General features: G+C 40.1%; 1 protein-coding gene, 1 long non-coding RNA gene, 1 other non-coding gene and 6 pseudogenes across 3 annotated transcripts; 6 read left to right on the top strand and 3 right to left on the bottom strand.

Annotated features, from left to right (window-relative positions):
- Positions 1–4058: 4058 nt before the first annotated feature.
- On the bottom strand, positions 4059–7134 carry LOC115662499 (disease resistance protein RPS2-like; annotated as a pseudogene).
- A 12712-nt stretch (positions 7135–19846) lies between these two features.
- Positions 19847–20197, top strand: LOC130136896 (uncharacterized). The gene is made up of 2 exons (XR_008815592.1): positions 19847–19918; positions 20005–20197. It is a non-coding gene; the product is annotated as an uncharacterized LOC130136896 (long non-coding RNA).
- A 2750-nt stretch (positions 20198–22947) lies between these two features.
- Positions 22948–26015, bottom strand: LOC130136876 (uncharacterized; annotated as a pseudogene).
- A 283-nt stretch (positions 26016–26298) lies between these two features.
- LOC130136899 (small nucleolar RNA SNORD36) lies at positions 26299–26388 on the top strand. The gene has a single exon (XR_008815594.1). It is a non-coding gene; the product is annotated as a small nucleolar RNA SNORD36 (small nucleolar RNA).
- Positions 26389–26912: 524 nt separating this feature from the next.
- On the top strand, positions 26913–30890 carry LOC115663214 (glycine--tRNA ligase, mitochondrial 1-like; annotated as a pseudogene).
- Positions 30891–35339: 4449 nt separating this feature from the next.
- On the top strand, positions 35340–37452 carry LOC115663215 (uncharacterized; annotated as a pseudogene).
- A 2399-nt stretch (positions 37453–39851) lies between these two features.
- Positions 39852–42789, top strand: LOC130136888 (uncharacterized; annotated as a pseudogene).
- Positions 42790–47607: 4818 nt separating this feature from the next.
- On the bottom strand, positions 47608–51999 carry LOC130136864 (probable disease resistance protein At4g27220; annotated as a pseudogene).
- A 2992-nt stretch (positions 52000–54991) lies between these two features.
- LOC130136893 (uncharacterized) lies at positions 54992–60662 on the top strand. The gene is made up of 5 exons (XM_056307463.1): positions 54992–56434; positions 58454–59079; positions 59173–59308; positions 60295–60429; positions 60511–60662. The coding sequence occupies exons 1-5, from the start codon at positions 55048–55050 to the stop codon at positions 60660–60662; spliced, it is 2436 nt and encodes an 811-aa protein (XP_056163438.1). The 5' UTR covers positions 54992–55047.
- Positions 60663–67506: the final 6844 nt, after the last annotated feature.

Consider the following 67506-nt stretch of genomic DNA (forward strand, 5'->3'; position numbering starts at 1 on the left):
AGGACGAGATGGTTGTTCTTATTGATAAATCCCCTGGTGAAGCTTGGTAATGCAAGCAGATTCATGAATTATGTTTTCTCTGCCTCTGCGCATGTGTTATTTTAACCTTTTCTTAGGTAAAAACAGGAGCGATGCCATTGGATCCGTCATAAGAAAAATTCAGGTACGTCTGCTAATTATTCTTCATTGTTTCTCTCTCTCTAGAATAGGAGAAATTATCTCTCTCATATGTTTACCAAGTGAAACAGGTGACATATCTCTTGGTGTTGCTAAGTGGAGTACGAAGCACACCCTATCTCTTGGTGTTGCTAAGTGGAGTACGAAGCACACCCCATCTCTTGGTGTTGCCAAGTGGAGTACGCGGCACACCCCATTTTATGTTGCCAAGTGGAGTACGCAGCACACCCCATTTTATGTTGCCAAGTGGAGTACGCGGTAGCATAATTTCTCATTTGATGTTGCCAAGTGGAGTACGCGGCAGCATAATGTCTCATTTGGTGTTGCCAAGTGGAGTACGCAGCACACCCCATTTTATGTTGCCAAGTGGAGTACGCGGTAGCATAATTTCTCATTTGAAGTTGTCAAGTGGAGTACGCGACATCATAATTTCTCATTTTATATTGCCAAGTGGAGTACGCGGCAGCATAATTTCTCATTTGGTGTTGCCAAGTGGAGTACGCGGCACACCCCATTTCATGTTCACCAAGTGGAGTACGCGGTGGCATAATTTCTCATTTGATGTTGCCAAGTGAAGTACGCGGCGGCACGGTTTCTCATTTGGTGTTGCTAAGCGGAGTACGAAGCACACCTCATTTCATGACCCTTTTCGTGATTACCCAGTGGTATGGGTAACACATCCCATTCTTTCTTCATATCATGCGTTATTTCGCATCTGTAGGAAACTACAGGTAACAGATAGGCAATCCAGTACCTCGAAAACCTTACTTCCGGTTGACTAGAAGTTTGGAGATCAAGGGAATTGAAAGCATTATAAAGCATTCCGTCACTCGGACGCTTTTTGTGCGATCCGTATCTAAGGCTCTCTCACCGCTCCGCACGAAGTGAGAAGCCTTAGCATACGTTCCTTATTGTTTGCATATCATGCATCATTACATTTTAAAAAAAAAAATCATTCATCATTTTGCATAGTTTAAATTTAGGTCTCAGTCTTTGAGCGAAACCTCTGCGAGCTTCCACTCAAAGAGGGGCAGCTGTTGACACCTAAATTTTGGCGCATCATTCAGTGGTTAATTGCATAGAAAATTAGGGATTAAATTTTAACCCCTAAACAAAAATATTAAAATTGCACAGCATATAGTTTAGGTTCATATAGATTAATTGCATTCCGCATCGGATTGGCGGTGGCAAGCGAGCTTAGAATTCGTCATGTAAATTGAGCTCGGACATCGAACGAGACTCGGCTCACTCGGAAAGCATGGGCCGAAAATTACAAGTCAAAAGGGCTTGGTTGTCTTAATTTGAGCTTAAATTAGCCCATTATGCTTAATTAAATAAAAGCCCACATTAATTCAGCCCACTTGAGATTAAATGATAATTAAAGCCTAAGCCCAAGCCTAAGCCCATTAGGACTAGAAAGCCCGGCTAATTGACCTAGGTTTACATTATAAATACATCGTTATGTGTCATAATTAAAGGGGAGCTCTCATAATTTCAGAGATTAGAATTTTTAGAGAGAGCTAGAAACACACGTGAGATTTGAGGGAGAGAGAGAGTCGGCCGCGTACGTGTGCAACCGCCGCCGCGTCGCCCGTGCCTACGCCATGCTCGCCGCCGCTGCTGCCTGACGTCCACTACCACGCCGATCCAGTGACGTCTGTGAGCTGCCGCTACTGTGCCGATCTCCGCCTATCGTCGCTGCTGCCCCCGCGCCGACGAGCCCACTACCACCACCGCGCGCTGCTGCTTCCAGTTGATGCATCTCCCGGTTCTGACACCGCTGCACTCCCCAACATTAACGTTGCAGCTACCGTGACCGAGACCCTCCGCGAGCTCGTCTTCATCGAACCCATCACTCGGAAAAATTCCAATTGCGCGTGGCTGTGCTAGAAATCCCTGGAGGTTGTCGCAAAAACAGAAAAAGAAAGACTTTTTTTCTTTATGTGTGCAGGTGTGATTGGTGAGTGAAGTGATGAAAAGTTCTAGAGGAGTGCACTTGGATCATTCACGAACAAGAAGAACACGAGTGGTAAAAATTCTGACGTGGTGATTAGGGGTAAGTGTGTTCGGTGGGTGCAGGTGCAGTCCTTGGAATTGAAAAGCTTTCTGGCGTTCAGCGTGGTCCAAGGCCGACAACCTCAGTAAACTCCAACGGCAACTCGTCTTCTCGCTTGCCCAATAGCCGCGACACACTCAATTGGTGGTCGAACCACCGAGCTGGCCACACCGATCCGTGACACCACCACCGAGTCGATTCACACCAGTAGCCGCAAGCCGCTGGTGATCCACTGAGGGCCATCATTCACCGTCCCGACGCCGCGCCGCCACTCCCGACTCCCCGCCGGTCGCAATCCCGATCCGCTGCAAATTCAAATTAGGAAAGAAATCTGCAAATCAGGTAATTATCTTATCCTGATTTGGTTTGAATATTTTGTTGCCTAATTTGTGCTTATTGATATCTAATTTTGCATATTTGAATAGTAAGCATTATTCCAATTAGGATTTTATTTCCTTTTTTTGAAATCTGGGATATCTATTACTTTTCAAATTTGGATAGAATTTAGAATTTTCAAAATCTTTTAAATATATCCAAGATATTTAAGCTATCTAAATTTTTTCAAGATGTGATCGATTAGGAAAATTTCCTAATCCGCAACCGCACACGTGGAAATAGATCTATCTATCAGGCTTTAGATAGAGTTATTTCCATAGCGGATATTTCGAATTTTAGGATTGATCTATCAGGCTTCAGATCGAAACTTAATTCGAAAGATTTAGCAATTAGATTTTTTTTTTACTTGATTTTAATTTCGAATTTTGATAAAAAAAAATACCAAAAATATTACTCTAGAATAGGTTAATTTCTTTAGTTTAAAATTGCATGTTTAGATAATTGGCATTTTTAATTCCGAATTTCATTTGAAAATACCAAAAATAAATCATTTGTCCGTCATTAGAATTAGGTCACGTCGTCGCATGACATATAGTTTGCATGTTAGGTTGCATTAATCGCATGTCAATTTTTGCGCGTCATTACATATAGGTTAGCTTTCATTTAAATAAGTAAAAATAAAAAAAAGAGAAAATTTCTGCACCTTTGAACTCTAAGTCAAGATTTATCAAAATTGTCAAATTAAGTATTTTTCCTAAAATTGGTACCGAAAGGGCGTTCAGGAATCTAGCGTAACCAAGTCTCCGAATTCATAATTTCTGGTTTGTAGAAATAAAATAATACTCCCGCTATTTTATTTAGGTTTCTAATCAATCTACCTTAAATGATTAGTGGCGACTCCCATTGAAAATATTTGCATGCTCACAATTAGACCAAAGTTGCGATTTGGTAGAGTTTGGGAGAACTCGAGCTAGGTTAGTTAATTTAATTGATCTAGTAATCCATTAGCCTAAGATCGAAAACCCGATTTTTTTTAGGTCGCGACAGACATTAACCCACAAAGCGCAAAAAAGAATGGAAGGAACATAATTGGCACCTTTAAACTCAAAATAATGTAGTACACTAGAAATAAAGAACAAAAGGAAGAGAAAAGGGGCAGGCAGCAACATGGACATAATTAAGATGTTGGGCAAACTATTATGAACTCAATTAACATAATATGTATGCCCTGCACAATTCTTCATCCCTCATCCTAATAAAACCTATCAAATGCTCAAAAGTCACTTTTACATTTTGTATTAAAGAGTGTAGCCGTGTAGACGAACGGGCAATATATATAATTCGCATGACATTGAGAAGAAACTACATCCAGTTCACTATTTCCTGAGGAGAACCAACTCCTGTTTGTCAATACTAAAGAAGCTTAATATTGCAACCAAGTGGACTGATCATAGAAAAACAAAACTAGAATTGTCCTTATTATTCATACCACGACCAACAGCCATAGATTTTACATGCAAAGAAATCTTAAGGGGAAAGTCGGGCTTGATACATGATCTCCGGTCTTTTTTCCAATCACAACAAACAAGATGAATAAAAAGCAAAGAGTTACGGAGTGAAGTTGCAAAAAGACCTTAACCTTTGTTTGGTGGCATCGTCTTGCCACACCAATGTAGACCACCATGATTCCTCGGCACCAATGAATCTTAGATTGATAGCATTTTCCCCACAAAAGGGAAGTTTCGACAAGGATCCACATGAAGCTATCTCCACTCTCTCTAGAGAAGGCCAAATCAATGAGTCATCCGGCGCAATGCTCCTCAATTTCGGAAGATCATGAAGTACTAGCTTTTTCAGTCTTGGAAGTGTTCTTGGGTCCAAAGAAGTATTCTCGGATTCAATGACGATCTCCTCAATTTCGTAGCACTCTTCAACACTCAAATGCTGAAGTTCGGCTAATTGCTCAATCAAACCATTTGAGAAGATCTTCTTCAGCTTAGGGCAATTGTACAAGGTTAAACTAGTCATCCAACCTAAGCTTCCCACGGGCACTGGACCATTCCAAATGCAATGCAAACTTGGGACATTCTTTATAACCATTCTCTCTAGCCGTTGGAATGTAGAATGTGGTGCTACGTTGCCGTTTATAATGCATATGATATCCTCACATCCCTCCACTGAACAAGCTCTAAGATTACCCATGTTCTTAGTGCCGAAATCTGATAAGCTCGATATATTCTTGTGATCAATCAATTCAAATACATTGGTGGTCTCAGTGAGTACTTCTAAGATCACAGGATGTACGGCTTCATGGTTTGCGTACTTCAAGAACCTGCACGATTGATATTCAAAATAATCAAGAATATGATGCTTGACCGAATTGCAAACACCGACTGAAAATTGGAATGTGAAGTGCACATTCTTCCACTCACGGCTTGATCTGATGAAGATTTCAAGGCACTCCACCTTAGGAAAGGAAAATGTTAGCAAAGTCAACCGTGTCAAGATAGAAACCTCCTCCATGATAGTCCTTGCGACCTGATCAGACCACGAAGTGTTCGGGTCTACATCGACGATGAGTTCTTCCAATAATGAAAGGCTTGAAATCACCTCGGATATTATGCTTCCGGTGCCGAAATTTGATGATGACATCCGTAAACATCTCATCTATGTTAAACATCTAACTTGAATAGGTAAAGAGATGATTCCGGTGCGTCGGATGTCTAGTACCTCTAGATGCACTAGTGCCCCTAAGCTTGAAGGCAGTTCTGTTAAAAGCGCGCAGGAATTCAAGTAGAGTGCCCTGAGACCAGTCAAGCAAGACAAAGAAGGTGGAAGGGATGCGATTGCACTTCTGTGTAAGTCCAAGACTCGGAGTCTTTGCATAGAGAAGAAGAAGTTATCTGGGATCAACATCAAATTGTAATTTCTTTGCAGGAGTAAAGTCGAAAGATTTATGCAATTTGGTGTTGCTGGTAGACTGTGCAAGTCATTATCCATCAAAGAAATTCGACTTGCAGAAGCCCATTCTTTTTCCTTTGGGGCCTCCTTTAGCCCCTCGCATGTTCTTGCCAAGACCTTATGGTCAAGGTCTCGTGATGAGATTTTAAGCGCCATATTACGAATTACTTTGTTCATTCGGACATGTTCCTTCATCGCACCTTCTTCAAACAAAGATGCATTAATTAGATCCTCCAATATCTTATGCCCTCTACCACGTGCATCTCTAAACTCATCCATGTTCTGAAGAAATCCCTCTGCCTTCCAACATTCCATCAAATAGTCCACAAATATGTCGCACTCTTCAGGAAATAATGCTCCATAAAGAAAGCAATCCTTTTTATCCTTCTCATCTAAATCCTCGTAACAGAATTGTAGAAACTCGAGCACTTCATCTAGGCCTTCACTTTGGATACTGGACCATCTTTGCAAGCTTCTCAATCCATCTCTCCAGAGGTGAATGTTCTTCTTATTCCTGAAAGTCCTAGCCACTTTATCGATCAATAGTGGCAAACCAGAACACTCTCTAACCATGAGTTTTGCTATTGGTATGATGTTTGGATTTATAATACTTCGACCGACTTTTTCTTCGAACATTTAATATGCATCAGAATTGGATAAACGCTTCTTATGGACAAGCTCATCGGCATTCATTTTACGGCATGACTCGAACAATCTACTGGCAATTACCACCCTGCTGTCCTTGTCATTATTAGGAATACCTATCTCATGCAGATCGAGAGGATCCCAAACTTCACCAAGGAGAAGTAAGTACCTCATGCCTCCCAACTCATTTGATATAAGTTGAGCAGTCTCAACTGCGTTGACTCCGCCCTCCACTTTTAGCTTCAAACGTCGTGTGATTGCATCTTGCACCTTCTCAATGCTCCCCGCCTTCGACACTGATACCCAAATGACAATATCAAACATTTTCTTAACCTCTTCATTATTATTCAAATTCTGCATGACTGTGGTTTTCCCAATGCCAACCATTCCCCAGAGTCCGATCCTTTTGACCTTTCTCTCTCTCAGAAAACCCAATATTTCTTCAACGGTCTCGTGTAGTGAAGGCTTATCCTCGGTCCTAGGGGCATCTATGACTATCACGGGCTCCGGGGGTCTTTCAGCTACCAACCCATTATCGAGCTTTCCTTCTTTTATCAGGTCTTGTAATTCCTCATGCTTTTTGGCCATATGCTTGCTCAGGTTTGCACGTGACCAGAACCGAGGGAATCTCCAAGCATGCTTGATTTCTTTCTTGTACTTGCTGTCCAATTGGAGCACTTCTTCTTCAGCCACCTCGACCTTGCCAATCCAACCTTCACATTCCTCACTCTTCATCTTTTTTTCCTTTATTTCTGTCTCTACAATTTTCTGTCTTTTAGAAAGCGTTTGTGCTTGTTTGGTCAACTCCTTAAAATTAACCTCAAATTTGTCAGCATACTCTTTTGTTTTACTGATGTAGCGAAAATGCTACGCCCTTCCTTGTATGCTTCAACTGCTATTGCAGAAGCTGCTGCAGTTGCTACTGCTTCAACCATGACTATCACAAGAACAAAAGCCATGAGATGTCGGTAATAATACTTACTCAGACAAAAGGAAAAAGAAAAAACTCGACTTTACATTTATCGAGTGAATGTACAGGAAAACATCACTATAAACAGCAACGAAATAAAGTTTTGTAATGATTCAGAGACTTCAACAAAGATGTCTCAAAAACAACAACCTTAAAACTTCTGCATTTAGCTCAATTCCAGTCTAAGTGAATCTAATCCATATGTGCAAACCTATGTTGTCAAGAATGATTGGTACCTAAACTAGAACATGATGACATGTTACATGTAATAAAAGCATACGGCAAGTCAAAGTAATAAGAGATGTCACAGAAGCCACAACCTTGCAGTTCTTGGTTCAGCTCAAGTACACACTGAATCTGAAATGTCACCTTTCCACAAAAAATGGGCATCGGAAAAGTTAGACCAAACGAAACAAGAGCTTTATCATACGGCAAGTCAATTGTTTGCTGCTCTCCTGCTTGATCTTTAAAATCGACTGCAACAGCCACCTACATCAACAAATTCAAAGGTTCAGTCAACAGAGGGAAAACAGACTAATGCCACCAACAGTTCCCCGAGGTTACATTTCCGGGGGGAGGGTCGCGACCTAAATTTTCTCAGGCTAATGGATTATTAGGACTAAACCTAACTCGGGCCCTCCCAAGCCCTACCAATTCGCAACTTAGGGTTTAAGTTTTTAACATGCAAATGTTTTTATGCTTGGAGTCGCCACTAATCTATTTGTGGTAGGTCGATTAGAAACCTAAATAAAACATAGGGAGATATGTTTTATTCCTACGAACCAGAGATTCTAAGCTCGGGGACTTGGTTACGCTAGATCTAGTCTAACGCCCTTTCGGTACCTTTTCTTTTCAAAAAATGTTTATGCATGTAGTCTGGATCCATTTTAACTTAGTCACTAGCATGTGAGGTGATCATGCGGGTGCGCAAACCACCAAAGTAACACCCAATAATCAAAATATTAAATAAATTGCAAGATTGGGAGAATTACTTACCTCGAAGCAACGTAAGCATCTGCATTGTTAGCTAAAAAATCACATCAACAATCCTAATATGATTTCTAATTAACAAGCAGTTCACTCAATATTTTTTAGGATTTTCACTTATTTAAATGAAAACTAATCTATATGTAATGACGTGTAAAAATTAACATGCGATTAATGCAGCCTAACATGCAAACTATATGTCATGCAAGGACGTGACCTAATTCTAATGACAGACAAATGATTTATTTTTGGTATTTTCAAATGAAATTCGGAATTAAAAATTACTCAAATTAACATGCAATCTATCCTAGAGAAAATGATTTGATCTATCCTAAAGTGATTCTTTTTTTGGGATTTTTATTAAAATTCGAAATTATTAAACATCTTAAATAATCCACTAAGATTAAAACAATCTATAATTTAAACTAGGAAATATGCTACCCTAAATCCCAATTTAAATCAAATAATTGTCTTATTCTTTTGGATATATTTAAGATTCCCTAAACATGCAAAATTTCTAATTTAAATCCTAACTAACATATTTTTTTGATTTTCTTTATTTAAAAGGAAAACAGTTAAACGAAGATAACAACCACATTCAAACAATCCACGCAATCCGTAAGATTCTTCTTATCATATTCAAATTAGGCAAAGAAATCAAACTAACGGTCATATCTATAGGGTTATAGATATCGACGGAAAGCTGATTGTTCAAATTTGGAAAGCAAATAAAATCTATTATCATATCCAAATGATTATGGATAAGATAACGATTTTCCGTATCGCCGCGTATCGTACCTTAGGGATAAGGTCGGATAGTCGTCCAGATACGTTGCCAAATTAGGAATGATTCCTAATTTTGGGTATTTTTTGAATATTGCGGATATCACAAAATTACCCTAAGATATCTAGCTATCCACCAAAATATTCACGAAATATTCAAACACCCGAAAACTAGGAAATTAAATATTTAAAAGAAATATTCGGATAATCTTACCTAATTGGCGGATAATTCCAAATTTGAATTCGGATTGAACTCGGGCTTGCGGATCGGGACGGTGACCGACGGCGGCTCAGGGGCAGCTCGGATTGCGGTGGCTGATGGTGAGAGGCGGCAGCGATGGAGCAAGAACGGCCACTGATGCTCGGTAATGGCCTCTCAGTCAAGGAAAGACCAGCGGGTGTTGCTCTCGGTGGTGGTTCAGTTCGTGGTCTGGGGATCGTCGCAGCAAGGTTTCGGGCATGTCAAGAACGCCTGGAAGATCGAGAGGACAAGCTTCGTCGAGAGGAGAAATCACTTAACGAGCGTCAATGAAAATTTGCGGATGAAAGTCCTCGTGATACTCCCCAACATGGGATCTTTCCTCTCTTCTTTCTTTGTTGGATATTTTTACTTCAGATTGTCTTCAGCTACTCAAACTTTCACTGAAACACCTTGACCACCGCTTGGACTCTTCTGATGATGTCACGTGGATGTGGAAGCGCAGGCCCTCACGAAAAGAAGCAGCTCCTTGTGCGGACAATAGCAGGAAGTCGGGGCACTTGTGGCAGCGTCGTCGAAGAAAGTAGCAGTAGCAGGGGCAGTAGCGATCCTCGTGGACTGGCTCAGTTGATCAGCGGAGGAAGCAGCACAGGGTGAGGGGCAGACCTTTCGCTGCCGAAGGTCTGGCCGCAAGGAAGGTGGTGGTGCGCCGCGGTCGTAAGGCGGCACGACGGTGAGGTAGACACGTGTGCAACCAACTCTCTCTTGCTCTTTGCTCTCTCTCACGCGTGTCTTTCGTGCTCTCTCTGAAAATTTTGCTCTGGAAATTATGAGAGCCCCCCTTGATTACACTACAAAAAAACAAGGATTTAGCCACGGAAATTTGCGACAAATTATTTTTCGTGGCTAATTGCGACGCAATTTGCGACGAATATATTTTCCGTCGCAAATTAGCCACAAAAAATAATTCATCGCAAATTTCCAACGAATTTTGCGACGAAAAAAAATTCGTGGCTAATTTGCGACGGAATCTGCCACGGAAAAAAAATCGTCGCAAATTTGCGACGAAATTTACCACGAAAAAAAATTCGTGGAAAATTTGCGACGGATTTTGCCACGAAAAAAATTCGTGGCTAATTTGCGACGGAATTTGTCACGAAAAAAAATTCGTGGCTAATTTGCGACGAAATTGCCGACGAATGTTTTTCCGTTTCTAATTTGCGACGAAAAATAAATGTCATCGCTAATTTGCGATGAAATTTACCACGAACAAAAATTCATGGTTATTTTGCGACGGAATTAGCGACGAATTGTTATTCGTCGCTAATTCTCCTCTACTTGTAGACCCAATTTCTCTCTCTCTGCTAATTCCTCTTATCCCTATTAGTTGTTTTCCCTTCCTCTCCCTATTCGCTGTTATCCCTTCCTCTCGATAAATCTCTCCGCACGCGCAAAAATCTATCTCGGTGAACCTTTTCTACCGGTAAGTGGTGTGATTAATTTGGGCAAAACTATTTTCAAATTTTTGTTATTTTATTGAGTTTTTTTTTCTTTTTTTTTTTTTTCGACTTCGTCGCGGTCGCCGGTCCGGAACCGGCGACCGGCGAGACTCGCCGGCCATGGGCGGGGCGCTGGACCTCGCCCGGATCCGGGCGAGGCCGAGCGGCCTCGCCATGGGGCCGGCTTTGGACCTCGCCGCGAGGTCCGGGCGGCGGCCATGGCCGAGATCTGGACCTCGCCCAGGCCAGATCCGGACCTCGCGGCGAGGTCGAGCTTGGGCCTCGCCATGGCCGCCACTGGACCTCGCGGCGTGGTCGAGCGGTGGCCATGGCCACTCGACCTCGGTGCCCAGATCTGGGCGGCGAGGTCGAGCGACCATGGCCGCCGCGAGGTCTAGCGGCGGCCATGGCCGCCGACCTCGCCGCCTAGATCCGGGCGCCGAGGTCGAGCGGCGGCCATGGCCGCTCGGGCGGCGAGGTCGAGCGGCCATGGTCGCCGGCTGGACCTCGCGGCGAGGTCGAGCGGCCATGGTCGCCGCTGGACCTCGCCGCGAGGTCCAGATCTGGCCGGCGAGGTCCAGATCTGGCCATGGCCGGCGAGTTCCTCACCGGCCGGTCGCCGGACCGGCGATCGGAGAAAAAAATGAAGGAAAAAAAATTTGGGAAAAAAATTCAAAAAAGAAATTATTAAAAAAAATTGGGGAAAAAATTATTATAAAAAAATAAAATCTGAAGTCAATTTTTTTTTGTAGGTACGTATTCGTTTGAAAGTCTCGCGGATGAAGTGAACGTTGCAATTCTCATCAAATTGAGCACGTTGTACTACAAAGATTTCAGTCAAATACTTGGGTAAGTCAATTGTTTTAATTTTTTCAATTTCAAAATAATTGTTTAGGCAAAAACAAAATTTTAATTTTTAGAATTTTATGGTTTTAATATCGAAAATTTTTTGGTATTAATATTTTACGAGATTTTGTTATTTTTATATAGACAATGCAAAGAGACAGGGCTTGGATGTATAATAAGAACTTACCTGGACGTCGAGGATTGACCGATGAGTTTCGTACTGGGTTGGAACTATTTTTGGACTTTGCTAGTAGTAAATATGAGTTGATGGATGGAAATAAGTGAAGGTGTCGAGTAGTAGAAAGTACAGTAATGGTAAATTTCATGTATGTGATACAGTTAGAGAACATCTTTGTAGATTTGGATTTACTCCGAACTACTATAATTGGACTTGTCATGGTGAACCATTTATATCTGATGAAGGATATCGAATAAGTGACCAATTTTCAGTTAGGGAAGAATGTAGCTATTATGACCAAATGAACCCATACCAGGGGATGGTGATTGATGCAGCTGGTCATAATTCAGATCCAAACTATGCAAGTACTAGTTTTACTCCAAGACTTGAATAATTTGAAGAGATAGGAGTAACAGGTTTTGATGAGAATGTGTGTAATGAAACGTTTCCATCTAATCAGTTCTGGGAAGTGTTGAAAGCAGCAGATGAACCTTTATGGGCAGGTTGTGACAATCATACTCAATTATCAGTGACAGCAAGATTGTTAAATATCAAGGCAGAGCATAATGTGTCTGAGAATTGCTTTAACTCTTTTGTTGAAGTAATGCGAGAAGCAATGCCTCGTGATAACATAATGCCAAGTGATTTTTACGATATGAAGAAGTTAGTGGATAACTTAGGTCTTCCAGTTGAAAAGATTGATGTATGTAGTAGGGGTTGTATGTTATATTGGAGAGATGATGAAAATGCAGAATCTTGCAAATTCTGTAGCCAACCTTGGTACAAGATTAACAGGAACAGGAGGCAAGGTCGTAATCAGAAGCGTAGACCATGCAAGCAAATGTTTTATCTGTCCTTAATCCCCATATTACAAAGGCTTTATGCGTCTCAAGCCCACTGCTGAACACATGACTTGGCATGCAAATCATGAAACAGAAGAGGGTCTAATGTGTCATCCTTCGGATGCGAGAGGCATGGAAACATTTTGATAGAACATACCCCGAATTTGCGATAGAGCCTCGAAATATTAGGTTAGGTCTCTGATCGATGGATTTGCCCCATTTGGAAAATCAGGGAAAAGTTATTCATGTTGGCCAGTTATCTTAACTCCGTACAATCTTCCACCCGGTATGTGCATGAAGACACCTTATATGTTTTTGACATTGATCGTGACCGGGCCGCAAAATCTGAAAAAGTTGATAGATGTTTATATGCAACCATTGATTGAAGAGTTACAACGGCTATGGAATGAAGGTGTTGTTACGTATGATGTTTCTACTAATCAAACATTTGTAATGAAGACTGCTCTTCTTTGGACGATAAATGACTTTCCAGCTTATGGAATGTTATCTGGATGGAGTACAGCTGGGATCTTAGGATGTCCGATATGTTTGGAGAGATCGAAGTCATTCAGATTAAGACATGGTAAGAAGCCTTGCTATTTTGACTGTCACAGACAATTTTTGCCGATGAATCATACATTCAGAAGGAATAAAAAAGAGTTCATCAAGAATAGGATTGAAAGAACTCCTCCACCATTGAGGTTGACTGGTGATCAAATATGGGAGCGAGTGCAGGACTTTCCAACTGTTGTTGAAAACCCTCATGGCACAACTATTGCGTACGGAAGTGCACATAAGTGGACTAAACGCAGTATATTTTGGGATCTACCATATTGGAAAGCTCATCTTATTCATCATAATCTTGACGTTATGCACATTGAAAAGAATGTTTTCGACAATGTCATAAATACTGTGATGGATGTCACGGGAAAAACAAAAGACAACTTGAATGCAAGAAAAGATATGAGAGATATTTGTGATCGGCCAACATTAGATGTGGATGCAAGCAGCAGAGGACCAAAACCAAAAGCAGTTTATACATTGGATAAGGAGTAGAGACGAGTCGTTTGTCAATGGTTAAAATCTGTGCGGTTTCCTGATGGATATGCTTCGAACATCGGGAGATGTGTTGATTTGAACAAATGCAAGTTGACAGGATTAAAGAGTCATGATTGTCACATATTTATGGAAAGACTAATTCCAATAGCTTTGAAGGAACTTCTACCAAACTTTGTATGGGGCGCCATTACAGAGTTAAGTAATTTCCTCCATGATATTTGCTCAACAGTGTTAAAAGCATCACACATGGAGAAACTGGAGAGAGACATTCCAATTATTCTTTGCAATTTAGAAAGGATATTTCCTCCATCGTTTTTTGATTCAATGGAGCATCTCCTAGTTCACTTGCCTTATGAGGCTAAAGTTGCAGGTCCCGTCCAATTTAGATGGATGTATCCATTTGAGAGGTAAAATTTTTTTCAAAATAAAATTCAAAATACTTTATTATATATTATGTTCTGATAAACTTCTTTCTATTGCAACAAGGTTCTTATATCATTTGAAGAAAAAAGTGAAGAATAAGGCATGTGTTGAAGCTTCAATTTGTAATGCATATATTGTGGAAGAAGTGACAACATTTGCATCATACTATTTTGAGCCGCACGTGCAGTGCAAGAGGCGGAGAGCAGGAAGAAATGATGAGGGTCCCATCGATCCCAATTGCAAATCATTCTCTATTTTCAATTATCTCGGTCGACCAAGCGGCGCATGTCAGTTTCGTTGCTTAACAGGCGAAGAACGGCAGGGCAGCCCATACCTATATTTTACTGAACTGTCCAGAAGTGGAGCCATACTTCCAGTAAGTGTATATTTTTGCAAATATATGTATTGCGTGTCAAATATTTACTAATATTGAAATGTAAATTGTTAATAGGATTTTTTAAAATTCAATGTATGGACTACCACCAAATGAGTTCAACCGTTTGTGCGATGAACAATTTGCAGCATGGTTCAAAACATATGTAAGTTGCCTATAGACCAAAACCAAGTTATTAATATTTTATACATCATTTAAATAAATATTATTGACTTTGCGTGTGTAATCTTAGGTTCACAGTAATCATGATCAAGTTGAAGAGCAAGGATTACTATATTATCTGTCATGGGGTCCACAGTCAAGTATACGAAGTTGGCCAGCATATTTCATAAACGGGTACAATTTTCACACTCGAGAATATGGAATGGAAAAAGCCATAATGAATAGTGGTGTGTGTGTTCGGTCATCCAATTATGGTAGTTCAAAAGATGATTTTTATGGCTTGTTCGATGAAATCATCGACATAGAGTACCCCGGACCATTAATGCAGGTTGTGTTATTTAAGTGCATGTGGTTCGACCCCGTCAAAGGAATGAAGGTACATACGAAGTTTAATTTGGTTGAAATAAATCACAAGAAAAGGTATAAGAAATATGAACCATTTGTGTTGGCACAACAAGCAATTCAAGTATATTATGCATCATATCCTAGTTTGAAACGTGACAAAGATGATTGGTGGGCTGTACGTAAAACCAAAGCACGAAGAAAAATCGAGGAACACTGGAAGGATACAGCATATCAACAAGAGGAAGTTTATAATGCGGTTCAAACTGAGGAATATAACATTCCTACTCTATGAGATCCATGTGGAGTAATGATAGATGTAGATCTAATTGAAATTCGCGAATCAAATTTAGAAGGTGTTGCAGAATCTGATTTTCAGACAGAGGATGATGATGATGATGATGATGATGATGATGATGATGATGACGATGACGATGACGATGATGATGACGATGATGACGACAATGATGATGACGATGATGACGATGATGACGATGATGATGAACAAGACGATTAAGATCAAGATGCGGACGAAGGTGAAGACGAAGATTTAGATTTTTGAGACTTTTTACTAATTATGTCGTAATTATTATTATTATTATTATTATTATTATTATTATTATTATTATTATTATTATGACAAAGTTTATTGTTGTTGTCATATTTATTATTGTTGTTGTTGCCGTAATTATTAGTATTGTTGTTGTTGTTGTGGTAGTTATTATTATTATTATTATTGTAATTGTTGTTGAATATTATTATTGCTATTATTGTTAATGAAACGTTATTGTCCGGAAAAAAAAAATGAATTACGCGAGTGTGGGATAGTAGAAATGAAATTCGTGGCTAAAATCTGTCGAAAATTTGCCACGAAATTTAGCCACGAATTTCGTGAAAAAATCCCACTCACAAGGCTAAGTAATTTTTCATGAAAAGCCAAAAATTAATTTTACGAAATTCGTGGCAAAAATCCGTGGCAATTTACCACGGATTTCGTAAACACAGGCCGTACGCATGATTGTGGATTTTTATGAAATCCGTGGCAAATTTGCCACGGATTTTAGCCACGGATTTTTTTTAAAAGAAAAATCTTCTGTAGGCTTTTTTTAGGAAATTCGTGGCAAAAATCCGTGGCAAATTTCCCACGGATTTTAGCCACGGATTTTTTTTAAAAAAAAAATCGTGTGTAGGCTTTTTGAGGAAATTCGTAGCAAAAATCCGTGGCAAATTTGCCACGGATATTTTTATTAAAAAAAATTCTATTGTATCTTTCTTAGAAAATTCGTGGCTAAAATCAGTGGCAAATTTGCCATAGATTTTAGCCACGGATTTTTTTTTAAAACAAAAATCCTGTGTAGGGTTTTTTAGGAAATTCGTGGCAAAAATCCGTGACAAATTTGCGACGGATTTTAGCCACGGATTTTTTTTTAAAAAAAATTCTATTGTATTCTTTTTAGAAAATTCGTGGCTAAAATCCGTGGCAAATTTGCCACGATTTTAGCCACGATTTTTTATTAAACAAAAATCTATTGTATTTTTTATGAAATTGTGGTTCCGTGGCAAATTTGCCACGGATTTCCCGGATTTTTTTATTAAACAAAAAATCTACTGTATTCTTTTTTTAGGAAATTCGTGGCAAAAATCCGTGGCAAATTTGCCACGGATTTTTTTATTAAACAAAAAATCTATTGTATTCTTTTTTAGGAAATTGCCACGGATTTTAGCCACGGATATTTTTTAAAATGCAAAAAATCGTGTGTAGGGTTTTTTAGGAAATTCGCGGCAAAAATCCGTGGCAAATTTACGACAGATTTTAGCCACGGATTTTTTTTAAAAAAAAAATTCTATTGTATTCTTTTTTAGGAAATTCATGACAAAAATCCGTGGCAAATTTGCCACGGATTTTAGCCACGGATTTTTAAAAAAAAAATGTCTGAAGGCTTTTTTAGGAAATTCGTGGCTAAAATCCGTGGCAAATTTGCCACGGATTTTAGCCACGGATATTTTTTAAAATGCAAAAATCGTGTGTAGGGTTTTTTAGGAAATTCGTGGAAAAAATTCGTGGCAAATTTGCGACGGATTTTAGCCACGGATTTTGTTTAAAAAAAATTCTATTGTATTCTTTTTTAGGAAATTCGTGGCAAAAATCCGTGGCAAATTTGCCACGGATTTGTTTTAAAAAAAAAATCTGAAGGCTTTTTCAGGAAATTCGTGGCTAAAATACGTGGCAAATTTGCCACGGATTTTAGCCACGGATTTTTTTATTAAAAAAAATTCTATTGTATTCTTTCTTAGGAAATTCGTGGCTAAAATCTGTGGCAAATTTGCCACGGATTTTTTTATTAAACAAAAAATCTATTGCATTCTTTTTTAGGAAATTTGCCACGGATTTTAGCCACGGATTTTTTTTAAAATGAAAAATCTTCTGTAGCCTTTTTCAGGAAATTCGTGGCAAAAATCCGTGGGAAATTTGCCACGGATTTTAGCCACGAATTAAAAAAAAAATCTTCTGTAGGCTTTTTCAGGAAATTCGTGGCTAAAATCCATGGCAAATTTCCCATGCCCCAAAATTACCGCGACAATTTTATATTTCGATTCGAATTTGCCGCGAGAAAATAACAATTCGTGGCTAAAATCGTGGCAAATTAGCCACGGATTGGAAATCGTGGCTAAATCCGTGGCAAATTAGCCACGAAATAAGATTCGTGGCTAATTTGCCACGATTTTAGCCACGAATCCTAAAATCGTGGCAAATTTGCCACGATTTTAAATCCGTGGTTAATTTCAGCGAAAATTCAACCAACGGCGTCGTCTTCATGAGCGGGTACAAATTAGGGTTCTTCTTTTCTGTTCTCAAGATCGAACCAATCTTCTCACCTTACCTCTGTCTCTTGTCTGTCTCTGTCTTCTCCCTCTTTCTCTGTCTCTGTTGCAGTTCTTCGGCGTTCTTCGGCGCGATTCTTGGCGTTCTTCGGCGGCGGACGCTGGGAAGCGAGGACACCCAGTGCGCGGTCTGCTTCTGTTGGGTTCTTCGGCGGCGTCCGAGAGTGTTCGATCTGCTTCTGTTCGGTATGCTTCTGTTGGGTCTGCTTTTCGCAGTTATTTCTAGGCGTTTGCGTCTGCTTATGCTTCTGTTCAATGTATGTGTTGGGTCTACGTTTGGGTTTGTACGCCTCCGTGTCTCCGCTTCTATGCTTCGCTACGTGCCACCTGCAACGCGCCCTTCGCTAAGCTCGTGCTTCCTTCTGTGTTGTTTGGTTTTCGTGTTTGGGTCTGGCGTCTCGCTTGTGTTGGCTGGCTTATGTGTTGGGTCCGCGTCACGCCTCGCGCCCTCGCTTCGCTTACGTCCGTGTTGGGTCGCTTCGTTCTTGTTCGTGGACGAAATAGATTGGGTCTGTTTCGCCCATGAATTTGGTTCTATTCGTGTGCGAAACAAACCAGTTTCGTGGGCGCTTCTGTGCTTCGGCTTCTGCTTCTGTGTTGACTTTCGTGGGTGCTTCTGTGTTGGCTTTCATGGGCGCTTCTGTGTTGGGTGTTGGCTTCTGTGCGAAACAGATTGGGTCTGTTTCGCCCACGAACAGAATCAAATTCGTGGGCGAAATAGAAACAAGAACCATTCTGTTTCGCCCACGAATTTGATTTTGTTCGTGGGCGAAACAGGAATGGTTACGTTTCTGTTTCGCCCACGAATTTGATTCTGTTCGTGGGCGAAACAGACCCAATCTGTTTCGTTCGCCCACGAAACAGAACAAAACATAATCAATTTCTCATATTTAGGTTGAAATTTGGTCGGATTTAGGTTGAAATTTAGTTGAAATTCGTTTGAAATTTGGTCGAAATAAGGTGAAATGTGGTCGGAATGAGCTGAAATTTGGTCGGTCAAGTGGAAACGGCCCGCTGATCGAAATTCACCACCAATGGCCGTGACGCAAGCCATTTTTTGGCTTTTTGGAGTCGTTTAGATGGGTTTTTTTGGCAAAAAATGATTCTGGTGAATAGTGTTTTTCGTGACATTTCTGCTTTTTTTTTTTTTTCGTTTCAGAGTCATTTTATCATTATCTAGGTTTGAAAACTATTTTCAAACCTTTTTTGGCCTAGGTTGAAGCTTTAGCCATCGGGGTAAAACTATTTCCATGACATTTGCGTTTTCTGGAGTGGCTCCCTTCGAGGTAAAAACTTATTGATTTTCTTGTTGAAGTTGATATATTCATTTTGAACAGAACTTAGTGATTTACTTGCATCATAAAATTTGTTGTGAAAGTGTAACTTATTAAGTTCTAAGGCTTTCAAAACATGCAATTAAATTTTAAAACAAGTTGAATTACAGAAATTAGCGAAAATTTGATGACCACGACCCACTAGATGAGTTCTTCCTTTTTTACCATTGTAGGACCAGAAATTTAGCTCGTAGACATTTCCGGACAGCTTCCTTTTTTTCAGGGGCCATCTCTCTTGCTCTCAATAACAAAATGGTAAGCTTCACGACGTACGTCATTATGTGTCCTTAATATATGTCCATAATTTCTTTATTTTTGTCTAACCTTGCACCTTTTAGTATAAACGTGGAGGTCACATGCGTCGTGATGATGCTTCACAAAGAAGACCAGGCCTTTCCTCTTCCTCGTCCTCATCCCCATCCCTTTCCACTTCCCCTGCCCCTGCCCTTTTATCTAACCCTCAACTAGTACATGGACACATTGGCCCTTCCTCCGACCCTCAAATGCGAACTGAATTTACTTCGGTTCCACCTTCTTCTTCAACGCAACACTCGAATTATGAAGAAGATACCCGATTCATGATAGCCCCATTTGGAGATTCGTAAGTATTTCATTTTTTTTAAATATATGTGAATTATTATGGATGTCAACTGAATTGTCTGTATGCTTTACGGATGCTACGTATGTTGAAATAAGTTATAACCCGTTTGCAGATTCACGGATTCTACGCATGTTGTGAGGAGACTTAATAAAATAATCGATAACTATTGGATGGGGGGCAGTTTAGTAGTTGGACCACTGCTCCAAAAGAAGTAAAGGAATTGTGGTGGAATGAGTTCAAGGTAAGTTTTGTCCTTTTATTTCCTCACAAACTAAGTTCGATTTAGCATACTGAGCGTACAATTATTTTTCTATTGATTGCTTGCAGCGGAAGTTCAGGTGGGATGAAGCGGAAGAGAAAGAAGTTAAAAGAATTTTTAAGAAGAAAGCCGGTGATCACATGCGAAATGTGATGAATAGAGCAAAGAGAAGACAAGAAAAGCCGGATTTTATTACAGCTGACAATTGGGCGGAAATCAAAAGAACTTGGGACACCGAAAAGCATAAGCAAATCAGTGAAATTAATAAGAAGAATCGAGCTTCTAGTTCTAGAGAAGGGTTTGCCACATATGCTGGGGGCTCTATTAATATCGGAGAGCATAGAAAAAGAATGGTAAGTCTTTTAAACATGTTGTAAAGTTAAATCAATAATTACTCATTTCATTTATGTTTATATTTTGTAGGCAGATGAATTGGGGACGGAACCAACATTTATGGCTACATTTGAACGCACCTTTCAGAAAAAAGATAAGACATGGACCGGCAATCGAGCAAAAGTTATTAAGGTATGTAAGGTTATATTTTGTATTTATATATATGAAGTTTTTTTTTATTATTAATATTGTTAATGTAGGACAAATATGATGAACTTGTAATGAGCACAGCTGCTGCTAGTGGTGATGGTGATGGTGATGGTGATGGTGATGGTGATGGTGATAGTGCTGTTGCGTCGGAGCCATCGGTTGACAGTATGGCATTATGGATGGAGGCATCGGGTGGAATGAGAAGAGGTCAAATATTTGGGATGGGATCCTTGTCAAGGATGTACAGAACGCCGCTCTTGCAACTTCATCCTCCGGTGCGGCTTTTTTAAGGGCACAACACGAGGAGCGAACGGACCAAGAATTGAACCGCTTGAAACAATTATGGTACGAAGGACGAAGAAATGAAACGAGTTACTTGTACGAAAGACGAAGAAATGAAACAATTACTTGCACGAAGGACGAAGAAATGAAAGGAGTGAACCAACGTTTGCAATTGATCATGCAACACCTCAACCTCGAAGCTGATGACGGTCCTCCTGTACCTCCTACTAATCCAGTAGGTGATGGCCACAATGATGATGATAATGAGATTCCTGATGATGATGATGATGATGATGATGATGATGATGATGATGATGCTGATGCTGATGCTGATGATGATCCTTGCTAGTTTAAATTTCCAAGAGGTACTTATATCTTTGTGCTTCTGCTGTTGAATAGATGTGAAAAAATTAACGGGGTTAGGAGTTTGATATTGTGATGTTTTGTTGGCTATGCAGATGGACGGGACTTCGATTCTTGGAAATCAATAGTTTGCCGCAACGGTTTGCATAGCGGTTTGCCACAACGTGAAAGAACTTCTTGGCAAGATCAATAGTTTGCCACAACAGTTTGCAAACTCGCTAATTTAGAACATTGTTTCATTTCTTTCTTTTTGGGGTTTGTTCTTGTCTTGACTGTGATTTTCTATCAATGTTAATTAGATTTCAAATCGAAATCGTTCATAAACAACATTCGTCGCTAAAGTATTCATTAAAATTTGTCGCCAAATTTGTTTTCGAATAATGTCGGCCGCAATAGTCAAAATTTTTCGTGGCAAAATACTGATAAAAAAAAAAATTTTGCGGGCAAATTAGCCACGAATAATTCCAGTGGCAAATTAGCCACGAATTTTAGCAACGAATTTAGCCACGAATTTTGCCACGAATTTTTTTATGGCAAATTAGCCACGAATTTTGCCACAAATTTTTTTGTGGCAAATTAGCCACGAATAAACTCGTCGCAAAAAAAAAAATTTGGCAAATTAGCCACGTGATAATTAGCAACGACTTTTTGCCATGAAAATATTTCGTCGCAATTTCGCGACCGAAAAATAAATCAAAATAATAGCGACGACTTTTGCCACGAATAGATCTCGTGACAAATTACCGACGGATTCTTGTCACGGATAATATTCGTGGCAAATTAGCCACGGATATTTGCCACGAAAAATATTCGTGGCAAATTACCGACGGATTCTTGTCACGAATAATATTCATGGCAAATTAGCCACGGATATTTGCCACGAAAAATATTCGTGGCAAATTAGCGACGGATATTGGCCACGAATAATATTCGTGGCAAATTAGCAACGGATATTTGCCACGAATTTTGCCACGAATAATTAGCGACGAATTTTGCGACGAATTATTTTTCGTTGCAAAATTAGCCACGAATAATTAGCAACGAATTTTGCGACGAAAAAAATTCATCGCAAATTAGCCACGAAAATTGGAATTTTCCGTGGCAAAATTTTGCGACGGCCTATTAGCGACAAATTTTTTTCCGTCACTAATTTCGTCGCAAATTCATTTTGCCACGAATTTTGTCGAAATTTTTCGTGGCAAAATTCGTGGCAAAACCCGGCTTTTTTTGTAGTGTTATGACGCATAACGACATATTTATATCGCAACCCTAGGTTAATTAACCGGGCTTCCTAGTCCTAATGGGCTTAGACTTAGGCTTTATCATTTAATTTAATTTTAATTCCAAATGGGCTAAATTAATTCGGGCTGATTTAAGCTCAAATTAAAACAACCAAAGCCTTTTATACTTGTGAATTTTGGCCCCCAATCCCTTGAGTGAGCCAAGTGCTCGAGCTCGGTTTACGCGATGAATTTTCAGCTTTCTCGCCACCGCCGGTTCGATGTGGAATGCAGTTAATCTATATGAACCTAAATTATATGCTATGCGATTTTGATATTTTTGTTTAGGGGTTAAAATTTAATCCCTAATTTTCTATACAATTAATCACTAAATGGTTAGTCAAAATTTAGGTGTCAACAGATAGTAAAAAAGAAAAAGCATGAAAGTGTGACAAACAGAACACATTTGACAAGAAAAATGAAGTGAGTCGACCCAAAATGAAGAAAACGTAAACTCTATTCTCAAGAACGCATCAAAGTATTATAAATACTGCAAAGATGATATCTGCTCGAACATGCATAAGATAAGACTGAAACACCACCCTACAGATCCACATAGAGACATACGCTGTTTAAGTAGTTGTAAGCCTTTAACACAATAACAACAATGGTAAACATGCATTAAGATCACATCGGGCAAATTCATTGGCAAGCGCCCATTATAAAATAACATAAAAGTGACGAGTTTGAGAGTAGAACCCTAGGTTAACTCAATTTTATATCAAAAAATAACATACTAGCATAGGCTTGGAATGAATATGGTCTTAATTGTTCACGTATAGTTTTGCATTTTGCATTTGAAATTTGATTTTTGGCCAACATTGAACACCTCAAATTTTAAAAGGACACGGACATGTACATCATTTGGAGATGTATGTTTTCATGATTCTTGCAAAATATAACAATATTTTTCCCTTTTGACCTTAAGTCACGCATATTTTGGGTAAGTAAAACAAAAGGCAGGCCTTTACCTTCCATAACAGTTCGGGCATGTCAAGTGCAGGCTGTGCAATCGCTACTTCAAAAACGGCTCTAGCTCGGTTGGTTTCTCCCAAGGATATCTCCAATTCAGCATACTTGCTCCAAGCATAACAGTTCTCTGGAGACCACTCCAAGTATTTCTCATATAGTTTTCGGCATCGGTCTATGTTGCCAAGTTGCAGCTCTATCTCAATGTATTTTTTAAATATCTATTAATAACCAAGCACAACAAAGAAACTTGTTTAGAAAAGGACGGGGAGGAAAAACTGAAGGACAAGAATGACAGGAAACTTAGAGACTAGTCTCTCTCGGTGAAAACTTTATCCAATCTATATTACCTTATCTTTAGGAGCATTGCCAATTGCATTGCCTAGGATCTGCCATGCACCCGTAAGATTCATTTGTCTAATCTCAAATTGAGCCGCTAAGAGCCAAATTTTGGCAAATGAAATTTCTGTTGAGGAATCAGTTTGAGACACTCTCTGCAAGATTGAATGAGAAAGCTCCATCAGTAATAAGACTAGTCTTCAATGCTGGAAAGAGAGGGAACAAAAAGACAAAATGAATACTTGGGGTTACATGCATTCAAACCCTCACAATCATGGCTTCCATGCTACAGACTTACATATATCTGTATATTTAAGCCAAAAAGTGGGTTTTGTGTCACTTTTAGTTGCTTCCAAGAATACCCTTAGATAAATCGTATTCTCCCGAGTTTGGGCTGAAAACGCAAATCAATTTAAGGAGTGTGTACATGAAGAAATTCATCTATCCATCACTCTCCATCGCCATTAGGCATTAACCCTCACCCTCACCCTCCACTAACACATGTTCATCCACATTCCAAGTCCAGCTATAACTGTCTCTACAATAAAAAAAACCTTCCAACTCCTATATGTTGGATTAGAAACATGGGTTTCTTTTTATCTGTATGCATGTGAATTGATTTGAGAAAGATTGTAACGTCTTGCAACAAAGCGACAAAGACTCACTCTGCACACGCGTAGCGCGATTGACAGATCTAGTTAAAAATTAAAAGATATATCAGCTAGGACAAGGAGTCTCACTTAGAGTTGACAGCTTAAATTGATAGTAAAAAAGAAAAAGCATGAAAATGTGACAAACAGAACACATTTGACAAGAAAAATGAAGTGAGTCAACCCAAAATGAAGAAAACGTAAACTCTATTCTCAAGAACGCATCAAAGTATTACTAAATACTGCAAAAGACGATATCTGCTCGAACTTTAATCCCGCCACCAAAACTTTCAACCATGCAGCCTTCACAAACACAATCTCCAGCCATTAGGGACCCATAACAACCTAAGGTCAACAACCCCTTTTTTTAGATAAAATAAATAATTACTCAGATAGACAAGCCACTGATTCCATTTTACACTCTCATACACCTTCTTGCGAGTCATGAAGCTTCGGACAAGAGAAAATCACATGTCATCAGTTTAGCTAGTACAAGTCCTATGTAGCATCAACTCTCCCAAGACATCAGATATACATGAGTTTAGAAACAAATATAGCAATCATCTATAGCGTAGCATGATCAATGAACCATTTTTTATGATTCCCTAGCATAAATAGGAAAGTTGGTATAAACCAACAAATTATCCAACCTGATTCTTTTGAAAACACAAACAGGGAGGATGTGAGATAGATCCCACCCTCGTCAAAAAGGCGAAAAATGCAACTTCCACAAGGACATACATACCTGTATACATCCCGTGTACGCTCCATATCTTCAGCATCAAGCTCTTCATACAATGCATAATTAATCCTGAAACACCAATAGAAACACCATGAGGCATATTTCATCACGAGATTAAATATGAGCATATACATTTCACAAATATATACCTACCACAAATAGATATAACGTTGCCAGTACCGCTTCTCCTCAGCAGGTGGCACATTGGCAATTGCACGCTCATAAACCTCCCTAACCCTCTCTTTATTGCCCACGCTTTCTTCCGAGCGAATGTAATCGAACCATGAATCATAATTCAACGGATTCTTTCCGGCCTCGTCCTCATACTGAAATCTCCTCTTACCCACAATAGCATCCTCAATCCCTTCCCTATCTCCATACTGCTTTTCAAAAGCTACAAACTTTCTATACAAATCCTCTGCCCTTCCTTTCGGAATATGATCTAGCACAAACTAACATATGCACCTCGCCCTCTCGCTCTCCTCAGAGCGCTCCTCAAATTCTGCGAATGCCGCAAACAACAACTCCATTTCGTCATCATCAGCGAATTTCTCCACCGCTCTCTCATACACATGCCTAGCTCTAGCAACCTCGCCATTCTTCATTTCGAATTTCGCATACTTAATACAAGCACTGACCTTAGGATGGCACCGCACGAATCTCTCGTAAATTCCCCTCGCGCGCTCAACCTCATTGTACCTGAGCTCGAACTTAATATAAGACAGCCAACCTTGCTGGTTGAGCATCCAACTCATCCACCTCTCGAAAATCTGCCTTGCGCCCGCTACATTGCCCAGCTTCTCCTCCATGTGTATATATTCATACCACAACTGATCAATCCTCGGCAAGAGCGATACCGCGCGGTCCCACACATTCCGGGCGTGATTTATGAACTTGTTCTTCATCTCCATCGACGATTAGGGTTTCCGAGGCAGGCCATCTTCTTGAGGTACACTCTATACAAACAGCAGTCCCCATCGACGATTCTCCCAACATCTCTTACGCATCGAAATCCGGCTACCTACTCGTCTTACGATTCTCTTTGTAGATCTGAATCTCCTCCATCCGATACGACGCCTTGGCCTGCCTTGTTCTGTTTCTTCTTCTTCTTGATGTTTTCATCGGCGTGCGTCCTGCGTCGTGCTCCTTTCCGATTCGAACTATTTTCTTGTCTGAATGAGCGAGGGGGGGCCTGAGCAGATGATGAGAAACGATGTGATTGAATGCTGATCGGATCGCTCCATGAAGTTTCACCAAAATTGAGCTTTTCAAAACTGATGCTCAAGCCCTTCCTTCTCACGAAAAATTTCATCTTTTTTTTCTTTTTTTTTTGGGTTTTAAATTTTTCAGTCTCGATGAACGGTTAGCTCTTTGCCTTCTTTTATTCAATGTTAATGTTGGCGGGACTTATATTTTCTTTCGTTTTTTTTTTTAGGTCGAATGTTGGGAGAATCAAACCACATATATTTTGTTTTAGATTTTTCTAGACTTGCAAAGCAGAATCCCAGTTAATTTTAAACATAAAAGATGAGATTGCTCGATCGAGAGTGTGTAAATACAGGATTTGGTTGCACTTTTTTTCAAAACTTAATTGCGCATTGGACAAATTGAGTATCGAGAAATATTCGATTCTGTTAAATTTTGTTAAATACATATTAGGATTTGGATACATACAGGATTTCGATCCTTATTTGAAATTTTCCCGATGAAGCATGGCCTTTTATTTCGTTAAATTTCTGTCACTCTCTCAAAAACCCTAAAATCAAACTTCGCTCTCCTAGTTATACAATCTCTCGCCTCATCTTCCCGCGATGGACAGCACCGATCTCCACAAAGCCTTAGCCGGCGACGGCCTCCTCAAGGAGGTGTTCCGTGAGATGGTGCGCGACACGCTCGAGCGCCTCGAGGTCTTAGTTCCCTCGTCCAAGAAAGACGGGAGTGTCAATGGGATCAACGATTACGGCCCGATCGGCAGCGCCATGGAGTTGAAAGTCTTGCAGATCTGGCGTGAGGTTAGTCATGGAATTGAGTCGAATTGGCGTGGATAGTTTGTCTGCTGTGTTGATTTTTTTCTTTTTTTTGGGTTTCTGTTGTTAGCATTTTGTTCTAGAGGAGCGCATGTTGAAGGTTGGCTGCCCTTATCCCACTCCGGTGATTCTCTTTAAATGGGCGCGTCATCTGGACAAATGTACTGTACTTATGATGAGGGATGTGGAAACTGGGACGTACTATCAAGCTGATATGCTGCTCGATAATTTTTGTTATAATATCCTCCAAAAGAATTCGCCCATTAGTGAAGAGTAGGCTGCGGAGTTCCGGCGCATATATGAGTCTTTGTATCTTCTCTCTGATGAGGAATTGCGTGCCAAGATAAAAGAATATGGTATCACAACAGCTCCAGCACCGGAAATCGCCTCTCCAATCCCTATCCATTCAACTTGATGTTTAAAGATTCCGTAGGCCTATCTGGTTTCCTCCGTGAGTAAGTACCACCAATAGATATGACGTTGTTGTAGACTTCAAGCGAATTAACTTCCTTTCTAAAAAATTGGAGATTTACTGTAGTTTTTTTGTTTTTCCTTCCTTCAATCTACTGTAGGTACGTGCGACCTGAAACTGCAAAATCACAAGGCTTTTATGAAATCCTGTATGAGTTGAAGGGCAATAAACTCCCCTTTGCTATCGCTTATAGCGGTCGGGCTTTCAGAGAAGAGGATTTGCATCATTCTTTCTTATCATCCTAAATCGTGTGTGTTCACATGCTTGGGTTTTATGCATGATTTCTGCTCTAATACTATTGCATAGCATAACTTGTCTTAAGACAGCATTTCACGCAAGATTTGATTGTCTTGTTAGTCAATAGGCTCAAAACGGGATCTCCAATGCTGCATTAGAGACATTGTCATTAGCTTCATCGGGCCCTTATATTTTAATTTGCGATTGATTCTGATGCTTTTCACACGTGTATATTTCTCCTCAAAATCCTCTTCTGATCATCCATGACTTCACTGTCGCTGAGATCGAGCATTTTGTCGATCCAGAAGATAAATCCCATCCAAAGTTTCCTGAAGTTGCAGATCTGGAATTGCTTATGTTCCCAGGGGAACAACAAATGTCTGGCCAATCTGCTATTGAAACTCGGCTTGGCGAAGCAGTTGCAAAGGTTAGCTTGAATCGTCTTTTGGACTTGATTTTTCTTCCCCCAACCTTTTCACTTTTAAGTCTCACAAATTTCGATGTTTATTTTTAGAGAACTTTCAACAATTCGACGCTGGGCTACTTCATCGGGAGAATATTTCTATTTTTAACTCGCCTCGGCATAGACAAGGATCACTTGCGGTTTAGGCAACGTCTTGGGGACGAATTGGCACACGATGCAGCAGATTGTTGGGTTGCTGAAATTGAGTGTTCCTATGGTTGGCTCGAGTGTGTTGATATTGTAGATAGGCCAGCATATGATTTACGACCACATCCGGTGAGAGTTATGTTGCCTTCTTTCAAGTGCTTTTCGTTTCTTTTCTTTTTTTGGAGAAGGCGCAAGGTCAAGAATACTGAAAGAAACCGCTCCGTCATTTTGTTATCTCAATAAGTGACATGATTTTATCTTAAGGTCCTCTCGAGTCTTTTTGAAATCCTTCTAAAACTCTTCATAAGCTGCCAACATGCCTAAGAAATTAATAAAATTTGTTTTTCATTTTAACCATGTTACTTCTTTCTTCAATGATCTATGGAAAGCAAGGTGTGGTTTTGCTACATTGTACGGGTTCTCTTTTTAGCTGTCTTGTGTGGCAACCATTTGATGGATGACACATGTTATCCATTGTTGCACACTTATAGTCTTTTGTCTAATATACTGTTTGACGCAAAACATTATCCAGCACATTTTGAGGGGGTTGAGAACCAAATAAGAGGAAGTTTAGAGATGTATATGTTCCGCTAATCATAGAGGCATCTAGTCAGAGTGATGATTGTTATCATTTGACAGGAGAAAAGTGGAGTTGCTCCTGTTGCCCATGAAAATTGTGCTGAACCCAGAGAAGTGGTGGTAATTTTTTAAACTAGTTAATTTTGCTAGCTATTCTTGGAGTACATGGAGCAGGTTTCTACCCTTTATTTGTGAATGCTTGAGTTGGTTATCATGATTAACTAATTGAAGTATCAATGCAGAAACTGGTAATTGCTCCAAACAAGAAGGAACTAGGTCCCGCCTTTAAGGAAAATGAGAAGAAGATGGTAGTTGAATCTCGTTTGGTATATGCTGGAGGTTCCTTGGTTTTCGCTCTTTTGCTAAGTATGTTCAAAATCCGTTCCTTTACTTGATGCTTGCATTTACCTTGTTAATACCAGGCAATGGGTGAAGAGGAAGCTTTGCAGTTGAAGGCTGCTTTAGAATCCAAAGGAGAGGCTGTATTTCGTGGACCCACAGTGGGGAAGAGAGTAATAATCAACGATAACATTGTCAAAATTTCTAGGCAGAAGATAAGGGAACATCGGCGGGTTTTTACACCATCAGTTATTGAACCGTCTTTTGGCATTGGTCGCATAATATACTGCCTTTGTGAGCATTCTTTCTATACAAGGCCCGGCAAAGCGGGGGATGGACAACTAAATGTGTTCCGCTTCCCTCCAGTTCTAGCACCTATCAGTTGTACAGTTATCCTATCGACGAAGCAGCCAGAGTCGTCGGTTGCTCAATTTATTAGCAGTTCACTGATTGCTGCTGATGTCGAGCACAGGGAAGTCAATACAGGTACTTACCCAATACAGGATTTAGGTGCTTAATTTCTTGCGTAAATGAGTTTCTTCTGTACATATTTTACATGAGCTTACATCTTGGTCACTATCTTTTCTTTACTCACCATAGAAGCGGATTTTATCGAGGGGTGTGAATGCCTGTTTCTGTGAAATTGTTTTCGCTTATCATGCTAGGATCAGCTCCAAAGGTTGACTGACATCTCGTTTCTCTTTGCTTTTTCTTTCTTAAAATGGAGCTATGATTTCTGAAGCGTTTTTCTTTTCGTATGTGTTTATGTGAATACTATATGTTGATCACTCTTCTTTTCGTCCTATTCACGACTTAAGGGGATTTTCTGGAGGGGTTTGAATGCTTGTTTTTCTAGGATCGAGTTCTTTTGTCCGATGCTACTGTCAGCTCCAGAATGAATTGGCATCTTCTCGTTTTTCCTTGTTAAAATCTAAGCTATGATTTGTGGAAAATTCTAAGGTTTGTGTCAGGTTTGCAGATATGAGTGATACACAAATATCTTATATGAGGACTTGTTTTGTTATGGAGCTGTATATTTGGATTTGCATTGGATGATCATCTGCTACTGTGCCCTGGCTATGTTTACAGTTAGCACCACGGGGGAGAGATATGCGATGAGCGATGAGCTTGGCGTGCCCTTTGCAATTGTTGTCGATGCACAATTTGATGTGACCATTCGATATAGGGACATCAAACGTCAAATTCGAGTAAGCGTGGGGGAAGTGGCCTCAGCTGTGACGGATTTGATTTTCGGGTACAAGACCTGGTCCGACATATGGTCGAGGTTCCCACATTTTACGTCTGCATCTGCTGAAGAAGATGAATAGTCGGAGTTACCGATCTCACTGTTTACTTAACTTTACATAAGTTAGAATCAAACATTTTGTCATATTTTTGGGGGATATCCGAGGTAGCAAACAAATGGTGTACTTTTGATATGTCTTTTGCTGGCTGAACATGTTGTTCATGTCTTTTTAGTGTGATAACACTGAGATAAAAACAAAACAGTAAGTTGCAGATCTGCATTGGTCTCTTGTCTTGATTTTCTATAGCTAATTTTTCGTGGAAATTGTCTCGATATTCAGTCTAAAAATCGTGGAATTTTACTGTGTTTACATGTGCGATTCGGGCGAGTTCATTTTTCCGAAAGTAGAATTTCTAAAAGTGAGGATAATATAAAACCCTAATTTCCTGTGACTCTGATGGGCAAAGCCCCTGCCACAATTTGCTTTTCATCTTTATTAACCGGAGACAAACATAGTGATGTGAATTTTGTTCAACAAGAGACAAAAACATCAGCGTCGAAGGGTTTCATTGCTGCAAATCACCTGCTATGGAGAATTCCTATCTTTTGTTAATTGTGCATAAAATTTTCCTATACCGAGGAACTTTCTGACCATAATCAAGTCCCTATATTTTACTATTTTATGTATGATATGAACTCAGAACTTCGGTTTTTTGTTGTTAGAAAAAGTTAGATTCAAATGAAACATGACGCAATTCGACGAGTAATTCATATTCGAATGCGCATTCCGATCTTATATAGATGAGATATTCATGCCCATGTCATTCATTACGATACTGAATGATGATGAATGTGTGCCATCTTCTTTGACGGTGGAAGCCCGACCCCAATCTCTTGAATGTGTGGACGATCATAGTTTAATGAGGATGTGCGTCATCAGACCTGAAAATCATTCAAGTAGCAGCACTCACTTAAATGAAGGATGTGGTGCATGAAAGCTCAATTAGGATCCAAGCAATCGATGGACGCCGAGCGTCCGGGTAGCAGCTAAACCTCGCCCTCGATATGAGGGACGAGAGATGGAGATAGAAATGTTATTTCTACTCGAAACGGGATGCGATCCGTACATGAGGAGACTTTATATTATAGTTTGACCTAATCACTAGGGTTTGGCAATGGTTCGGATCGGGTCGGGACCGAACGTGAAGGCAGAATGTTTCTCGTGACCTGACCTAGACATGATCCAAATATAACCTAATCAGTGATTAGTAATCACCCTCGATTTTTTTTTCCTTTTCTTTCTTTTTTTTCCCTATTTTCCTCTGCCAAAGGTCGGGGTCTCGGTCCACTGGCCACAAGCAAGGGATGCGACATCCTTGCCGGCCCTTGCGATAAGGGCCGACTTCAGTTTTTCACCATCATTTCGTTATACAAATAGAAGGAAGAAGGGAAAAAAAGGAGAAATGAAATATTAGGGGTGTCTACATTCTTTGGGTGACGTGGCCAGCTCTCAATTTTGCGATCCATCGTCGGTTTGTTTCGCGGAAAATAAATGATTTCGAAAATACTTTTTTTAAAAATGATTTGTTACATCAACCAACAATAGTGTTTTCATTATGAACACCAAAGTTACATTGGATTATCATATGCTACTGTGCCCTGGCTATGTTTACAGGCAATATAGGGAAGAAATATGTGAGAAGTGATGAGCTTGGGGTGCCCTTTGCAATCACTGTCGATGCAGATCTGGGTCGGTCTCTTCTCTTGATTTTCTATTGCTAATTTTTGATGGAAATTGTCTTAATATTCAGTCTAAAATATGCGGAATTTTGCGATGTCTACATGTGCGATTAGGGTGGGTTTATTTTGCCGAAGAGAGAATTTCTAATCGCTAGGGTTTGGCTACGGAGTGGTTCGGGTTTGGACCGAAGGTGAAGGTGGCATGTTTCTTGTGACTCGGCCGAGACCGGACCCAAATATGACCTAATCAGTGATTAGAAGGCCCCAATGTTTGGGCCAAGCCCATTTTTTGATAAAAGCCCGACTTGCCCGACCCGTTTGCACCCTTTATACCATTGTATCGAGAAGATTAGCCACGGGTCGATTGTTAGACAGTTCGATGGGGAGTCACCGATAGGCCTCTACTCCCAAAGGCCGAAGAGGCTTGACAATTTTAAATCGAAAGGTTCGATGGATCAAATATTTCGATGTTCATTTTAGGCAATGTAGGTGATCTTGGCAACACATTGGGCTCGGTGGGGCCCGATCACGAGGCGCGTTTGGGCGGGCTTGGGATGGACCTGGCTTTTGGGGCATAACAAGCATCGGCCCAGTTCTGGGCCCGAGTTTAGTACCTTCTTTTTGGGTTCGGCCGGCCCATTAATAGATAAGCAAAACCCATACCAATCCAGGCCCACCCAAATGTTCAGGCTAATTTTTTCAAACCCGATTTTGAAGTTTAACCTTGCGTTCGCTGAGAGCTTGTGAGGATGAAGAGAGACTCGGTCTCGCTCACTCGAGCAAATCTAAGCGAGTTCGAGTCATCGACCGCGTAAACGGATCGGAGAGGCCAATCTTGGCGCGACCGGGATGAAACCGACCTTGGTGTAGACACCGTGGGCTGCAAGATGAAATTTGTGGAGAAATGAACGTGCTGGTTGAGGGTGGGCCGGGCATGCTTTGACGGATTTATTTCCTTAAGCAGGCCCGCTCATTTAATGGGCGGACTTGCCTGACTCATGATCAGATCAATCTGGACATTAGGGCTGCGAATGATAACCATTCTGTTTCAGAAATCAATTTTTTGCCAGAAATTGATTTTTCTATTTCTGTTTTTGGAGGAGTTTCTAAGCTAAAAAACATGTTTGATAATGATACAAAATTTTTATTTCTGAAACAGAAATTTATTTGATAACGGCACAAAATTTCTCCTTCTCATGTGGCCGGCAAGTGGACAGCAAGCGGCGGACAATCGCTTCATTTCTTTTAGAAATAGAATAAAAAAATTAGAAAATTCGAAAAATTTTCTAAAAATCTAAAAAAAATTCAGAAAATCCATAAAATTTTCCAGAAAATAAAAAAAAGTTAGATTTCGGGAAAATAGGAAATTTGTTCATTTTTTCCAAAAAAAATCAAAACTTTCAAAACTTCACATAATGGCTTAAAAAGAAATTTAAATTTTTTGAGGTGCCTAAAAAAATCAAAAAATAAAAAATTTCAAAACTTCACAGAATGGCTTAGAATACCTGTGGCCACCCACTTTGAGTGAAATTTATTTTTTATTTTTTATTTTTTTAGCACCTAAAAAAATTTAAATTTCACTTAAAATGGGTGGCCACAAGTATTCTAAATCATTCTGTGAAGTTTTGAATTTTTTGATTTTTTTTTGGGCACCTCAAAATATTTAAATTTTACGTAAAGTGGGTGGCCACAAGTATTCTAAGCCATATGTGAAGTTTTGAAATTTTTTATTTTGAAATTTTTTTTGGGCACCTCAATGTTTAAATTTCACTCAAAGTGAGTGGCCACAGATATTCTAAGTCATTTTGTGAAGTTTTGAAATTTTTTATTTTTGAATTTTTTTTGGGCACCTCAAAAAATTTAAATTTCACACAAAGTGGGTGGCCACATATATTCTAAGCTATTCTGTAAAGTTTTGAATTTTTTTATTTTTTTTATTTTTTTTGGGCACCTCAAAAAATTTAAATTTCACTCAAAGTGAATGGCCACAAGTATTCTAAGCCTTTCTGTGAAATTTTGAAATGTTTTTTGGAAAAAATGAACAAATTTCCTATTTTCCCGAAATCTGACTTTTTTTTTATTTTCTAGAAATTTTTATGAATTTTTCTGGAATTTTTCAATTTTTTAGGGTTTTTTGGAATTTTTTTTTGGGCCGCAGCTGGCGGCGGGAGATGGCTGGCGGCCGATGGTGGTAGGAGGTGGCCGGTGGTCGGCAGCCGGCGATGGTGGGAGGCAGCCGGTGGCAATAGTGAGCGATGGCGGGGGTGACCAACTAGTAGCGAGGATGAGCGATGAGAAAAATTTATATTTCTCATTTCTGTTCCAAAAATAGAGAAGCAAAAAATTTTAACTTCTGATTTCTGTTCTAAACCTATTTTTGGAACAAAAATTTGTTCCAGAAATAGAAATTGAAATTGCGTTACCAAACGGATTTCTGTTCCAAACTTATTTCTGCAATAGAAATAGAGAAACAGAATGGTTATCATTCGCAGCCTAGATCACCCCGCATCCGCCACGTTAGCGTGCTGTTAAAAAGTTGGTCAGACTTTCGACCAAAGCAAAAAGCAAAAAAATAAAAAAATGAAAGTTTAGTTTTTTGACTCATTGAAAGAGGACGGCATATATACTATGAACCGATTTACAAAAACCAATGCGATAAGTGGGCGTCGAGCGTGATCAATTTATTTGACTTTTCTCTGGTAATGTGTAAAATCGCTCGGTATCCTAGCTGTGTACATCGATTTTAACATATCTAGCATTGTCTTATTGATATCGAAATTCTTTTTAAGGTTTCATTTGTTTTGCTCAAAAGAAATGCTTTGAAAATATTTTTATAAAAATAATCGTTTACAGGAATAAATTTTTTTCGTCATCCATAAAAATATTTAAACAAAAATTGCTATTAATAATTAAAATATTTTTGGAGATCAATTTTTCAGTCGCCATCTTTGACTGAACCGGAAAAATCAGAGTCCCACTTCTCAAATCTCTGCTCTTTCGCGGACAGAAGTAATGGCGAAACCGATCGCGAAGTCGGCGGCGATCTCCGCCGTCGTGGCCTTGGTGGTCCTGGTCTCGTCGGCCCGGACGCCGTGCCGTTCATCGTCGCTCACAAGAAGGCCGCCGTCGGCCGGCTCAGACCCGGCGCCGAGCGCGTCTCCGTCACCGTCGACGTCTACAGCCGCGGGACTTCGTAAGTCGAGTCGGTCCGTGTTTCGGAAGGTTTTTTCCGGGGGCGTTCTGCTTGTCGGATCTAGCTTCGATGTGCTTTTTCGACCGGCGTTCGCAGATCTAGTGGAGCTCATGCGTGCGTGGCCCGTTAGTTTGGTTGACCTGAGGATTAGCTCGATTGGTTTTTGCTTTGGTTGTGAGTTCTGTTTGGTTGCTGTTTGGGAGCGACATCGTCGTCCGTTCCGTGCTGCATGTGTTTTTCTTTAGCAGGAAATTAGTGATTCTGGTAATGTCCTAAGCAACAGTTGCCTGCGAATGGTATCCGTAATTTGATTACGGCATTTGGATCGCTTTCTTGTTGCAAAAGAGTATAATTGCTGGATGACGCTGTAGCATGGATTCGCTGTTATCTTCGGCTTAGCATTGTTGGGATCTCGAGGATGAGTTGAAGAACAATGGACACAGATTAGACATGACATGTAAAATTCCACCAACAATTCTACTAGATGTAGAGCAGCGGCGTGCTATAGCATAGCATGTTCATATGTTGTACAAGCGGTGTTTAAGTGGAATGTTCGTGTAATCAGATTGTAGTTATGTATTACTAACCATGGGATATAAGCATTGCCATGGACAGATCTTGGGTGAGATGTTTCTTGCAGCATTTCTCATCATTGTTCAGTCCTCACAGAATGTGAAATGTCACCTTTCTTCCCCTAATGTGTTCCGACGATGTTTGGGATCCTATTTGTCCTTTGCTTGTGGGATGACTCTTGGGTTGTAGCTCATTTGGCATGCATCATTGTTCTCCGTCGCATTAAGCTTACTATTTCATCGTGGTGGCAAAATTTGGTAATTCCTTTTCCTTCCATTATATCTGCAGGTCTGCCTATGATGTGAGTCTTGTGGATAATAGTTGGCAATCGGATGTCTTTGCTGTTGTCAGTGGTAACACATCTAGGACATGGGAAAGGATCAGCGGGTGAGTCTTCTTTTTCTTGCTTATTTGCTCCGTGATTTGCCTGTTATGTATTCTGGAAGTGTGGAGGTCCATGTCTGTGTATTGTAGTGGTGGTCTTGTATCACACTCTTTTGAATTGGAGGCCAAAGAAAAAGTAATGTTCGCTGGGGAGCCTGCAGTAATTACATTCCGAATTCCCACTAAAGCTGCCCTACAGGTGCAACATCTACTCTAATGTGACATGATCTCTCTCTCATTGATCTGTTGCTTTACTCATCAAATTGTTGGTTTTTAGGAGGCCTATTCTACTCCAATACTTCCTTCGGTACGGTGGCGACGGATCGAAAAGTCGCACCGTTTAGCAAATTCACAGTAAAACTCATAGGCAGCATCATGAGTACCGAATCTCTGCCCAATGTACGGAACAGTCTCGTTAGTGCTTTCCAGGGAGAGCCTCGTTTCATCAAGAGACTCTTTGGCACTGCTGTTGTCGTCTAGAGAGAAAGAATGCTGGTCGGACGGGTCATCATAAACCACCAACATCTGTCCAGCCCATATGGACATACTCCTCTCTTCCAAGGAAAATGTATCTCTGAGGATCAGATCCCAACTCCGATCACATCGTTCATTTCACGACAATAAAGGGACGGCCGACTCTGATGACAGGCGACAAATACCCCTGAAAAGAGAAACAGCTACCGGTTGGTGCATTGGGACATCGTTCTAAAACATAATCTACAAACCCAAGACTGCTTTCAACTAATCAAACAGAACAAGCCCTTCACTGTTCCCAACCAAACAACCCCTTTTACAGATTTTCAAGTCAAAGAACAGATAAGAGACAGCACAGTGCACACCCAGTCCCTCATGCTCCTTCACAAAAATGAACCCCCTTTTCCTTCAAACAACAGATCAAAAAGAAAACCCAAATTTGCAAACACACCGCCTCATCATTTCTCAATCTTGGAGAAGCAGGGGAGAGAAAACGATAGTAAATGCTGATGGAAGTGAGGCGGAGAACGGAGGACGGGAAGAGGTTACCATTGGATATTTTTTGGAGAATCAGGGGAGAGCAAAATTGAAAATCCTCCCTTTGTTGATGGAGCAACCCTAATCTGCGCAGGTGAGTGACGAAGGCCGGTCATGGATCTTCACTATCGTGCACCTAGTGCTAATCTCGCGCCGCCCTTGCTCCCCCAAACAGATCCGCTTGACCCGGAGCAGGGACATGCCAATGTCCACAACCAAACACGAGATAAAAAGGTAGCATCTATCTAGAGATAATGACATAAACAGTCCTAAACTTTCGCGTAATATGTAACGTGGTTAATGAAATTTTAATTTGTTCAATATAGTTTTTGAATTTTAACCTAATATTCAATGTGGTCTTAGAATATTTAATTTGTTCAATGTGACCTCTGGACTTTTGGTACATGTTCAATGTTCCTGAATTTTATGAAAATGTACAGTGCAAAGGACTACACTGAACATTTTTTTTATAATTTAGGGATTAAATTGATTATCAACTAAAAGTTCATGAATGGCATTGAACAAATTAAAGTTTAAGACCCACATTACACATTAGTCTAAAATTCAGAGACTATATTGAACGAATTAAAAGTTCATTGACCACATTGCACATTGGGCCAAAGTTTAGAGACTATTTGTGTCATTTTCCCATCTATCTACTTTTTTAATCAAATAATATGAATTTTAATCACTACAATCGGTATTAAAAACTAACCCGTTAATTTAAAATCACCTATTTAAGGAATAATAAAAAAATTATTGTGTACCCGTACATATTCAAATTGAATGAAAATAATATTAGGTACTATTGTGTATAGCCTAATTAACTTCACTTAGCATATATTGTGAAACAGATGGGTTTACATTTATGTTGAAATGATTTTTCCTACCCTATAACTTTTATTCCTGGTTAAATTTACAGTATTAAAATTCATTCTATGATAAGAAACTTATTACCCTCTTTTGGTGGTTTTCTATTTCATACCTGTGAAGGAGATACATAAAAGTGCACTTCAATGTTGTGCAGAAAATTGTTTAGACAAAAATGCACAATCTAAAAGATGAAAACATCCTACTCAACTCACATATCACTCTCTCTTCTCCGGAAGTTTTCAAGTGCTAATAAATGTAGATTAAGTGTATTTTTTGTGGCTATACTATGTAAAAATTCCACCCGGAGAAGGTAGTGGGGTTGGTCTCAGGATGCAAATTATGATTATACCATCCATTACAGGATGCAAAGTGTAATTTTCCTTCAACAGAAGAAGGTATAGGTGTTGGACCTACATCTTTGTGTGCTATTTTCGGTTCTTGGCTGGGATCTTCATGTGTTATTTGAAACATATGTTTAAACAGTTTGTTTCCCTAGTAGAATTATTAATCACTGGGGGGAATTAATGGATCTTTACTCCTCAGGTACCTTTGATGAATCCTATCAGTTCGAGCCACCGCACCAGGTAGAGAAACTTGAGATTTGTTGTAATGACATCGAATCCAGTCCACCTGAAGACAGCAGAACAGTAATTATGTGCTCGGGTTTAGGACTGATGAATCCTCCGGGGGTCATGCAATGGCAGAGTTTCACAGAGATTTACTCGATGGAACATAAGTTGAGTGAGTTACCCGAGAATCCCGTGTGTCCTGCACTCTCAGTACCGTTTCTAAATAGAAATTGCAAGCTCAGAATGGTTAGTCCGTCTTTCTTTGATGACATGCCGGCGATCAAGTCCTTGATTGTGAGGTATTGAGCGTGTTACATCCAAAAATTGGAGAACTTCAGCAACTTGAGGTATTTGATCATGGATCTGCCAAAGGAGGTTGTGAAGCTAACAAAACTCACTTTCTTAGAAGTATCTTTTTGCCCACGCATATATTGTGGCACAGAATCTGCAAAAGCGAATGCATTGATTCGTCAAGGCACTATTTCTGCCCTATCACAATTAGAAGAGCTAAGTATTGATGTACATCCAGAGGATGAGAGGTGGGAAAGTGTTGTTGCGGAAGCTATTGTTGACGATGTTTGTGGCTTGATGAGGCTGGATACACTTAAACTGTACTTTGGACAAGTGGAACATCTAAGGAAATGGTTTGGCACATCAAAGGTGTCTAGATCGTTGTTGCATTTCAAATTTGTTGTTGGCAAACATGCTAAATGCATAATGTGTCATTGGCCAGAGGATCTTGAGTTTGAGTTAGAAAACTAGGATAGATCCATGAAATATGTAAATGGTGTGAGAGTATCCATAGATATCCAGAAGATGGTTCGGAATACTGCTGCATTTTTCTTAGACCGCCATAGGGATGTCACTAAGTTTTCTGATATTGGGATTGAGAACATGGAGCAACTGAAATGCTGCATAATGGGAAAGTGCAATGAGATTCAGGTTATTGTGGATGGAACTGACAAGTACGATGAAGCCGATAGCAGTGAAATTGTATTGGAAAACATGGGAGGATGATAAGAGGTTTCTTGGATCACTCGAGTATCTCTATGTATATGATATGAAGAGTTTGAGGGGCATTTATGAGAGGCCACTACATCAAGGATGCTTGTCTCGTCTTAAATGCTTGGCCTTACTCACATGTCCACGGTTGACTACTGTATTCACACCTAGCCTATCGGAAAACCTTGATAACTCAGAAGAGCTCAAAGTCAAAAATTGCCCCCTGGTCTTAAGTTTAGTGAGGTGTGAAGATACTTCTATTTACGAGAATACATACCTCCTCCCCAAGTTGAAAAGGATATCCTTATCTGCATTGCCTGAACTCATTAGCATTTACAATGGCTTATGCATTGCACCAAACTTGGAACAATTGAGCATTATCGATTGTCCCAATCTCAAGAGTCCATTAACTGATGAGATCAGTTGCAATCATCTTATAGGGACAATCGATAATGCTTAATTGTTCCAAGTTTGGTGCAATGCATAAGCCATTGGAAATGCTAATGAGTTCCGGCAATGTAGATAAGGATATCCTTTTCAACTTGGGGAGGAGGTATATACTCTCGTAAATAGAAGTATCTTCACACCTCACTAAACTTAAGACCAGGGGGCAATCTTTGACTTTGAGCTCTTCTAAGTTATCAAGGTTTTCCGGTAGGCCAGGTGTGAATACAGTAGTCAACCGTGGACATGTGAGTAAGGCCAAGCATTTAAGACGAGACAAGCATCCTTGATGCAGTGGCCTCTCATAAATGCCCCTCAAACTCTTCCTACCATATACATAGAGATACTCGAGTAATCCAAGAAACCTCTTATCATCCTCCCATGTTTTCCAATACAATTTCACTGCTATCGGCTTCATCGTACTTGTCAGTTCCATCCACAATAACCTGGATCTCATTGCACTTTCCCATTATGCAGCATTTCAGTTGCTCCATGTTCTCAATCCCAATATCAGAAAACTTAGTGACATCCCTATGGCGGTCTAAGAAAAATGCAGCAGTACGCCGGACCATCTTCTGGATATCTATGGGTACTCCCACACCATTTACATATTTCATGGATCTATTCCAGTTTTCTAACTCAAACTTAAGATCCTCTGGGAGATGACACATTATGCATTTAACATGTTTGCCAACAACAAATTTGAAATGCAATAACGATCTAGACACCTTTGATGTGCCAAACCATTTCCTTAGATGTTCCACTTGTCCAAAGTACAGTTTAAGTGTATCCAGCCTCATCAAGCCACAAACATCGTCAACAATAGCTTCCGCAACACTTTCCCGCCTCTCATCCTCTGGATGTACATCAATACTTAGCTCTTCTAATTGTGATAGGGCAGAAATAGTGCCTTGATGAATCAATGCATTCGCTTTTGCAGATTCTGTGCCACAAAATATGCGTGGGCAAAAAGATACTTCTAAGAAAGTGAGTTTTGTTAGCTTCACAACCTCCTTTTGGCAGATCCATGATCATAGTCCCTTCACGATCAAATACCTCAAGCTGCTGAAGTTCTCCAATTTTTGGATGTAACACGCTGAATACCTCACAATCAAGGACTTGATCCGAGTTTGGGATAAATTCAGGATTTTGAGAGCTGGCATGTCATCAAAGAAAGACGGACTAACCGTTCTGAGCTTGCAATTTCTATTTAGAAACGGTACTAAGAGTGCAGGACATCCGGGATTCTCGGGTAACTCACTCAACTGATGTTCCATCAAGTAAAACTCTGCCATTGCATGACCCCCGGAGGATCCATCAGTCCTAAACCCGCGCACATAACTATGACAACATACTTCTACTTGCAAGATGAGCAGCAATGACCACCTGATCTCTTGATATTGACTAAAATAATTCTATGCAATTACGACAACCTCATTCTACCGGATACAATCAAATCCTCAGCGAGCTTCACCAAGAGATCAGGTGGTCATTGCTGCTCATCTTGCAAGTAGAAGTATGTTGTCGTAGTTATCTATTGTAAACCACATATATCCACCTGGGTTGCTACATACCCTCCTCTATTCGGGTGTGGATATTTTCTTGAACTGGAAATGTAACACGTGCGAGGGCCAACTGGCAGATTTGCTAATTCATCTTTGAATACCTGTTTAGATGAAGTGGCTTGGTGCTTGTTGTTCATCCAAGTGACCCAAATTGGTGATTATTCGTTTTGTCTAATATACTGATTTTGTATTTAAACAGCACAAGGTGTTCCAAAGGATACAAGCAGAGAGCAGCCTGCTCCTCCTGTGGTATCATCTACGACCATTGGTAATGCAGCTGTTAACCCTTCAACTTATAAACTCAAAGGGGAACCCAAAGTGGCTCCTCGGCTGTGGAAATCCTTATTCAATGATCTTAAGTTGCCTGCAAGAATCTTTAGCGCTGCAAGTCTTCTTGGTGAAGGTGGTTTTGGCCTTGTACGTGGCTTTACAAATGATACAAGCAAAGAGCAGCCTGCTCCTCCGGGGTTACATCTACAACCACTTGTGATATAGAGATTAACTTAGTTTCATCTCCAACAGCTAGTGACAAAATCCCAGAGCCTTTCACCAGCGCTGGATGCTGCAGAGTGTCTTGCTTTTCTTCATGAGGAAGTAGAACGGCCAGTGATATGTCGTGATTTTACAACTTCCAATATCCTATTAGATGTCGTATATGGCAAAAGTTGTGGCGACATCTGTTTTAGGACTGCAATGCCAAGCTTTCTGGTTTTGGACTTGCAAACATTGTTCCCAAGGGAGATAACTCTCCCTTCACCTGTGTCATGGGAACATTAGGCTATATTGACCCGAAATACATGAGGACTGGTATGCATTTGTTAGTCCGAGCAATTTGAGGATGAGAAATGTGCAAGTAACCGGCAAAAAAAGTGGTTTCAGTAGTATTTTGGATATGTCAAATTATCCCATCGTACAGAAAAGCGATACCAGCCCCAATCTATACACCTCATTCACACCTCATTCACAACATGTATGATTAGGAACCGAATTCAATTAGGTAGATATCAATCGCGACCAAAGAGTGAGAGCGACTGTCATACACTGATATACCTACTTTTCACCATGTCTCTGATCTGTACTCATATTCGGCCACAATTTGCAGGAATGGTATGATCAGCTGAAGTTCTTGCACATCATGCTAAAAAGTTACAACATTTTTTTTCTGTTTTTGAGTCCTGTATGTGGTCAACCAAATGATGTTGTCCCCATATCTGCCAGTCAACCACATATCTCCTCTTTCTCGTACCGTTTGCCTGGGAGGAACCTGGAAAATTTGCTGGAACCCAATGAGTTGGTGTTCCTAGGTGATCTAGATTTAGTCACCGCGGCGCGCTCAGGCTCTGGAAATGAGTAAGTACTGATCGCAAATACATGAAAGTTGGATCTTGAGGGTGCGAATCCGGCGAGTTCATAATCCACATTAATCACGCCTCGCCGGCAAGTGATCACAAATACATGGAATTTCCGCTACGTCCTTCAAATGCCCGATTATTTCTCTATCATTTGTGACTTCCGAAACATTGATTCACAGTTAAAATTCTTTCTTTATGTGCTTCAACGCCACATGTCCAAAGGGTTCTTGGTTTCAAATGGAATATCTAGAGTATGTCGGAGTAGCCGGTTTATTTCCATTGAGTGTGGTAGTTGTCTGTCCTACACGCACCAGATAATTACATCATGATTTGTTTGTTTTCTCATTACTACTTTCGTATACTTTCGTTTATATCATTCATGAGTAGCCAAATTTAACTTCGAAATTATTAAAAAAGGCGGCGGTGTATCTTATACATCCAATAATTAAGAGTTAATGCATTCCCTTGACATGACAATTTCTAATAGCAGGCGATCATTCAAAATTGACAGAATAATTAGTTAATTTCATGTCAATCATGCTGTAAATCAATACCTCGCCGGAGCAAATGCCATGGCATGACGGTCCATGAATGAAGTGCATTGTACTTCGGAAATGCCACACTTCTATGCCACCAATGGCTTTAATAATTTCATGACTGATAGCTTTCTATCCGCGGCAATTGAGCCTTTTATATTACGTATTACTCTCTGGTGACTGCACATTTACCGCATTCAAGTTAGGATGTCCATGGTTTTGGTGTGGTATTTTTAGAAATTCTGACTAGAATAAGGGTGTGTTTGTTTCGCAGAAAATAACTTTCAAGAAAATGTTTTTTGGATTTTCTGGCGTTCAGTTTAAGGAAAATAAACAAGTCAAAGAAAATATTTTCCGTCGACAGAAAAAATGAACAGAGGAAATCTTTTTTAACATTCATTTTATTTTTTTTCTTTTTATAAATTATAATTTTTCAATTTTCTTTTCTTTTTTTCCTTTTTCTTTTTTCTTCTTCTTCGACCGGTTGCCGGCCACAGCGAAGGCCGGTGACTGGCCACAGGCGAGCTCGAGCCTCGCCATAGGCCGATAAGGCTTGCCGGAATCTGGCGAGGCTAGAGCTCGCCAATGATCGGTCGCCAGCCGTCGCCGTAGCCGGCGACTAGCCGAAGAACAAGGGAAAAAAAGAAAGAAAAGAAAGAAAAGAAAAAAGAAAATTTTAATTTTAATTTTAAAATTAAAAAATTAATTTTTTTTCCTAAAGTAGTGCACGGAAGAACATCAAATCAAATTTTCCACACCAAACGGCGAAAAATATTTTCCGGTTCTTGTTCAGATTACAGCCGAATACTAGAAAATTGTGTCATTTTCTTGGAAAATTGTTTCTTGGATCGTCATATTTTCTGCAGAACAAACGGAGCCTATGAGTCATATGCACAAATCGGTATACCGATGAACGTAACCTTGTTGAATGGGCTAGGTCACATCTACGAAAGGAGAGAAGTTTGTACAGATTGCTAGATTCAGGGTTTGGAGATCGTTTCTCGGAAAATGGTGCCCAGATTGCTTTGCAGTTAGGTTGCTCGCTGCCTTAGCCTGATCCAAAAGCTCGTCCCCGGATGAGTTAAGTTGCCGAAGTGTTTGAAGGCTCCCCAAGCTCTTCCTTCGGGACAAGTACTAAAAAAATCATAAACCTATTATATTAGTACCAATTCAGTCTCAAATCTTTCGATTGAACTAATTTAGTTCTAAACCTTTTCATATTGATGCTAATTGAGTCCATCCGGTCTTATGTTGGAAATTATTGACGTGGACGCTAACCATCTTATGTGGTGCTGACGTGAATAATTTTTTTAATAAATTTTTTTGAATTTTTTTTTCCTTTCCTTATCTTTTTCTTTGGCCTGCGGCCAATAGCAAGGACGTTATGGCCTCTGGCGAGGGCTGTGATGCCCTCGTCAGCCCTCGTGGCCGGTCGCTGGCCATGACCGAGGATCGGCCACAGGCCAAAGAAAAAGAAAAGCAAATTTTGGATGCTTTCTAGTGGAAAAAAATTGAGGAAATCTAGATATATTTGCTTGCAATTTCCACGTCAAGAACACGTTTAGTATGTTTAAAAGATCAATAACGGTTAATTAAAGGTATTTTTTTTTTGTGGTTTGCTCTCACCTGAAAGTCTAGATTGGACAGATTTTTCGGGCTCAATATCATTCTTCTTTTTGGACGACCTTGCCCACAGTTGGGGAAAAATAAAAAAAGGAAAGAAGAGAAATGGAAAAGAAAAAAAAATGATAATAAAAAAATCAGAAAAAATAAAAAAAAATTAAAAAAATTGTCCACGTCAATTGCCGGCCATGCCACGTAGGATGACCGGCATCCATGTCAATGATCTCCGGCCAAAATTGGTCAGATGGAGTATATCGGTAAATTGTTAAAAGATTTATGATCGAATTGACACAAGTGCAATAGATTTATGACTTTTTTGGTAATTTTTCCAACCGGGGCTAAAAGGCCATAAAAGCCTACATAGTGTGAACCAACCTAGATACATCTTTAAGAATTAGAAAGAAATATGTAGAAGTTGATCTATATGAGAAACTGGCATAGTTATTCTCAAAAGACCTAGTAAAGTCATAAACCAAGCTAAATCTAGCAAATAATCAGCAAACGGGCAGAGAACAAGTACCAAAATTCGAAATGTGGCCCCAAAGATGCCGAAACTATAGATTTCTCTTCTATCATTTAATGCAGACTTTATTTTTCTTAATAGGAACTTATAGGGGAAATAACACAATCATTAGTTATTTGATTTTCTAAAATTACTGTCATGCCAAGTAATCATGGATGTGTGTAGCTGTAGATAGGACCAACGGTTTGGTTAATTTAGTACAAGAGCACATGTCGAACGGTCAAATCTATTTGTACTTTTAACATTTTTTTTTATTCGAAACACTTGAAACTTTCATAATATACAAATATTGACAGATAATCTCATAGTTATTATTATTATGCTCCATATTTCTTATTAGCCGTGCTCTTACCTGAGATTGTCTATTTGATGTTAATAGATCCACATCCACAGAGCGTGCCATCTATTCGAGTTTTCTGGAATTCTGTACCGGCATGCGCTTCGAGTCCTCTCGGTAGGGAATTGCTTCCAGATCCCCGAGAAGTATCTCCCCCTCCGATGGCGGAAGATCAATACATCTTCGTCAAAGCTCCATTGTAATGCTCCGAGCCATCACGCGGCAAGCAGACATCGCAAGCGAGCAAGTTCAAGGAGAGGGGCTAGACATGGCATCGAATCTCATATCAAATCTCATATCGGAGTCGGCCAAGTTCAAGGAGAGAGGCTAGGCATCGCAACCGAGCAAGGTTCCATCCTCAGCGGTTGGTGTCTTCCCCGGTTGTAAGAGACGCTTCTTCCATCCATGGGAACTTTTGAGGAGGCTGTTTTGATTATTCGACAGTACAGTGGGCATATCCTCCATGCTTTTCCTACCCTGGGTCAATGCATGACGCAGAGCAGATTGTGGATTTAGGAGTTTAATTTAGGGATTGAATTTATTGAAGTGAAATTTTGGAGGCCGATGACCGAGTATAGAACATATTTCTATCTCAGACATCACCAAGAATCCTGCTTTTACCGGGAATGAGTTCACGGGAATATTGATGTAAAATGGAATACTTCTTTAGAATTTATTATTGAAACGGCCATAATTTCCTTCTTGGTTATCATCACTTGCATGCAATTTTAACATGTCGATAAAATGAGTTGTGTGACATTTAAAATAAGCTACACATATTTAATTCGCTATTCCATGAGGAGACGGCAAGTTTACTATATCAGTCACACTGCGAAACCCGTTTGTTTTGGGTTTGGTTCATTCATCAAGTTGAGGAGCGCTCAATTTCTCTCCAACGTCTAACAGGCATCTAACTTTCGGGATATGATATGAAATTTAAGAAAAGAAACGACATTATCCCACCATAAATCGATGAGTCTGTAGACTTTTCAAGGTAGGATGTGATAATTATTAAGATGAGAGAAAAAAATTAAGACAAAAAAATTAAAGAGGAAATTGTAAATAGACAACATAAAATTATAAGTATATGAAGTGGACTTTAATAAATTCAAGAGACATATATTCGATTGTGATGAATAAAATAAAAGCAGATTAACTCTAATGATTCACTGTAGTTTCAATAAAATATGACATTAACCCACAAAGTGCAAAAAAGAATGGAAGGAACATAATTGGTACCTTTAAACTCAAAATAATGTAGTACACTAGAAATAAAGAACAGAAGGAAGAGAAAAGGGGCAGGCAGCAACATGGACATAATTAAGATGTTGGGCAAACTATTATGACCTCAATTCACATAATATGTATGCCCTGCACAATTCTTCATCCCTCATCCTAATAAAACCTATCAAATGCTCAAAAGTCACTTTTACATTTTGTATTAAAGATTGTAGCCGTGTAGACGAACGGGCAATATATACAACTCGCATGATATTGAGAAGAAACTACATCCAATTCACTATTTCCTGAGGGGAACCAACTCCTGTTTGACAATACTAAAGAAGCTTAATATTGCAACCAAGTGGACTGATCATAGAAAAACAAAACTAGAATTGTCCTTATTATTATTTTCATCACCTCATACCAGTGATACCACGACCAATAGCCATAGATTTTACACGCAAAGAAATTTTAAAGAGAAAGTCTGGCTTGATACATGATCTCTGGTCTTTTTTCCAATCACAACAAACAAGATGAATAAAAAGCAAAGAGTTACGGAGTGAAGTTGCACAAAGACCTTAACCTTTGTTTGGTGGCCTCGTCTTGCCACACCAATGTAGGCAACCATGATTCCTCGGCGCCAATATATCTTAGATTGATAGCATTTTCCCCACAAAAGGGAAGTTTCGACAAGGATCCACATGAAGTTATCTCCACTCTCTCTAGAGAAGGCCAAATCAATGAGTCATCCGGCGCAATGCTCCTCAATTTTGGAAGATCATGAAGTACTAGCTTTTTCAGTCTTGGAAGCGTTCTTGGGTCCAAAGAAGTATTCTCGGATTCAATGACGATCTCCTCAATTTCGTAGCACTCTTCGACACTCAAATGCTGAAGTTCGGCTAATTGCTCAATCAAACCATTTGAGAATATCTTCTTCAGCTTAGGGCAATTGTACAAGGTTAAACTAGTCATCCAACCTAAGCTTCCCACGGGCACAGGACCATTCCAAATGCAATGCAAACTTGGGACATTCTTTATAACCATTCTCTCTAGCCGTTGGAATGTAGGATGTGGTGCTACGTTGCCGTCTATAATGCATATGATATCCTCACATCCCTCCACCGAACAAGCTCTCAGATTACCCATGTTCTTAGTGCCGAAATCTGATAAGCTCGATATATTCTTGTGATCAATCAATTCAAATACATTGGTCTCAGTGAGTACTTCTAAGATCACAGGATGTACGGCTTCATGGTTTGCGTACTTCAAGAACCTGCACGATTGATATTCAAAATAATCAAGAATATGATGCTTGACCGAATTGCAAATACCGACTGAAAATTGGAATGTGAAGTGCACATTCTTCCACACACGGCTTGATCTGATGAAGATTTCAAGGCACTCCACCTTAGGAAAGGAAAATGTTAGCAAAGTCAACCGTGTCAAGATAGAAACCTCCTCCATGATAGTCCTTGCGACCTGATCAGACCACGAAGTGTTCGGGTCTACATCGATGATGAGTTCTTCCAATAATGAAAGGCTTGAAATCACCTCGGATATTATGGTTCCGGTGCCGAAATTTGACGATGACATCCGTAAACATCTCATCTGTGTTAAACAACTAACTTGAATAGGTAAAGAGATGATTCCGGTGCGTCGGATGTCTAGTACCTCTAGATGCACCAGTGCCCCTAAGCTTGAAGGCAGTTCTGTTAAAAGCGTGCATGAATTCAAGTAGAGTGCCCTGAGACCAGTCAAGCAAGACAAAGAAGGTGGAAGGGATGCGATCGCACTTCTGTGCAAGTCCAAGACTCGGAGTCTTTGCATAGAGAAGAAGAAGTTATCTGGGATCAACATCAAATTGTAATTTCTTTGCAGGAGTAGAGTCGAAAGATTTATGCAATTTGGTGTTGCTGGTAGACTGTGCAAGTCATTATCCATCAAAGAAATTCGACTTGCACAAGCCCATTCTTTTTCCTTTGGGGCCTCCTTTAGCCCCTCGCATGTTCTTGCCAAGAACTTATGGTCAAGGCCTCGTGATGAGATTTTAAGCGCCATATTACGAATTACTTTGTTCATTCGGACATGTTCCTTCATCGCACCTTCTTCAAACAAAGATGCATTAATTAGATCCTCCAATATCTTATGCCCTCTACCGCGTGCATCTCTAAACTCATCCATGTTCTGAAGAAATCCCTCTGCCTTCCAACATTCCATCAGATAGTCCACAAATATGTCGCACTCTTCAGGAAATAATGCTCCATAAAGAAAGCAATCCTTTTTATCCTTCTCATCTAAATCCTCGTAACAGAATTGTAGAAACTCGAGCACTTCATCTAGGCCGTCACTTTGGATACTGGACCATCTTCGCAAGCTTCTCAATCCATCTCTCCAGAGGTGAATGTTCTTCTTATTCCTGAAAGTCCTAGCCACTTTATCGATCAATAGTGGCAAACCAGAACACTCTCTAACCATGAGTCTTGCTATTGGTACGATGTTTGGATTTATGATACTTCGACCGACTTTTTCTTCGAACATTTTATATGCATCAGAATTGGATAAACGCTTCTTATGGACAAGCTCATCGGCATTCATTTTACGGCATGACTCGAAGAATCTACTGGCAATTACCACCCTGCTGTCCTTGTCATTATTAGGAATACCTATCTCATGCAGATCGAGAGGATCCCAAACTTCATCAAGGAGAAGTAAGTACCTCATGCCTCCCAACTCATTTGATATAAGTTGAGCAGTCTCAACTGCGTTGACTCCGCCCTCCACTTTTAGCTTCAAACGTCGTGTGATTGCATCTTGCACCTTCTCAATGCTCCCTGCCTTCGACACTGATACCCAAATGACAATATCAAACATTTTCTTAACCTCTTCATTATTATTCAAATTCTGCATGACTGTGGTTTTCCCAATGCCAACCATTCCCCAGAGTCCGATCCTTTTGACGTTTCTCTCTCTCAGAAAACCCAATATTTCTTCAACGGTCTCGTGTAGTGAAGGCTTATCCTCGGTCCTAGGGGCATCTATGACTATCACGGGCTCCGGGGGTCTTTCAGCTACCAACCGATTATCAAGCTTTCCTTCTTTTATCAGGTCTTGTAATTCCTCACGCTTTTTGGCCATATGCTTGCTGAGGTTTGCACGTGACCAGAACCGAGGGAATCTCCAAGCATGCTCGATTTCTTTCTTGTACTTGCTGTCCAATTGGAGCACTTCTTCTTCAGCCACCTCGACCTTGCCAATCCAACCTTCACATTCCTCACTCTTCATCTTTTTTTTCCTTTATTTCTGTCTCTACAATTTTCATTCTTTTAGAAAGCGTTTGTGCTTGTTTGATCAACTCCTTAAAATTGACCTCAAATTTGTCAGCATACTCTTTTTTTTTACTGATGTAGCGAAAAATGCTACGCCCTTCCTTGTATGCTTCAACTGCTATTGCAGAAGCTGCTGCAGTTGCTACTGCTTCAACCATGACTATCACAAGAACAAAAGTTATGAGATGTCGGTAATAATACTTACTCAGACAAAAGGAAAAAGAAAAGGCTCGACTTTACATTTATCGAGTGAATGTACAGGAAAACATCACTATAAACAGGAAGGAAATAAAGTTTTGTAATGATTCAGAGACTTCAACAAAGATGTCTCAAAAACAAAAACCTTAAAACTTCTGCATTTAGCTCAATTCCAGTCCAAGTGAATCTAATCCATATGTGCAAACCTATGTTGTCAAGAATGATTGGTACCTAAACTAGAACATGATGACATGTTACATGTAATAAAAGCATACGGCAAGTCAAAGTAATAAGAGATGTCACAGCAGCCACAACCTTGCAGTTCTTGGTTCAGCTCAAGTACACACTGAATCTGAAATGTCACCTTTCCACAAAAAAATGGGCATCGGAAAAGTTAGACCAACCGAAACAAGAGCTTTATCTTATAATTGGGTGCTTAAAAGGAAGTTGCCTACTTAGCCCCACACACACAGGAAGAAATGTTAGGCTCTACATGAACATCCATTGTGTTCAATTCGAAAGATCCCACAGATTCAGAAGAAGATAAATTTAGACCATTAGATATTATAAGATGGCAAAAGATGGCGGCTGTTCAAGCTGCAAAGTTGCATCCTTTGCGATACGACCATTGTTTCATCGAAAATCAGAAGAGCAATCTTGCAGTGGAGATGGGATCTTTTCAAGAACAGGTTTAGGCAACAGAAAGGAAAGAACTAAAAGGAAATAGAAAATATCAAAATACAGTCCCATAAGCAACATATCGCAGATTTAGAGGGAGCGAAGGAACATCTCGCGTACCTGACTCTGCTGAGATTGAGATTGGCAAGATCAGAATCACATGTGAGAAAAGTTATTCCCAGTTGAAGCTACTTGAGAGAGAGAAATGAACCAGTGGGCCGATCCATTGACGTTGACTCGTCGGAAAGACCAAATTGCGCCTATTCAATTGCACAAATCCCCTCATGCACCTTATCCCATGATTGTGAATTGTCATGTTTTGGGACAATTCCTCCATGTGTCAAACTTTCATTAGGTGTTTGAATACTATCCACTTATTTTTTGTTTGCTTCTTTCCTTTTGTAAAGTTCACATAATATCTCAAATTATTAGGAGAAAGTCTTTTTCTTTTGGCCAGATTGAGAAAGTCAATAAGCAATTTTCATGCCAGTAAAACGAACGGGACGAAATAACCTTTTTTTTTTTTCTATCACTTTTTGAATCATCATTCTAATTTGCAAACTTTAAGCCGAGTGCAAGCAATACGTACCCTTCTAACGAAAAATTCTTAGATAAACCTGATGCATTTTGCTTGGTTCATAAAAGTTTAGATTTAAATAATGACGCATCATCAATCAAAATCTAACGGGAGAACTTTTGGGTCAAGGGCTTGGAAGAACTTGTGGATGGTCAGAGCATAATTAGCTTAAATATTTAGATTAGTTGGGAAGTTGAGAACGACTCTCATGGATCTTATATTTATTACATTTTGTCATATACATTGGGCGCTTTTTGTATGGTAGTTCTGTCCGCCGGCTTGACTTACACTCTTGTCCATATGTGGTTGCTACCGGAGAATGGAGCTTCCATGGTTAATTGGAATTTTTTAGTCGTTGCTCAAGTTGGATCATCTATCATGATCGCAAGTAATCAACCTACTGGATTCAATGGAAATGTTAAGAAATTAAGAGTAATAAGGATGGGACATACATAAATACATATGCACACACATGTACACATGCGCGTCCCACTTTTTTCTTTTTAAATTTTTAATTAATTGATGAAAATTTAATTATCCTTTAATAATAGATTTTTTAATAATGATTTTCTTGTTTAAGGTATCGACAATTCTATCTTTATTACATAGTTGTCAGATTGGGCATTTTCAGTGTTGTTGCTCGGTCGGCCAAGTTGGCCAGTGACGACCACCTTTGTTTTTTCCTTTTGCCATTCGGATGGGTTATCTCACATTTCACCATCTGATTTTCGCTTGTCTGACTTTTCCGATTGGCGTTTGCATTGAGACCAAAGCCAACCCAAACCAAACCGTGCCTATCAAATTCTTTCATCTTCCCTCACCTGCCGTTTCCTACGGCAAATCCTAGTTGTTTTTCATGACTAAATGACGAGAGAGAGAGAGGGAGAGAAAGGGACGTAGAGGCAACACCAAGAGATCACGACAAATTCAACAAAACGTTAGGAGCAAAGTACTTGAGCTTTAGAGTGACAGATACTCGTGGTGCATGGGAGGATTGCCAGTATTAATAAATCTCTTCCGGTCGTCTTCTCGCTCTTCGTTTCTCGGGAAAAAAGAAGAAACAAATGCCGCGCGATTCTACCTTTGTTGTTGTTGCATGGGATGGCTTGAAGAAGAAGGTGGTTGTTCCCATCAAGCGTCGATTCGGATACGTGATATCCACCAAGCGCTACGCCAACTGTCTTCGGGAGGAAGTTCGGAATCTGGAGGGCGAGGCTCAGAGGGTCGACGCTTTGGCGGAAGAGGCCAGGATCTTGAGCGGTAAGCCAAAGTTTACTCGAGTTTTGATAAAATATGGATCTTGGTCCACTATACTTATTGGGACAATGTTATAAAAGTATGGTGGGAGTTTATTATAAATAATATTAATGAACAATTCACTTTACATATTTGTTGTAGATAATGACAAATAGCTCTGATACCACTGTTAGGTTTCTCAAGTGCTAAAAACGTAGCGGAATCTATAAATCGAAACCCTAGACAGGATTCATGCGTATATTGAAATCTAAACAGAAGTTCGACACGTACCTTTTGCAGATCGAAAGTAAATTGACAATCGATTGTGTCTTAATTAGCGCCCTAAGTGTTGCGCCTCTACCGGTATCTACACACACGAATGGAAGTCTCCAACAATCCAAGTGCTAGCTAAAGATTTTGGACTTCTTTTTCCTGATCGCCTTTGATCTTCAAAACTCTCTCAAAGATCTATGAATAGAGAACGATTCTCTTCGTATTCTCTTGGAGGCGTTTTTCTCTTTCTTAGGGTTTTTTTGTCACCCACATGCTATATATATATCCTCATTATCTATGCGAATTAAAAAAAGTGGGGTCTGGCGATTTGGGCCCGCCAAACTATCCACCTTCAATCATACGTTTAATCGTTATCTTACAACGTACACGACCGCGTAGATAAGCTGAATAGAGAATAAATTAAAATCTACTTCTTATTGTAAGTAGATCCCGGCGCACAAAAAATATTAACTCAGTTCGCTATTGTGTGCGATCCTATAGGTTCACTAAACATTAGCAATGTGCTCAAAACCCTTTTTGGCCCACAAGTCATAAGCGGTCTCTAGCAAGACATTATGACTACATAAGTATAGTGAAGATCGATTTTTCGACACAATCTAATCCACAATTAATATTAGAATATCAACCTTGATTGATTCTTAGGGCATACCACTAACATATATATCTATATATATATATATATATATATATATATATATATATATGATTATGATGCAAAATATGATTATGCCATCCATTGCAAAGTCCACAAACTCCAGAGAAAGTAGTGGTGTTGCTCTCAGGATGCAAAATATGATTATGCCATCCATTGCAGGATGCAAAGCGTAATTTTCCTGTTTACATAAGAAGGTCTAGGTGTTGGACCTCCAACTTTGTGCGCTGTTTTTGGTTTTTGGCTGGGATCTTCATTTATTGCTTGACACACATGCTTTAATTGTTTATTTTCCTAGTAGGATTATTCATCATTGGGGAGAATTAATGGATCTTTACTTATCAGGAACCTTTGATGAATCTTGTCAGTTCGAGCCACCGCACCTGGCAGAGGAACTTGAAAGATGTTCTAACGACAACGAATCCAGTCCACCTGAATGTAATAGAAAGGTCCTTATGCGCGGGGTTTAGGACTGACGGAGCCTCCGGAGGTCAGGCAATGGCAGAGTTTCACAGAGATATACTTGATGGAAAATCAGTTGACTGAGTTATTCGAGAATCCTCGGTGTCCAGTACTCATGGTACTGTTTCTAAATAGAAATTGCAAACTCAGAACGATTAGTCCGCCTTTCTTTGATTTCATGCCTGCTCTTGAAATCCTGAATTTATCCCGAACTCGGATCAAGTCCATGCCAGAGTCTCTATTCAGGTTAAGCCGCCTAAAAAGACTATTCTTAAATCATTGTGAGCTATTGAGGGTGTTACCTCCGAAAATTGGAGAACTTCAGCAGCTTGAGGTACTTGATCTTGAAGGCACTAAGATCATGGATCTGCCGAAGGAGGTTGCGAAGCTAACAAAGCTCACTTGCTTAGAAGTATCTTTTTGTCCACACACAAATTGTGGCACTAAGTTTGCAGAAGTGAATGCATTGATTCCTCAAGGCACTATTTCTGCCCTATCACAATTAGAAGAGCTTAGTATTGATATACATCCAGAGGATGAGGGGTGGGAGAGTGTTGTGGAAGCTCTTGTTGACGATGTTTGTGGCTTGATGAGGTTGGATACACTTAAACTGTACTTTCCACAAGTGGAACATCTAAGGAAATGGTTTGGCACATCAAAGGTGTCTAGATCTTTGTCGCATTTCCAATTTGTTGTTGGCAAACATGCTAAACGCATCATGTGTTATCTCCCAGAGGATCTTGAGTTTGAGTTAGAACACTGGGATAGATCCCTGAAATATGTAAATGGTGTGGGAGTACCCATAGATATCCAAAAGATGCTTCGTCATACTTCCGCATTTTTCTTAGATCGCCATAGAGATGTCACGAAGCTTTCTGATTTTGGGATTGAGAACATGGAGCAACTGAAATGCTGCATAATTGAGGAGTGTGATGAGATTCAGATTATTGTTGATGGAACTGACATGTATGGCGAAGCAGATAGAAGTGAAATTGTATTAGAAACATGGGAGGATGAGAGTAGGTTTCTCAAATCACTTGAATATCTCTATTTATATCGTATAAAGAGTTTTAGGTGCATTTATGAGGGGCAGCTGCATCGAGGATTCTTGTCTCGTCTTAAATGCTTGGCCTTACTCACATGTCCTCAGTTGACTACTATATTCACACCTGGCCTACTGGAAAACCTTGATAGCTTAGATGAGCTGAAAGTTGAAGACTGCCCCCTTGTCATAAGTTTAGTGAGGTGTGAAGATACTTGTGTTTGCGAGAGTACTCACGTCCTCCCCAAGTTGAAAAAGATATCCCTATTCTCATTGCCTGAATTCATTAGCATTTTCAATGGCTTATGCATTGCACCAAACTTGGAACGATTGAGCATTATTGATTGTCCGAATCTCAAGAGACCATCAACTGATGAAATCTGTGGCAATCATCCGACAAGGACTAAACGTAAGGGTAATAATCAGTGTTCTTTTGAAATGATGTGTCTTTTTCTTTCAATTTCATTCGATGCATTTGATTGAACAAGTTAAAAGCTGCCGGTCCAGCTTTAATGAAGAGAAAAATTGGAAAGTCACACTTATATGAATGAACTCTTATCTTCTTTCAAATCGGATATCTGATCTATTACCCTTGAAATGTTTATGAATGACGCAGTGACAGCTAATTGTAAAAAACTCTGGCCGTTCTTTTGTATCTTCAGAACTGTGACTTCTTCCAATGCATATTATATTTCAGTGGACAAAACCAGATGTTGGCACAGCATTAGTCTGCACCGATATGGATTGCTGGTTTATTTTTGCCACTGTAAACGTGCTTCAAGCTTGTAGAGCGAATTAACAATAGTCGGCTTAGTTACTATTTCTTGTGGGAGAATTTCTTCATCAGAGTGCTTAGGGAGTTATTATCGAGCTCAGTTGTGGATATTTCATTGGAATTCCTGTTTTGCATTCTGTAGAAATTCTGTACTTTTTATCTAGCGATATGAAGATCTTACTTCTTAATATCCTGCTTGTGTTTGTTGGAGGTACATATGGTAAAAAGGAAAGGAACATACTTTTTATTTATTTTTGGTCTGGTGAAGGAATGAACTTGAAATTAATGTTTGGTTTATATTGCAAAGTCCAACCAAAGGCTTAAGCTATTAGGGCAAGGGAGACTACATGTATACAAGGTTATTATCAAATTTTCAAATTGTGTTACGGATTGCATTATAATAATAATCGCAGATGCAGGCATATGAGCCTCCTGGAGGTGTAATCACCACAGTAGGGCCAATAGCGGCTGCTATTGGTGTGAATTTCATTCTTGCCAACTACTATCAGCTGCTACTTAAAACGATGGTTATTATAAGCTCCGTAAACTAGTGAAGTTCCATACTTTAATGTCCCCTCTCATGTGCAAACCCGAATAAAACCATTTGATCAATGCACTTCAATAATAAGATAGAGAAAATATCTCACTCGAAATGAAATATTTAATGGGGCCTGAAAAATTGAAAGTTGGCTCTAGCACCAAATCAAAAGTTTAATCTGAAAGTTTAAGTATTAAGTGGATGCAGACCATAAGACCATTATAAACCCCAAAAGAAGCAAAGTGGGATATTTTACTATTATATGTAGCTTGTTATCGTGGAGTTATAGTCTAATTCTGGTTGTGCTTTTTGATGGCTCATGCAATTGCCCCGCTAACACTTGTCAAGTTGGAGTTGATTGCCAGTGTTTTTAGGAGTGCTCTTTGTTCCCAGAGTTTTATTTGGCAGAGTTGGTTTGGGAAGTGACTAACAACTATCGTGTTGTACCACCGCCCTCAGCAGCTGCGCTGGCTTCGGGCTCCCCTCCCCCCACGAAGGGTAGGAGTTCGAATCCCAGCGCTGGCGTTAGGGATTCTTAAGCGTGACGTCGTGGTGGTGGGTCCTGCGCTAGCGTCACCCCGGGTTTACCTCCTCGGCTGTCGGCCGTGCGGGGGGTTCCCGGGTTACCAAAAAAAAAAAAAACCAACTATCGTGTTGTAGATAATCTAGTAATGGGTGGTGATAGCGATGTATCTCATAGGAAGACATAAGTTTGTGACAGATCTAGAGTAGGTTGAGGGTGTGATATCACAAGAAGTGAGCGAAGTACCTCGGAGATTGATTGCATAGAATTATTTTAGTCTATATCAAGAGATCAGGTAGACTCATTGCTGCTCATCTTTTTCCATCGCTTTGATTGCAAGTTGAAGTACGTTGTCATAGTTATCTGTTGTAAATCACAAATATCCACCTAGGTGGCTACATGCCCTCCTCTATTCGGGACTGGATACTTCCTTGTATTGGAAAAGTAACACGTGTTATGCCAGCTGGCAGATTAGCTGATTGATCTTTAAATTCCTGTTTAGATGAAGTGGCTTGGTGCTTGTTGTTCCCATAAGTGACCCAAATCGATGCTTATTTGTTTCGTCTAATTTGCTAACTTCGTATTTGAGGAGCACAAAGTATTCCAAATGATGCAAGCAGAGAGCAGCCGGCTCCTCCGGTGGTTTCATCTACAACCACTGGTAATGCAGACCCTTCAAGTTCTAAACTCAAAAGGGAGCCTAAAGTTGCTCCTCGGCTGTGGAAATCCTTATTCAATGATCTTAAGTTAGCTGCAAGAAACTTTAGTGCTGCAAGTCTTCTTGGTGAAGTTGGTTCGGGCTGTGTACGTGGATTTACAAATGACACAAGCAGAGAGCAGCCTGCTGCTGCTGGGGTTTCATTTACACCAACTACAGGGATTGACTCCTCTGTTTCATCTACGGCCGCTAGTAATACAGTAATAACCTCTTCAATTCCATCCAAGAACACTAGTAATACAACAATCAACACTTTGACTTCTAAACTCAAAGAGGAAATTATAGTCGCTCCTCAGCTGCGGAAATTTTCATTAAAGGATCTTAAGTTAGCTACACGAAACTTTAGTGGTGAGGCTCTGCTCGGTGGAGACGGTTTTAACCGTGTCTTTAAGGGTTGGATTGAAGAAAAGGGGACTGCTGCCGCGAGGCCTGGTACTGGGCTGGCTGTTGCTGTCAAGACTCTCACGGACGATGGGCTGGAGGGTCAAAAAGAGTGGCTGGTAATATATCATCTAATGATCTTTTTATTTCTGGATTAATGCAGGTTTGAAAGTTAGTATGACTTTTGATCTGTTGCACTTTCGATGTGCCAGGCTGAAGTGAGTATTCTTGGTCATCTAGAGCATCCAAATTTGGTAAAGTTAATTGGATATTGCAAGGAAGACGACCAAGGGCTGCTAATATATGAGTTTATGCAAGGAGGGAGCTTGGACAATCACCTCTTTAAAAGTATGCGCAGTTGTCCTTTTGGTGCCCTTAATGACATGTCTTACATTTTTTTTATCCTGTATAAGTACTCACGGTAGATCAATCCACCCATAGCTGGATATTGAAGTCATGTCTCCTAAGAAAACTAGTAAATTGCTACCAGCATCTGGATAATAATGTTAAAGAGAGAGAAACTTACTTGTCCTTATTATGGACGTCTTTCCAAATATGATAGGGTTCGGAACCATATTTTCCTGAAGAATATGCATACAAATTGTCACGTCCACAATGCTTATTCTTGAATGTTCTTCTTCCTGAAATGTTTTAGCGTAAATTGCTTGTTTGATGTTGGTGCCACTGAGAACCAAAAGGATGCAAGACCAGAGACTTTCAATGTCATCATACCCAGGGGACATTATAGTTCGTAGCCATGAAAAAAAAAAGGAAAGAAATGTCGGGAGATCATGTGAAATGGTCATGAAATGTCACTTTCTAGCAGCTTCATCCGTGTGATGTTTTTAGTATCGTTTTGTCATCTTTGTTTCTCAGTACGACATCTCAGGGAATCCTAAGACTTAATTCTCTTTAGCTTGGTCATTTAGGCGCGAGAACACCACAGTTGTACCATATTGAGGATGAAACTGAGTACAAAGCTTGCAAGCACGCTAGTAATGATATTTAGTGGAAGGTACATGCTTGCCAATTGAACAACTCTTGATAGCTACTAAATGTTTTTAATAGTAGGGCATAATGATTTGTTTCGGCAGGTTTCGGTGAGCTTTCCTTTGCATAAGCGTAAATTTCAATTTTATGAGAAAAGAAAGGGCCTGCTGTGGTCTCTCCATTCTGGCCCTACTAATTCTTCACAGTAATTTTCCAAAAGTTAGTATAAGTTCTAACCAAACTATCTTTGACTATGGTGGCTTCAGAAAGGGAATACTAATATATGTGTGACGACAAATATTTTATTAGTTAATTTTTGTGTTTTTTTGTGGGCTGTGTAGGAGGGACTCTGCCTCTCCCTTGGTTTACCAGGATGGAAATAGCGCTGGATGCTGCTAAGGGTCTCGCTTTTCTTCATGAGGAAGCAGAACTGCAAGTGATATTTCGTGATTTTAAAACTTCCAAGATCCTATTAGATGCTGTACGTAGCAAAAGTTGTGGCGGCGTTCCTTTTTCCATTTTTGTTATGTTGTTTTATTTTCTTATGACTTGTCTTTTTTAAGACTACAACGCCAAGCTTTCTGGTTCTGGATTTGAAAAAATTATTCCCAAGGGAGATCACCATGTCTACACCCGTGTCATAGGAACTCTTGGCTATGCTGCCCCAGAATACCTAGCGACTGGTATGTATATGTTAGTACAGGCAATTTGATGATGAGAAATGTCCAAGTTATCTGCATAAAGTGGTTGAGCAATGTTTTTGACATGTCAAATCCTATCGCATTAAAAAGAAATAACAGCCCCAATCTACACACCTCATGCACAACAAGTGCACCAATTATGATTAGGAACTGAATTGAATTAGGTGGATATCAATCGCAACCAAAGACAAGAAAATTAGAGGGATGGTTATACACTGATGTACCTACTTTTCACTATGTGCATCCTATATCTGGTCTGTCCTCATACATGATCACAATTTGCAGTAATGGTACAATCAGTTGTAGTTCTTGCACATCATGCTAAAAGTCCCATTCTTTCTGTTTGAGTCCTGCATGTAGTCTCCCAAATGATGTTATTCCCTTATCTTTCAGTCCACCACATAATCAATCATTGAATGGAATATTTTGCATATATCTTGCTTGAACTTCCTGGACATTACGCATTGCTGGCAAGTGAATTTTTTGTTTTTGTTTTACTTTGTTTATTATTTTTTGTCTTTGGTTGATATTATTCTTTTCAATTAACGGCCGAATATCCGCTACACCCTTCGGACACTCGATCAATCTCCATAAGTTGTAATTTTTAATAGGATGCACAACCAGTAATTACCCAAACACCGATTCATAATTAAAGCTCTTTCTTTTTCTGTTTTTATGTGCTTCAACGCTACGTGTCCAAAGGGTTCTCAGTTCAGAATGTAGGATCTAGGTTTTTACCAAGTAGCTAGTTAATTTCCACTAAATGTGGTAGTCGTCCATCCTCCATGCACAAGATGATTACCCAAAAACGTAGACCAAAACTAGGTATCATATGTTTCTTTGTTTTACGCGCTTCAGGTCTACATGTAGTACATCGTGATTTATGTGTTTTCTCATTGTACTATCCTATTTGTCATTTACGAGAAGAAAAATTTAACTTAGAAACCATTAGAAAGGCGGTTGATTTATCTTATACATCTATAGATTAAGAGTTGAAACTTTTATCTTCTCTTTGTTTTTAATCTACATACGTCCTTATAATTTCAGTGAAGGCAATGCATAAAGAAGCATTCACTATTTTATCGTAAATGGAGATTATCATGACTTGACAATTTCTAAGAACAAGCATTATTCTGATTTACAGATCAATTAGTTAGGTCCATGTCTATCATGCTTTAAATTACTGCCTTGCCGAAGCCTTGAATGAAGTATATTATGATAACAAGAGATACAATATTGTACTTCGGAATTGCCGATAATATCATAATTTGGGCTTTTTGTATGGCACTAATTACTTTGATAATTCCATGACTAATACCGATAGCTTTCTATCCCCCGCAACATGCGGTGTGCTTACCTAGCATAATCAGAAGAAAAAAAAGAAGTGATGGGAAGACGGAACTAAGTTATTGTTTCAGCCTTTTAGGTCAAGTACCTGTTTTTTATTGCAAGAGGTTTGCGAGATATTCGGCGGGTACCTCATGGACTGTATTTATATATAAATAGGACCATTTGGTACTTATTTTATGTACTCCTGTTTAGTGAGTGCACATATACTATTGCAGGGCTCCTCACAGCAAAGTGCGATGTGTATGGTTTTGGTGTGGTTCTTTTGGAAATTCTGACCGGACGGACAGTCCTAGACCGAGATCGGCCTCCCCGTGAAGTTAACCTTGTTGAATATCTTCGGCCACATCTAGGAAGGAAAAAAAAATTGCACACATTGATGGATCCAAGGCTTAAAAAGTTCTCAAAAAAAGGTGTCCAGATTGCTTTCACGTTGGCTGCTCGCTGCCTTAGCTTAGACCCAAAAGCTCGTCCCCAGATGAGTGAAGTTGTTGAAGTTTTGAAGGGTCTCTCTGTTGAGAGTGCGCAGCAAAAGCCCGATACCTTCACCTGGGGAGATCGCTAAGAGGGAGCTCAAGTCCTAGCCCGTCAACATATCAACGTGCCAACGGTAAACTACAGCATTGTGTCTAGAAATAGCCATCCTCCAACCCCATTTGTCCCATTTGTTTCCTCTTCTTCTCTTCCTTTTTGGTGCAGGAGTTTCGATTTTCATCTGAACATTAGCTCCTAATTAATGAAATTTTGAAGGAGTAAAATATAATCTGAGTCATGCTGCGTTTGTAAAGATATCCTTTGAGAAGTGGCCAGGTGAAGCCTAAAACTGGCAGCGCCTAAGTCGAAGTACGCTTGAGCTTCGATACCTTATCTTTCCTGTACAGCTTTTTAATAACAATGATTAACTGTGATGATGCCTTGTTTATGTACCTTTTCCTGTTAAATTTCTTGTGTAGGAGTTTTTAATGTTATGGCATGTCTTTGACACATGTTCTTGTTCTAAAAAATTATCTGGTTGTATTTCTAATTCTCACATAACTGGGGTGTTCGCTCGCTGGAATTATCAATTCGTCTGTTGTTTAAAATATGCGGTTGCTCTTTTAGATATCAGCCATGATATTGTTGGAACTAGAGGTGAGTGGTTCTAGATTTCGTACAGGTTTCACCTGAAACTTGCAACCTACCTGTTGAAATATGTTCATAATTTTTTGGAACCTGTAACCTACCCTGCATACTCTGGAATTTGGAACTTACCCTGTCATAAGTTCTAGAGTCGGTTTTAGGGTCTACCCAGTCTTCTATATAATTAATTGAACGATTGCAGTGAATCATCACATTTAATAACTACCACTTACTGCTATAATCCACTGATCGCAACTTATATTTAGACACACGAAGAATATGAAACATTAATAAAACAAAAGTCTTAGTCATAGAATGGAAACTCGGACTAGTGGTTCTAGATCATATACTCATTATTAAATGCCATGGAATACCGCTGGATCACGCGAAGACATATACCAAGAAAAATACAAAAACTTGTCCTAGGTTCCACCTATCTAGAACTTGGAACTTACCTATCGAAATAGGTTCACCAATTTTTGGAATCTGAAAACTTACCCTATATACTCTAGAACTAGACAAGTTCTACGGTTCTAGGTTCTACCCGGGAACTATGCTTACTTCTACTTGGAACTTGTTTTGGGCCGGAATTATTGTTGAAACTGGTATTAATTTTTTTTTATTAGAGACTGAACATATAATGCAGAAGATTTATAATTATTATTTCGACCTATGTGGCCCAACCTAAAAGATTTTGGCATGGGCCGGGGACCGGGCCAGGCCCATGTTTGGCCCAGGTGGGTGACGGGCCCGTTAACCACTCCTAGGACAGAGGGTTTTTGTTTTTTGGCCGCCTAGGACAAAGGCTGGAATGCTGGTGCTGTGGCGCCTCCAAGCTTTTTTCTTTGATTTTCTTTTTTCAAATTTTTCCATTTCATCTGAGATTTTCTTTTCTTTCTTTTGTGTTTAAGTTGCTCATAAATAAATATAAAGCGTATACTTTTCTAAAATTTCTATCTTTTTTTTTCTTTTTTCTCCTCCCCCTTTTCTTTTTCTTTAAATCTAATCGAAGATATTCTTGCTTTTTTCATGTAATAATACCTTTTCTTTTTGTATTTTGCAATCAATCTCTATTCATGTAGCTGAGTCTAATTTTTCTTTTCACTTTGAGTTTACATTATTAAAGTTCTTCTAAAAAAATTGAAATCAAATCCAACTATAGGTAATTCACTTTAATATTTCCAAATCTACATATAGGCTTGAAAACAAATTTAGGGCAAAGAATCGACAATGCTTTTTATACTACAATCAAAGCGCATAATACAAGACGATGTACATTATCTTTTGCGTGTGTGCTTGTCGTGTACATTATCTTTTGCGTGTGTGCTTGTCGTGTGCTTTCATGCCTGAAAATGTTTCGATTGATTGCTTTCTTTCGTTGGCAATTTTTGGTTGTAGCGCCGCCGCCGCCGTGGACGTCCATTTTCCCCCGGGCGGTGTGGCATCGGCAGGAAAAATGAGCTCAGCTTGAACGCAATGCTCTCGGAAGAGGTATTTTCATCTCCTGCGAGTTAAACACTGCGTTGAGTGATTGTGTAGCTAGCCCGTGTTGATGGTGGGTATTTTCCATCTCGGGAGAGGTTATGATGACATCCCACCATCCGGCAATGTAGGATAGCATTAGACTATGAGCAAATCTGATTGGGAAAACGTCACTCGAAAACTTGAAGATTAAGGAATATAATTAGCAAGAGCCCATAATTAAATTAATGTTAAATTTAAAGAGCGACGTGAAGAAATTGACGAACTTGCTCTGATTAAGATAGGTATTCACCAGAAAATATAAGTTGTTAGGTTGAAGACGGACACATAGACATGAGGTCTTGACATAATCGTAACAAAGAAATGTAGAAAACTTTAACACTACGTGATGATGCTTCCCCAGTTGGAAGAAAAAGAAGTCTTTCCTTGGATTCGTCAATGGCGGTCTTCTAGCGACGCCATTAGTGACAACTAAAATGAATTTGCAGTCAAGACGCGCAAAAGTATGGTCTTTCGAGTCTCCCGTTCCAATCGTGCTCTATAATTGCATTGCGGGTCTTGACTGAATAGAAAAAGCTTATCTCGCTTGTTTAGTAAAGTTAAGGTCTTATCTTGTGGGCGACGACGACGTCAAGGATGTCGAGTTCTTCTTGTTCATATTGGCTGAACATCTATTTTCAACCATCGCGAATATGATAGATCTCTATAATTGTACTGTGGGCCTTGTTCCAATTATTCTTAGAAACTCACACTGATGACGAGAATATCGGATAGCTAAGCCATTTTGAGTTGAAGAAGAGTTAAAAAAGTTTGAATTTTTTTTTTATATTTTTCCTTTTGTCTTCGTTGTGCTGGCAAGGGTTGCTGCGAAGGCCTCGCCCGTGGCTAGCGAGGTTGCGATGGCCCTGGGCGAGGCCACAAAGGCCCTTGCCTGCGGCCTGTGAGGCCGCGATGGCCTTGCCTAGGGCCATCAAGGCCCTACCGGCCGTGGGCGAGGGCTCAAATGCCGTCGCTGGATCGCTCAACCCTCGCCGGTACAATGAAAAAAAAAGCAAAGAAAAAAGAAAAATAGTAAGATAATAAAAAATTACAAAAATTTTCTACGTTAGCGCTGGCTATGCGACGGCTAACATCCACGGTAACGATTTCCTGCCGGAAGTGACAAGAATGACTCAATTGACAAATTGTCAAAAGGTTTATGATTAAATTGATCAAATTAAAAGGTTTAAAATTGAATTGGCTCAAGTGTAATAGGTTTTAAGACTTTTTTGGTAATTTTTCCTGTATTTTCTTTCCTGTTGTCCTAAAATTGAGGGAGGAAATCTATTTTGGGAAAGATTTCATGGCTTGATTTTGTATAATTTTACGGGAAAATTCCAATTAAGGACCCCAAGTGGGGTCAAATTCTCAAAAAAGGGTCCAAAGTGAACATTGTGTCAAATAAGGGCGAGTGCTTCAATCGAGTCTCAAATAAGGACCCGAAGTGCCCAAAATATCTCAAATAAGGACACGGATCCCCGTAGGCCAAAATACACTGCTTAGGCCGGCAGAGAAGAAATCTTGTTCGGCACGGACGATTGATTTTTAATTTTTTTATTATTTTCTTTCTTTTTTCCTTTTCTGTTTTTGTTCTTTTCCTTTTCCTTTTTTTTTTTTAATTTTCTTCCTCCGCCGGCCATAGCCGGGGCCGGCGGAGGTCGCCGGCCTCAGGCGAGGCCGCCCTCGCCGGCGTCGGGCGAGGGCCGCCCTCGCCTGGGCTGGGCGAGGTCGCCCTCGCCTGGTGCCGGGCGAGGCCGCCTCACCGGCGTCGGGCGAGGCCGGCCTCGCCGGCTGCGCAGGCGAGGTCGAGCCTCGCCAGATCTCGGCGAGAGCTCGGCCTCGCCGGCCGCCGGCAAGGCTCGACCTCGCAACCGGGCGAGGCCGGCCTCGCCCGAGCAACGCGAGGCTCGACCTCGCCCGCAACCGGGCGAGGCCGGCCTCGCCCGACGCCGGCGAGGCTCGACCTCGCCTCGCAACCGGCGAGGCCGGCGAGGTCGAGCCTCGCGGCCGGCCGGCGAGGCCGGCCTTGCCCGACGCCGGCGAGGGCGGCGGCCTCGCCTCGAGGCGGCGACTCCTACGGCCGGCTATGGCCGGCGGAGGAAGAAAATAAAAAAAAAAAGAAAAGGAAAATGAAAAGAACAAAAACGAGAAAGAGGAAAAAAGAAAGAAAATAATAAAAATTAAAAAGTTAGTCATTCCTGTCGGGCCTTAACAAGCAACTTTCGCCGGCCGGCAGTATTTTGGCCGCCTGGGACCTGTGTCCTTATTTGAGATATTTTGGGCACTTCGGGTCCTTATTTGAGACTGATTGAGCACTTCAGGCCCTTATTTGACACAATATTCACTTTGGACCCCTTTTTGAGAATTTGACCCCACTTGGGGTCCTTAATTGGAATTTTCCCTAATTTTACATCATTAACAAGCGAAACACCACGAATGTAATGACACGAAGTACAGCTACTGCTAATGAGCTGAGCAACATTGCATTCCAAATGACACGATTTGCACTGCCCATGCGTTCCCTGGAAGGCTTGCTCGGACAAGCTTGAAACTAAAGAAAACAAACATTGGCTACTACTGAGAAACAAGCCAACTACAAAGATGATTCTTCTGCAGAACTAGAAAGCCCATGAACTTCCCCAGATCGGAGAACCACTGGATTTATTGATGATGTGGAGAACAAGCCTTTCTTCGTTCTTGACGCTCTTCTCAATCTCCTCATCAAACCGGCTCCCTTCACCGCAACAATTGCATGTGTCGTGTCTATTTGACGATCCACGAAGTACGTGCATCTCCAATACTTCTTGAACACCAACCCGCTCGAACTACTCCCCAAAACCCAGTCGCAAACCCGAGCATTATGACTAT

Source organism: Syzygium oleosum, unplaced genomic scaffold (assembly GCF_021117445.2).
Source record: "Syzygium oleosum isolate NSW1041296 unplaced genomic scaffold, Sole_v2.1 Sole_v2.53, whole genome shotgun sequence".
In the NCBI taxonomy this organism is placed as follows: domain Eukaryota; kingdom Viridiplantae; phylum Streptophyta; class Magnoliopsida; order Myrtales; family Myrtaceae; genus Syzygium; species Syzygium oleosum.

Bases quoted from the DNA above. Each gene is read 5' to 3' on its own strand.
- LOC130136893 (XM_056307463.1), top strand. From the start codon at position 55,048: ATGGAAAATCAGTTGACTGAGTTATTCGAGAATCCTCGGTGTCCAGTA. The intron at 59,080-59,172 runs GTAATATATCAT...TCGATGTGCCAG, and splicing joins AGGGTCAAAAAGAGTGGCTG to GCTGAAGTGAGTATTCTTGG. The intron at 60,430-60,510 runs CTGTACGTAGCA...CTTGTCTTTTTT, and splicing joins TTCCAAGATCCTATTAGATG to AAGACTACAACGCCAAGCTT.